At 35.4% G+C, this 72,089-nt stretch overlaps 3 protein-coding genes across 12 annotated transcripts; 2 read left to right on the plus strand and 1 right to left on the minus strand.

The window, feature by feature from the left end:
• The first annotated feature begins 8,320 nt into the window (after positions 1–8,320).
• On the plus strand, positions 8,321–8,665 carry LOC145796071 (uncharacterized). The gene has a single exon (XM_082881060.1). The coding sequence runs from the start codon at positions 8,321–8,323 to the stop codon at positions 8,663–8,665; it is 345 nt and encodes a 114-aa protein (XP_082737186.1).
• A 14,606-nt stretch (positions 8,666–23,271) lies between these two features.
• On the minus strand, positions 23,272–28,617 carry LOC145795289 (26S proteasome non-ATPase regulatory subunit 12 homolog A-like). Of its 6 annotated transcripts, none has more exons than XR_014335935.1 (5): positions 28,342–28,608; positions 25,776–26,705; positions 25,085–25,184; positions 23,923–24,165; positions 23,363–23,769 (listed from the first exon to the last, which is right to left on the minus strand). XR_014335935.1 is itself a non-coding variant. In XM_082879201.1 (4 exons), exons 1-3 carry the CDS (start codon positions 24,928–24,930, stop codon positions 23,947–23,949), a joined length of 333 nt encoding a protein of 110 aa, XP_082735327.1. In that variant the 5' UTR covers positions 24,931–24,945; the 3' UTR covers positions 23,363–23,769; positions 23,923–23,946. The 6 variants fall into 6 exon arrangements, 1 of the variants encoding a protein (XP_082735327.1); XR_014335936.1 differs by having other exon boundaries at positions 25,776–25,846; positions 28,342–28,581; XR_014335938.1 differs by lacking the exon at positions 25,085–25,184 and having other exon boundaries at positions 23,272–23,769; positions 28,342–28,614.
• A 24,961-nt stretch (positions 28,618–53,578) lies between these two features.
• Positions 53,579–58,086, plus strand: LOC114291307 (uncharacterized). Of its 5 annotated transcripts, XR_014335941.1 has the most exons (10): positions 53,580–53,862; positions 54,238–54,283; positions 54,426–54,641; positions 54,941–55,051; positions 55,215–55,316; positions 55,584–55,652; positions 56,134–56,304; positions 56,661–56,742; positions 57,130–57,180; positions 57,270–58,086. XR_014335941.1 is itself a non-coding variant. In XM_082879204.1 (9 exons), the coding sequence occupies exons 2-8, from the start codon at positions 54,281–54,283 to the stop codon at positions 56,718–56,720; spliced, it is 732 nt and encodes a 243-aa protein (XP_082735330.1). In that variant the 5' UTR covers positions 53,582–53,862; positions 54,238–54,280; the 3' UTR covers positions 56,721–56,742; positions 57,270–58,086. The 5 variants fall into 5 exon arrangements, 4 of the variants coding, with proteins under 4 accessions (XP_082735331.1, XP_082735330.1, XP_082735328.1 ...); XM_082879204.1 differs by lacking the exon at positions 57,130–57,180 and having other exon boundaries at positions 53,582–53,862; XM_082879205.1 differs by lacking the exons at positions 56,661–56,742; positions 57,130–57,180; positions 57,270–58,086 and adding an exon at positions 56,508–56,654 and having other exon boundaries at positions 53,579–53,862.
• The last annotated feature ends 14,003 nt before the right edge of the window (positions 58,087–72,089 follow it).

Below are 72,089 nucleotides of genomic sequence, written 5' to 3' on the forward strand. Positions count from 1 at the left end.
CAGAATGCCGAGTGTAGAATCAGAATACAGAATGCACTCAGAATGCTGAGTGCAAAATCTGAATACAGGATGCTGAGTGCAGAATATAAGTACAGAATGTAAAGTGTGCAGTGCGTGCAATGTACAGATAATGAAAAGCAGAAATGTAAATCAAGAGGGCAGAAGGTACCTCCTAGGCTCTCCAGTAGCTGCCAACTATGTTCCCCCGTCTGTGGGAGGTCGCGCTCATGTAGCAATAGAAGGTAGCCAAGCTGGCGCCACCCCAGTCATACTGACTAACCTGTGTGAGGTCTACCAGGGCACTCAGCAGATATAGCCCAACAGTGTTCCCCCTATCGGAGAACAAAGTGGTCCCGAAGAGGAACATCAAAAACCCTCGGGCGTAATGTGCAATCTCCTCAAGAGTCTCGGGCTCAGTCCCCCTAAAATGTGAAGAAAACCAGGTCTAGCGGACTCTGCCCGAGGATCGGTCGACCGGTGGGCGGGCTTCCAATAGATAAACCCAGGCAGCCTCCTACTCACCCATGTCCTCATCGTAGGGGATCGCCCAGCCTCCCATGTCGAGGCCCGTCAACACAGCGAAGTCAAATGGGGTCATAGTCATATCCCTGGTAGATGAGAAATGAAAGGAGTTGGTGGTGTCCCACCACCTCTCCACCAGGGCGCCCATCAACGTCCGGCTAGCTGGATAGCGAGATATCCCGGTACAAAAGGGCCTGAACCCTGCTAGATCAACCCAATCGCGGACGACCTCCGGGAGCTCCGCATACCAATCTCTCGCAGCAATGGAGCCGTATCCCCGTGTAACACGGGAGAACATCAGCATTCATAATGAACACACGTATTCAGTTTCAGAATTAAGTGAATAAGCTGCGTGTAAATGAAAGACATGAGCTGTGTGCAAATCAAATCAAATTCAGAAAAGTTTGGGCTGTGTGTTTAACTTTCAATGAATGTGGGCTGCGTGTTCACAAACAAATTTGGGCTGTGTGTTCAGATTTCAGAAATTTAAAGTTTGGGCTGCGTGTTCAACTTTCAACAAATGTGGGCTGCGTGTTCACAATTAAATTTGGGCTGTGTGTTCAGATTTCAGAAGTTTAAATTTGGGCTGCGTGTTCAACTTTCAACAAATGTGGGCTGTGTGTTCACAATTAAATTTGGGTTGTGTGTTCAGATTTCAAAAATTTAAAGTTTGGGCTGCGTGTTCAACTTTCAACGAATGTGGGCTGCGTATTCACAAACAAATTTGGGCTGTGTTTAGATTTCAGAAATTTAAAGTTTGGGTTGCGTGTTCAACTTTCAACAAATGTGGGCTGCGTGTTCATAAACAAATTTAGGCTGTGTGTTCAGATTTCAGAAATTTAAAGTTTGGGCTGCATGTTCAACTTTCAACAAATGTGGGCTGAGTGTTCACAATTAGATTTGGGCTGTGTGTTCAGATTTCAGAAGTTTAAATTTGGGCTGCGTGTTCAACTTTCAACAAATGTGGGCTGCGTGTTCACAATTAGATTTGGGCTGTGTGTTCTGATTTCAGAAGTTTAAAGTTTGGGCTGTGTCTTCAACTTTTAACAAATGTAGGCTGCGTGTTCACAATTAAATTTGGGCTGTGTGTTCAGATTTCAGAAATTTAAAGTTTGGGCTGCGTGTTCAACTTTCAACAAATGTGGACTGCGTGTTTACAATCAAATTTGGGCTGTTTGTTCAAATTTCAGAAGTTTAAAGTTTGGGCTGCGTGTTCAACTTTCAACAAATGTGGGCTGCATGTTCACAAACAAGTTTGGGCTGTGTGTTCAGATCTCGGAAATAGTGTGGGCTGCTTGTTCAAAATGAGCAGAAGTATGGCATGCGAATGTGTTCAAAACGAGCAATAAGCACACATAGCATGAAATGCACGGAAAATGCAGAATCAAGGCAAGAAATGTAAAAAAGTGAAGTACGTACCTTTCCTGCCTGATGAGAGAGATGGGACTCCGGCTCCCGCAGCAGCAAGTCCACAGGAGCTCGAGGATCGAAATCGATGAAGTGATAAAAAACCGCCTGAGGGAGGACGTGTGCCGGAGGGTCATACCTCTCGGGAATGAATGGTCGAATCCTCGACGGCAGAGACATGATATCGGGATCGCCTCCGGCATCTGGAGGACCTCCGCCATGGGGAAATTGACCCGTCATCTCAGGGAATCTGCAAAAATGAGCGAAATGAGCCAAAATTGGAAAAAGTCAACAAAAGTCAACTCCTGAGAAAATCTTCCAAATATTGAGACAAACTTACCTCAAGTGGTGAAAATGAGAAAAGAAGCTCCGAAATCAAAATTTAATCGATTCAAAGTGAAGAGAACTGAAAATTTTCGCGAAACAACTTTGCGTGGGACGTTGGAAAACGCGTATAGAGCGCAGATCTAAGAGGGAAAATGCTCTAGGAAGGAGGAGAAGGTGTTTTCGGATCTGAAGTTGTGAGGAATAAAGCTTTGGCCGAATGTATTTAAAGAAATGAGTGTGAAAGGACAAAATTGCCCCAGATTTGGGCTAGGTGGTCGGCCAAACAGCTTTTCTGGTAGGCCGACCACCCCTCTTCACCAAACCTGGTCAGTGGCCTCCACTGGACACCAAACCTGGTCGGTGGTGTTCCCAAGGTGGTCTCCAAGGTCTCTGCAAATTTTGGTGATGATTGAAGTCCCCGGGACCCGAGAAAGTACAAGAAAAGTGCAATTTCCGTTGCGAAATCCCTCCGCGGGAACTTTGACTCCAACTTTTGATGCGCGTTTCATCGTAACTCATCAAGAGCAAAATGTATCCTTTTTGAGCATGTTGTGACCCTTCTGGGAGGTAAACCGGAGGTCGCGATTGAGTTGCACTCGTCAAAACTTGCATTTTTTTTTGCTCTCTGTTTCGTGTCAAACATATATTTGAGTTTGCATTTATCCTGCATTGTTGTGCACGTCACTTGCATTCTCATGCATACCACTTGCATTGTTGTGCACGTTTCATGGGTATTATCATACCCTCACGCTTAGCTTGCATTGATACACGCGTGTCTCTCGCATTGCGATGCACTTTCCCATCGACACCCTGTTTGTCTGCGTTCGATATAGCACTGAACATGTGTTGCTAACTATGTTATGCTTGTTAAGTTTCTCTCTTTTGCAGGCACGAGATGTACCTTCTCCGTGCGAGATGTGGCAAGAATTGAATAATTCTCCGCATTATAAACTTCATGAAATGTAGTTGTTGCTTTGCATTCTTGCTTAAAACTGTTGCGTGTGCACTTCATTACAGCTTGCTACTTTGCATGATCATGAGTTACATCCGGCATTGTGCATATCATTTTGCATTTTGCCCCCTGCCTGCGGGCATGCCTGAGGGCGCATCTTTGTTATCTTGCCTGTTTGTCTATGTCTTCGGCCTTGTCAAAAATGGGTCGCCTTTGGGCTTTGACATTCACTCCCGTCAATTACGACTTTCGAGTTCTGTCAAAGAGGGGCAACTGTAGACATCCCATTTTTGACCGACCTTAAGACTTAGACGTCACCAGTTGAGCGCTCGGTGATGTCGTATATTGTGCTCGTTCTGAGATTTTAGAGTCTCGGCTGCAAGCCTTGCCTTCGAACTTCGGAGCTCTTTTGTGCTTTGTCTCGGTTTGCGAAGCAGGTCTTGTTTTCTCCGTTTTCTCTTCCTGACGGGAGGGAGAGGTCTCGTAGACCATCTCTCAGTGGCCGTAGGCTACGTTTCGCGGTCGTAGGCCATTTTTTCCATTTGGAGCCCGGTTTCTAGTTTTCGAAGCCGTCGGCCGTGTGCCTCGGTTCGGGACCACTTAACTACCTCTGTTTGCTTCGATTTTTGGCACACACCTTGTTTCCTCCCTTTAGAGGGACACTGTGGCCCGGGAGACCACCTTCGTGGTCATATGCCACTTCCGGTGCCTAGTAGCCTATTTTCAGGGCCCTAGACTACGCGTTTTCGCCCCCGAACCTTCGTTTTGCATCCGTCTTGGTCCATTTTTGGTAGGGACCCTATTTTCACTGTTAGGGAAGGGGTGGTATGGTGGCCGGCCACCTTTTCCCTTGAAAAACCAGTTTTCTCATTTTCTCTCTCCAAAAGCCGATTTTCTGACAAAAAGCTGGTTTTTCTCATTTTTGAGCCACAATTTCTGGCTTTTCATACCTCCATTGTGTTGTGTTCATCTGGGAGGCCACCAATATGGGTAGGCCGGCCAGAAATTCACCTTGCCCTTTTTGAACGTTGTTTAAAAACTGGTTTTCCTCTCTCTTGGGTCACATTTTCTGGTTTTCCACCATACAGCTGTGTTGCACTCATCTGGGAGGCCACCTTTATGGGATGGCCGGCCAGAAATTTTTGTTGACCTTTTTGACCCCTGGTCTGCCGCCCACTTGAACTGGCCGGCCTGCTTCTTGCTTTTGCTCTCTCTGAGTGTAATCCAGTTGTGCCACCTGGAGGCCATTTGGTTGTGTATGGAGGATACTTGGGGTGTCTTGGAGATATTTTGAAGCCTCTCCCCTATAAAGGAGAGGCTTGGCTTCATGTTTAGGGGTTAGACATTTTGGCTAAGGCACATACACTCCACCCTCCATAGCCTTCTTCTTCAAAGCTCCAAACCCTAATATTCTTGCACCATTTGCACAACAACCCCTAGCACCACACCTCCTCCATCCATTCCAGCACTTTGGGACTGATTTTCAAGAGTTGAAGGTTCACCAACTTGGTCCAAGAGCTCCAGCTTTGCTGCTCTTCAAGGGTAAGTGCCTATTTCCCTCAAACTTGCATTTTTTTGCTTCATCTATTAGCTATACTTGCAAGAATTTTAGAGTCTTGGTGTAAACTGAAAATAGTCTTCTTTTGAGCTCCTCTTCATGTTTGTTTAAGAGTACTTTTCTGTTTGAGGTCTCCTACCCCCTTATATGCTTTATCTCTCTTTTAGGGCTTATTTTGCATGATATATTAGCCTTATTTTAAAGCATTTTTGGGCTTCGACCCAAACATCAAAATGTCTTATTTTGACCCCCTCTTCAATTTTGTTTAAGGGCACTTTACTGTTTGAGGTCATCTACTTCCCCTTATCCTCTATCTCTCTTTTAGGTCTATTTTGCATCATATTTTAGGCTTACTTGTGAAAATTTTTGAGATTTGTCATAAACTGAAAAAGTTCTTATTTTGAACCCATCTTCAAGTTTTATTAAGGGCATTTTTCTATTTGGGGTCATCTTCCCCTATGCATGCTTCATTCCTTCGTGATTAGGGCCATGCATTAGAGCACTTGCATTGGCCACGGTTTGGCCTCTTTGCCACTGAAATCCAGTGAATTTTCAGTGGCTTAGATGTATTTTTGAGGGCCAAAATTAGAGGGGGGTGACCCCCTCTCTCCTTGTCTTGTTTGGTGGTCTTTTGGGCCTTCCAAAGGGACCCTATTTTTCATGCATCGAAGTCATGTTTCAGGCCTCATTCTGTGAGTTTTGGAGTCTGCTTTAGCTCTGTCCAAGGCCCTTTTGGCCATATCTTATGTCTACAATGCATGTGTAGAGCAATCCCATCCAAGGCCTTTCAAAGGGGCCTTTCTTTGCATGTTTCCTAGACCCATTTCAGGGCCAATTTGGTGAGTTTTAGGGATGTCATAATCCATTTCCAGAGTTTTTTTTCCATGCTAACTGTCTATCTTGTATATGCTTAATAACCCTTGTATGGCCCTCTAAAGGAGCTCATCATTTTTGCATGCATTGGCTGCATTTCAGTGGTTATTTGGGCATATTTTGACATGTTTTATTCACTATTTTTGGCTGGTTTGATGAGTTCTCACATGCTTCATATACATGCAATACAAACCATGCTTGCTAGCCAATGTTGCATGCTATTTTAGTCCATCATATTAGTATCTTTTGGCCATGCTTTAAACTATAAATGTGCATGTTTTGGGACTGCCTTGGCTCTGTCTTTAGACTTTATGATCAAATAATGCTTGCTTTGTATACTTGTGGTTCAATACATGTGCCTAGTTTTTAGTTTTGGGGCTTATTCCATGCATCGGGTGCCATATTTCCATGTTTCGAGACCATTTAGCATCATGTTTCAGTGCTGGAAATTACATGTTCATAGGCCATCTTTCATCCCTTGCCATGCTTTGGTAGAGTGGCATTTTATGCCTTAGGTTCGGTCCTCGGTATGCGTGCACGTGTGCACGCATTTCGGTTGTCTCTTTTCCATCTCATGGCCACTGATGTGAGTGTGGTTGAGGTCCACTCATGTTGGTGTAAGTCCATTGTGCATTGTGTATGTCATTTCATTTCATAGCATTGCGTATGCTAGGTTGCATGTTAGAGCATTGTGTATGCCATGTTATATTGAGCATTGTGTATGCCATTTCATAGCATTGCGTATGCTAGGCTATATGTTAGTCGCATTGTGCATGCCATCTCATTCGCATCGTGTTTGGGATAGGAGTTAGCCTGAGCACGGGAAACGAGGGACATTTCGTACTCCGAGTAACGGAACGTATCTCAATTCCTTGTCGCCGACACTCCGGATTACCCATGATGGAGTTTAGGTCTTGTGTTTTTATGTGCATTCATTTCATATTGAGTCGTGCAATTCGACTCCTCGGCCAGCATGCATCGATATACGTGATTAGTGGCACGAGGATCGAGGACTACACTCCCTGAAGAGTAGTCATGCATACATATGTGAAAATACTTTGCTATGCCCCTTTCTTGCTCTCTGTTGCAGCAAATCAGAAATCAACAGCCTTCTGGAGCTTTGCACAATATTCCGAGAACAATTGTAAACAGAGGCGAATCGGGGTATCGCAAGGAATTTTCCGACGAAGGCAACTCGAGCATGCATCTTTCATCATTCAGAACAGAGCTGAGGCGGTCCATGGATTTGCATACCTAGTTTACTGCTTTCCTAGTTAATTTGTTAATTAATTAGAGCTTTGTATTCATTCGGACTGTAATTATTATTCGAACTGTATTATTCTTTCGGACCCTCCGAGCGAGGGCATAATTGTAATAAGTGTGCGTGTGTATGATGTATGTCTTCCAACCCCACGTCTTTCTCCCTTTTATTTACCAGCTTATGATGGTTAGATTAGGGCATGTTTCAATTAGCATACTTATGCTTGCATGTTTGCATCATTCATCTGTCTTACATGCACCGGGCTCGGCGCATCATACTAACTGCATTGTATTTCAATTCCAAATTGAATACGTGTTAGCTGTAGCATTTCATATGCCATGTTTAAAATAGCCGAGCCTATTATAGCTGCATTTTTTTGCATGTGTTGCATTAGGCATTTCTGTATAGTTAGGATCATGCATGGATTTCTAACATAGTTTCTGTTTTGGCTTGGAGTACTCGGTAAGTTTTATGCTTTAGCATCCTTGCATGCGTGTGAGTGACTGCCATGATAACATGCTTACCATGAGGCTAACTCCTTATGTGATATAACTGCTTGAATGCCTGTGGGTGAAGGTTGGGTTATTTGGATTGGAACAACTCATTAAATGCGAGTTTTAAGCCCACTAGATAGTGGCAAAATCATCTTTTCTAGGCCCACTCGAGGGTGGCAAAATCTGCATTTGAAGCCTACTTGCGAGTAGCAAATCGCTTTCAAAAACCAAAATGAAATGTTTTGTTCCAATTCAGGCGATCCAGTCTATACTTGTATGTTGTGCACATCACATAGTAAATCTAGGCTAATAACCGGAATAAGAACGCATAATGTTTTCAAAAGTAGCTATCATGGTTAGTAGAGGCCGATCTTTGATCGGGCGAGCGGGGGTGCTCACGAAGTGACCTTTCCCAATCGTACTCAAGTTCCTGAGTCGAGGCAACTTTTGTGATGATGGACACGTGGCCTTAGGCAACGAGTCAGGGTTTCCTAAATTTTCCAAAATAAAATGTTTAGGTGGCGACTCTGTATCTGGCAAAGCAGTCCATGTTTAGCACCTCTTTCAAAAAATCTGTTTTCAAAAATGATTTGCCGGATTTGGACTCTTTGGTTCAGATTAAGAACCGTGACAATTTGAGAGTCCTGAATTGTAGTGAACCCAATAGGAACAGAACGGGACTCATCCTCCCGGGGCGTTCCGGGCGCGTCTACACACATAAACTACGAAACAAAGCCCTACAATACTACTTGGACCCGCAGGGGAAGTTCTACAAAAAATCCCTTCCTGGGCCGTACTTAGAATGTGTTCATCCGAATAAAGTCGAGCAACACTTGGCTGAAATACATGAAGGTAGCTATGGTGCCCACTCTGGCGGACGTTCTTTGGCTCATCGAGCCATGACACAGGGGTACTATTGGCCGACCATGCGAACAGATGCCGATTGTTATGTCCAGAAGTATGAACAACGCCAGAAGTTCTCTCCATTAACTCATCTGTCTGTCGAGGAGTTGAACTCTATCACTAGTCCTTGGCTGTTCGCCCAATGGGTACTTGATAACGTCGGACCATTGCCATGGGCTCCAGGGAACAAGCGCTTCCTGATTATCGCGACAAATTATTTCACAAAATGGGTCAAAGCGGAGGCACTGACACATATTCGAGATGCCGACGTTAAGCGTTTCGTATGGAAAAACATCATAACGCGATTCGGTATTCCAAGAGCACTTGTTTCAGACAACGAAAGCCAGTTTGATTGTGGTTTGTACTGAGAATTATGAAACACGTATGACATTCGACCCTACTTTTTCTCGCCGGCTTATCCACAAAGAAATGATCAAGCGGAGGCCTCCAACAAAGTGATTATGGACAGCATCAAGAAAAGGTTGGAAAAAGCGAAAGGCAGATGGGTTGAAGAGCTGCCCAGTGTGTTACGGGCTCATCGCACTACTCCAAGGCGATCCACAAGGGAAACGCCATTCGCTTTATGCTTTGGAACCCAGGAAATCATCCCTCTAGAGATCGGTCTACCCACTCTGAAATCGAAGGTTTTTGACTTGGGCCGTAATGACATGATGTTGGCCTTGGACTTGACCCTGATTAAAGAATGCCAAGACCGTGCTCTTGCTTTCATGGCGCAATATCAGCAGTAGCTGGCTAAATCATATAATCAATGCGTACAACTACGTCATTATGCACCATGAGAATTGGTCGTCAAGAAAGTGTTGCTCGCTACTAGGAATCCCGCTGATGGAAAGTTAGGTCCTAATTGGGACAACCCCTATCAGGTTGAATCAATAGCCGAAACAGGGGCATATCGGCTCGTAGACATGGCTGGAAGAAATTTGTCACATCCCTGAAATTCCACACTTTTGCACAAATTTTATCATTAAGCATGTACGGCATGATAGCCTGTTTTGAATATTCGCTGTGTACATCTTTCATTTTCCCAACGCAATGCCAGTACTTTCTTGTCGTGTGGATAATGGTTTGGTAACAAAAACCTTTGAATTTAGAGCACTCTTCGTGAATATCACGATTGGCCAACACAAAAAGCCTCAGAATTCGGAGCCCCATACGTGAATGCTACGTTTGGGCCGAATAAGCCTCTGAATTTGGAGCGCCCTTTGTGGATATCATGATTGACCAACACAAAAAGCCTCTGAATTCGGAGCCCCATACATGAATGCCACATTTGGGCCGAATAAGTCTTTGAATTCGGAGCGCCCTTCATGAATGACACGATTGGCCAACACAAAAAGTCTCCAAATTCGGAGCCCCATACGTGAATGCCACGTTTGGGCCGAATAAGTCTCCAAATTCGGAGCGCCCTTCGTGGATGTCACGATTGGCCAACACAAAAAGCCTCTGAATTCGGAGCCCCATACGTGAATGCCACGTTTGGGCTGAATGATCCTTCGATTTCAGAGTGCCCTTCGTGGATATCACAATTGGCCAACACAAAAAGCCTCTGAATTCAGAGCCCTATACGTAAATACCACGTTTGGGCCGACTAAGCCTCTGAATTCGGAGCGCCCTTCGTGGATGTCACGATTAGCCAACACAAAAAGTCTTCGAATTCAGAGCCCCATACGTGAATGCCACGTTTGGGCCGAATAAGTCTCCGAATTCAGAGCGCCCTTTGTGGATGTCATAATTGGCCAACACAAAAATCCTTCGAATTCGGAGCCCCCATATGCGAATGCCACGTTTGGGCCGAATAAGCCTCCGAATTCAGAGCGCCCTTCGTGGATATCACGATTGGCCAACACAAAAAGTCTCCGAATTTGAAGCCCCATACGTGAATGCCACGTTTGGGCCAAATAAGTCTCTGAATTTGGAGCGCCCTTCGTGCATATCACGATTGGCCAACACAAAAAGCCTTCGAATTCGGAGCCCCCATTTGTGAATGCCACATTCGGGCCAAACAATCCACTGAATTCGGAATGACCAATTTTGGCAGTAGAATAGTAGGAATCAATGTGTTTACCACAAACAAAAACAAGGACAAACAATGATTGAAGCAATATCGAAAATGTCAATCTCATTAAAAATTTGAATGCATGAATTTCGACAACCTTAAAAGGTACAATGCATATCGAAATACAAATTTACTCAGCTCCATCTTCATCATCAGTCTTCTCGGCTTCATAAACTTCGAAGGGAAATCTGTAGTTCTGATATAGAGGTGACGCCGGGTCGATACCCGCGGCCTGCAATGCCGTCGTCCACCCATGCTTGAATCCATGATTTTCGCATCGGCAGACGTCTTCAGCTAATTTTTCTTTCATCTTATCAATACCAATTTTTCGACCGTCAAAAAAGCCCTCCTTGTAGGCCTTCATCCTTATCGCTTCTCTCGCGAACATACTCGCCGTATCTCGGTCAGCAATTGCATGATTTAAAAGCCACTGGGTTACCCTGTCCTCCACAATCGGGTTAACTTGACCTGCCAACTGAGTTTCGGCAATTTTTGCCTTTTTTAATTCACGCTCAGCTTTCTCTGTGCGAGCTTCTAAGTTCCGAATGCGCTCGTCTTTTTGCTCTATCTCTCGCTACGCGGCACGTAGATGCATGCCGATTTCATATGAGGTATATAGCCCCTTTACTGCTCCATGGACGCCCTCCCGAAACACTTCGTAATCAGGCCAGCCGAGCATCGACTGCTGGACTTTTGGCAGAAAAATCTGTCGAGCAAATTCAACAACCATGTTTGGATTGCTGATAATCGAATCCACTTTCGTCATCGGTTTATTCCCAACAAAGACCGAAAAACTTAACGAGCGCGGTGGCCCACTGGTTTCGCTTTGCGAACGAGGGGAGTTCGCCTATTGTTGCCTCTCCTTCCTGGGTAACCTACTTCCACGACGCGGGGAGTGACGCCTCTCGCGCTCCCCCGACGTCTTACTTCCCGCTCGCGAAGGTTCGCCACCTCAATTCATCTCTAAGTCCGACTCAGCCAGTGTCCTACCATCCCCTCTGCTATTGAAGAATAGTCTTCTTGACATCCAAATTTGTCTAGCCTAGTTCGACGCAATGCTTTTTTTCCTTATGTAATCTGTTGAATTTGAACACAAAAATAAAACCTACGCGCACGCAGCCCCCACCCCACTTATTAATTATGAGTGCAGCGTTCCCAAAGCGATCTCTTCAATGCTTTGCGCTAAAAATCATGAACTACCAATATTCGGCAGGTCTATTCATTAATCAGCTGGGGCAAGGGCAGATTCATTAATATATTTGGTCCAGTGTCAATCTTTGTGCCGATAAGATAGTGTGCCCCAGCCAATCCATGAACTTCCAATATTCGGCGGTTCTGTTCATTAATCAGCTGGGGCAAGGGTAGATTCATTGATCTATTCGGCCTAATGTCAATGCTTTGCACTGATAAGATACTGTGCCCCAGCCAATCCATGAACTACCAATATTCGGCAATTCTATTCATTAATCAGCTGGGGCAATGGAAGATTCATTAATCTATTCAGCCCAATGTGAATTCTTTGCGTTGATAAGATAGTGTGCCCTAACCAATCCATGAACTTCCAATATTTGGCAGTTTTGTTCATTAATCAGCTGAGGCAAGGGCAGATTCATTAATCTATTCGACCCAATGTCAATGCTTTGCGCCAATAAGATAGTGTGCCCCAGCCAATCCATGAACTTCCAATAGTCGGCGGTTCTGTTCATTAATCAGCTGGGGCAAAGGCAAATTTATTAATCTATTCGACCCAATATCAATGCTTTGCGCCGATAAGTTAGTATTTCCAGTCATTTATTTTATCTCCGAATTAATTTATTCATTAATCTATTCATGAATTTACATTATCCTACTTAGCCACTAACTAGCATATGCAACAGACACGCAGAAAGGCAATTTTTGTTAATAAATTGAGTACAAACAGTCGTCATTTTACACATGAAAATTACCCTGCATTTAACTTCTAATCAAAATAAATAAAAACAAATCTATAAAAACAAGATGCCAAACAAAAAGAAAAATTATATTGACCCTAGTTAATCTTCAGGGTCAGACTCCAGCAGCTCAACCTCTAGCTGCTCGTATGGAATCGGCTGCTCCAACGTCACATTAGCGGCAGGAAGGGCTTTGAGCCAGCCGTGTCTGAAGCCTCGATTCTCGAACTTGGGTACTTCCTCCACATATATTTCTAAAGTGGCATTCTCTCTGGCTTCAAACTCCCTGGAGACCTCAGAGTCGACAAGTTCCTTTGCCTTCTTTGATGCTTCCAAATCGGCCTCTAATTTGGCAATCACCTCTTTAGCTAACTTGGGCGCATCATCACTCGCATTCGCCCTTTCTTCAGCGGCCAACCTGGGTTGATCGGAACTCTTGGCTTTTTCGGCCTTGGCATCGACCCTCGCTTGCTCTTCCGCCGCTTTGATCGCCTCGGACTCAGCTCTGAGAGAGGCCTCCGTAGCCTTGCTCTTCTCATTTTCAACTTCAGCTGTGAGAAAGCCGATTTGTTCGATGGCGTCATGTTGATAGGGGCCAATCTCAGCTATCATTCCCGCCGCCTGAAAAACAATGAACTAATAAGATAGTTGGCATAAAACGGACACAAGACAGCAAACATGACCAAGTCATATACCAATATTGCTGATTGAGCGGCTAATGCTATGAACAGCAAATCCGGCACTGCGTGATAGGTTGCTCTGTCAATCGGCAGAGAAATTGAATAGGCCATGCTTAAGGCCACAGTAGCATCTTTCACAACCGATGCATTAGAAGTAACCGACACGTTATTTATTGATTGTATGATAAACAACATAACCAAGTCTGACTCCTCTATGCGCGGCCATTTATCAGGTAGGTTTTGTGAGGAGTCAGCTTCGCACTCGGCGGAACGTTTATCTCCCTTGTGCTTAGCCTCTAGATTATTTTGGCTGGTCAAGGACAATTCGATCCGTTTCGGCCGTAATAATTTGAACCATTTCTTCAACAAGAGTAGGCAGAGAAATCTCAGCCCCAGCAACTGGTGGGGGTTCAAATCAGTCGACTTCGGCCTTCCTCCGGGCAGCCATCCTCTCGGCGTTTTTTCTCTTGGCCATCTGTGCGAGTGACTCCCCAGCCATGTTCTTTGGATATGTGCCGGGAAGGTCCCATAAGTCAGTGAAAATATCTTCTTCTAAGGAGACGTCTACTCAACCTGAAGTGGATTGAGGATTGAAGCTGGCTTCTTTGAAGGCCAAATTTAGAGCCGCATCAACCTCCTCCCCAAGGCTATCGAATCTGTCCAAGTTAGACTGATTTGGCTGCTCGGCAACTTCTTCGACTATTTGTTCGTTGACTAGCTTTGAATCTGATGCTTCAAGACCAATCTCCCTAAGATTTTTGAAGTTCGGGAAAATAAGCGCCGTAAGCTACTGTTCGCCCTTTGGAATCAGAATGTGATCCGCGGCCGAAAAGGTAGCGTAGGTCGGCTCGTATCTCAGAAGGACGTGGGCAGCCCTCCCTTGCTTTTGGAGGTTTGAACGGCTGAAAAACTGAAGCGCGGTTTTGATTTGCCCAAGCACAGCATCGTCGGCCGAGTCAAGAACTTTTTTCAAATCGTTAAGCACGTGGAATCTAAGCCGAGTAGATCAATAACAAATACACATAGGGAACTATATGGCCACTTGGTTCGCCTTTTTGTCTAGGAACAAGATCTAGGCAGTCTTCACCTTCGGCGAATTCCCAGTTGCCTCGGACAATGACCATGACATCGTCGACACGCCCACCAGAAGTAGCAAGCATAGTCACCAGATGGTGATCTGTGTCCTTGGCCCTGAGAAAATAACGTCCCTGCCGACCAGAGAATTTTTCCAAGGCATAACAATGCCGAATAGCAGGGATTCCTAAATTAATCCTAAGTCGGCGATTTAGTTCTACTATTCCCATTATGATATGGTAAAAGTTTACGTTGGGCTGTGAAGGGAGAAGACCCCAGTATCGAAGGACGGCCCTCAAAAATGGGTGAAGAGGGAAACGAACTCCGCCCTCAACGATTGACAAGAGGGGAAAAATGATCGTATTCACATCAGCTCTCTCCATGTCAACCACGCTATCTGCCACAAGTGACAAATAGACGTCGTTTGGAATGGAAAAATGACGTCGAAAAGCGGCTATACGATCCGCAGAAAGAATGGCTTTCAAATGTTTAGCCATTCGAGTCAGAATAGAAGGTATTATAAACACACACACAAAAAAACAAAAAAAAAAAACAAAAAAGAGAGAGAAAAGCAGGGAAACAGGAGTTGGAATGAAGAAAAGAAAAACTTACAAGGTGCAGAGAGAACAATGGGGGACGGATGGAAATTGCAGAGACGAAATGAAAGAGATGCAAAGGGGCAACCAAAGAGCCTTGTATGTTCAAAAAATATCTGAGGGGACAACACGGTTTCAAATCACATTAAATGAACGACGTGTATGAAGTGGCGGGAAATCGCAATGATTTGTAAAACGTGGATGTTCTGACGTTTCAGTATTGGAAGGAGTGCCAACGCCGTATTTTTGACTTCCCATATCTAGAACCCAACATGCCATCTAATTGGTGTTAGTCGGATGTTTGGGGGGCAATTATGGGAGCCGAACAATGGTTATACCAAGGAGAACCAATTTGAGCGAGCCAAAGGCAATTCGACTCTATTAAAAGCCGAGTTATTAAGAGCCGAGTAGATAATAAGACCGAATAAGCAATCTTGCGAAGGATCGAGAGTGGGCCCGAACTTAAGGCCCAGAAGCGATTATAAATAAAGCAACATCAACTAAAGAAAGCTATGTGAGAATAGGCTAAGTTAACATGAGATATAAGCAAACTAGAGAGCATACACTAACTTATCTGTCAGAGTGCTAATTCTGACACCCCCGACCAGAGTGTTCATCCTTTTTCAGGTGGCAACCAGAGGATCAGGAACGTTCTACAGGATCCAAGAGAATTCCCGAACCATATCTCCACATATATAATTACTCAAAGGCATGGAACCAAGTGCCAAGATCATGAACAAGAAGGGGGAGAGAGAACAAGAAAGTAAAAGAATAGGAGAAAAACCACATTTAAATGTACTCTTCTGTATTGTATATTAATGTATAAGAAAACATGCATATAGTCCACAATCAAAGTGCAAGCAGGAAGCTTGTCTGAGGGAAACAAGGCACAACATGTTTATGGAAATAAATTGAAATGATGATAACCACCTACCAAATACTATTCATGTAATGTTGAGATGGTCATAAATACGTTGTTTACATTGTTTTGTAGCTCAGAAAATAGAAAACTTCTTTACCTAATGCATGATTCCTTGTTTGCTACACATCCTGCTTTGCAGTTCACAAGTCCAATGCCAAGCTTCCCAAAACAACATATAGAAGACAAAACTTAATTCACACTTGGAGAGATGATTTAGATTGAAGAAAATCAATTGAATCATCAAGCCTCAACCCTGGTCAACCAAGATTATCAACTAGCTTATGAGTTGGTCAACCAAACCTTAGAAAAAGGAGGTATAGTGAAGAAAGCAGGACATCATATTGATCAAAGAGTTTGTCAGCCTAATGACAAATTCACCTTTGGCACTTAATATCAAGGAACACCCCTTCCCTCTCTTCTTCTCTTCATGCATTTTACCACTCCTAAACCAACAATCTAATCTCACCACCTTTAAAAATAGTCCCTTCCTTCTATTCAAATGCCTTACCTACCTTTCAAGTATTCCCAACCTACAACCAAGATATTTACCCTACCTCTCATTGGAATAGGAGGTTGAATAGAAGGGTACCTGACGATTATCGAGTACGATATTTGTATGACATATAATAAACTGGTAGAAGTATAATTTCAAATGTGTCCCAAGCATGTTGTGTCCAGATAGGAGAAACCAAAAAATCAAGGGCTAACCCATCACCTCATCTAAGAAATCAAGAAACAAAAATAAATCTGGATCTACTCTACCCTCCAAGCAACTATACATAACTACAAGAAGACGATTCTGTAACCAAGAAGCAGTACGAGAGACCTCTAAAAAGGAATGACAAAAAAGAAGTTACAACTTGCAAATCAACATTTGAGAGAAATTAAAACATATATAAAATAACTACTATGCATTGAACAAGTCTTTGTGATGTCATAAAAATACACCAAAAAAAAATAGAAAGTGATACCCAGCATCAACTTTTAAAATTTTCATTTTATTAGGACTTTAAAGAGGCTTACATGAGAATTTTAGTGGTTATTACGTTCGATAGAGTTAGTTTTAATGTGTTTGGTAGACTTAATTTTAATGTGGTTTTTATGTGAGAAATAAGTATTATCATTTAACAAAGGTAAATCATAAACAGACCAGAACAATCCAGTTCCAGTACCGAGTATGGTAGTTCAAACAAAGAAACCAAAAGGCCAACTGAAATAGAATTCACAAAGTTGTTTCTTCATTATCAACAGAAGCGACTACATCTCTATACAAGTAAAAACAAAAATTATTTAACTGAAGCTCAAGATTATTTTTTCTTTTTATTTAACTGAAGCTCAAGATTAAGAAACATTTAACTGAAGCTCAAGATTAGTTTTTAACTGAAGCTCAAGATTATTTTTTCTTTCTATTTTTATTTACAAGAAGCACATAATTTATTTTTAAGCAACTCAATGCCCAAACCGGCTTCTGAAACTTCACTTTGTTAAAATCTTTAGCCTATGATTCCTCTAAAAAGCATCATCTGCGAAGCAAATAAATTTCCTTTCTATAATAAGTGGAAATGTTCACTTAACACATTCAGAAATTCTACAATCCTCCTTTTACTCGTCCTTTATAACCCGCATTCCATACAATTAAAACATGAATAGTAAAACATGTTATTGGACTTCAAAGTCAACATTTTCATTAATAGAGAACAAGAACAGCATTTTTATTGCCATGTCTCACAATAAATTATCAAACGCTTGACATAGACTTAGTCCTACATCAAAATTAAATTTTCTCAAAAAGTCTTGAAAAAGAGAGCAAAGATGTCACTATCTGGCAGGTGGCTAATTGTCTATAAGCTATTCGATAGATCAATATGCTAAGATAAATTTCAGGAGACAAGCCTGGGATCCATAATTACTTCGTTTGCTGGTCATACAATTGTACTTGGTTAAAAAAGGCTATGTTGTATTCTTTCTTCCCCATATGTGAAGACGGGCCATGCAGTAATTAGACAATTATGTTCTGACATGAAAATAGATACAACTATGGATAAAGAAACGATACTGTCAGCTGCTGCAATAGCGAGGGGTAGTCGGTTCTTAAACTTTCAAACACATTATGGATCAGTCTATGGATAGAGGAATGAGTTAGTAACGCTCTGTTTGTTTGGGAAAAAAACATTTTTTGAAAAATGTTTTCCTTGTTTTTTGGTGTTTGGTACAATAAAGAAAAATGAAAGTCAACAGAAAATGTTTTTCGTGGTCAACGAAAAACAAGCTTATTTAGGCAAAAATTATTTTTCAATTTTAAAAGAAAGGAAAACATTTTTTTTGAACTAAAGTCTTACCAATGCCACCACACTACCACCACTGCTACCTCCACTCCACCAACACACACCAACAACACCTTCGCCACATGGTGGTTCTCTATAATATATTTTTTTTGAACGTTTGCGTATTAAAGAAACAAACCAGTCCTCAAAATCTCTCTATGACATTTTTACATACACTTGGTGAGCATAAATCAAAAACATTAGTTTGATCACTAACACAGGAAAACAGGCCAACCCTTTTTCACAAACATTGGCACATGAGGCATGAATGAATGATAGATCTCTTTTGCAACCCACTGAAAGTTGTATATATATATATATATATATTCGTGATTTCATTAATTAATCCAGCCAAAAGGGGGTCATAGGGAGGGAAATAGGGGGTTTTGCAGAGGGGTTTGGGAAGAGGGTTTCACCTGGTGGTAAGAGAGTTGTAGAGAGGGGGAAAAAAATGGGAAGCAGAGATAGATTGAGAAGGATATATCTATTACTTCAACATAATTCACCACATCAATATTTTTATAATTATTTCAGTAAAACTTTATTTTTAAACTACTAAAATACAACAAAGGTTAAAATTAAATTATTTAGGCCCTTCATTTTTTAAACAAAAATTTGGGTCTTCTGTAAGACCGAGGTCGACAGACCCAAGAGAGACAGACAGACAGACAGACATACAGACAGACAGACCGAGAGTAAGAGAGAACCTGGAAGGATACAATGCTGGTTGTCGTGATTTGCGGTGGCGACGGCAGTGGTGGCGTTGGCGGTGGTGAGTGGCAAGCGGCAGTGGTCTGCGCTGAGGTGAGGTTGGGTGAGGTTTGGTGCTGACAGAATCTGTGTGTGAGAGAGAGCACCAGATGTGTAAAATTAAACAGGCGCCGACATTTATTCATTTCCATCTATTTCACTCAACCTTTAGCGACAAAACTACTAATTTGTTGGCAAATAATGGCAAATGCTATTAACATCGACCAAACCATTAGTCGCCAAAAGTAAATATTGGCCGACTAACTTCCTGGTAGCCAAAGACTAACAGTAAATGTCTATTTTGGGTTGGAAACAAAATAAATAAATAAATAATAACAAATCGCGACTAAATATTTTAATCGCTAATTATTTTTTAATCCCTCCAAAATTTGAAATCTCCTTCCGAATATTTTAGTTTTTGTGACTAAAATATTCTTTTGTCGTTGAAAATATACTTTTGGCGACCAAACTTTTGGTAGCCAAAGATAAAAAATAATATTTTTGTTTTCATTTAGCTACTAAACAATTTTAGTAGCTAAAACTAACTATACGACTACTAAAATATTCTTTTGTCACTGAAAATATACTTTTGGCCAAATACAAAAAATAAATTTTTTTTTTATTCAGCTACTAAACAATTTTAGTACCCAAAACTATCTATACGGCTACTCTCTTTTTTTTAGTCGCCAATTGTGACATTTTTCGCGACTAATTTTTTTTTTAGTCGTCAATAATCAATATTTCCCGGCTAAAAAAAATTGGTAGCTTAATATTTGACTTTTGCCGACTAAGATTATTTTTAGTCACCAATTCGACAACTTTTGGCGACTAAATCTTTTTTAGTTGCCAAAAGTGCATTTTGTTGTAGTTAGAAACCAACTGGCTTAAAACTGTGGAACTGTGTTGGCTGCAACATATGCCTTAGAATGACTTGTACAGGATAAAGGGCTAGAGTAATGATTCTGAGAATGAGCCTGATAAGTTGCATCTAGTCTGTACCAGCAATCTAGAGCAGTGTGGTTTCCTTTCCCAAAAATTTGACAAATCACATTAGGACTGCCTGTATTGTAGCTATGTGTATTGTAGCCTGTTCCATTAGGACTGCTTGTATTATAGCTATGTGTATTGTAGTCTGTCGTAGTTCTGACTCTCTGAAGTTGAGTGCTTCTTCCTCTCTGAGTTTTAAATTGACTATGCTGACCTCGAAATCTACTCTATTCTCTGCCTCTGAAAGCACCTCTGCCCCTATAGGAGCCTCTAGGACCTCCTCTATTAGAATAGCTACTCTTTTGCACCAAGGATCCTCTAGAGTGAAATTTCTCTAAAGTTTCCTAGAGTGCTACATTGTGTGGTTGAGATTTACTGGCAAGTCACATCAATTTTTCTGATGTGACTTGCCAGTAAATCTCAACCACACAATATAGCACTCTAGGAAACTTTAGGGAAAAACCACTTTAGAGGATCCTTGCTCACTCTTTTGAGCAGTGTGGGCAAAGGAACCTAGAATTTCTAAAGCATGTGTATGCTTGAGAGTAGACTCCACATGAATAGATTCGGAACACAGTAAAGCACTGAGTTGATCCATGGAGATAAGTTCTGATCTAGCTCGTATGGTGGCTTTTAAAGCATTGTATTCTTCAGGTAGTCCATTCAAGACCAATAAGACTAAATCTTCATCATCAACAGGTGATGAAGCCAAGGCAAGCTAATCTGATATTAATTTGAACTCATTCAAATACTCTTCCATTGTGGATCATTTCTTGACAATTCGATTGAGTTTATTCTTCAATTGATAGATGTGAGATCTTGAAAGAGAAGTAAATCTCTTGGCAAGAATACTCCAGACTTCTTGACTAGTTTGACAATGAAGCACAATTGGGAAGATAGATGGAGAAAGAGTGGTAGTAATGCAACTCAAGAGGTGTGCATCAATGGTGCTCCATAAGGTGTAATTTGAATTCAAGACTTCAAGATTGTTGGAATCTAACACAACTGATGGAGGACATACCTCAGATCCATCCACATAACTAAGAAGGTTTGTTGCTCGCAAGATATTCTGCAACTGACTTTTCCAAACGATGTAATTCGACGAATCTAGCTTTGTAGTGACAAAGGCACTAAGAATTGAGATTAATAATGTGAGATTTGAAGGCAGTGTGATAGATGAAGACATAGAAGAAGAAGATGGTACGGAAGGAGAAAAGAAGGATTGTGCTGCAGCTATGGTGTTTGGAGAAGCCATTGATGAACTTCTCTGAAGGATCAAAGCTCGCAAGAGCCTAGGGCTCTAATACCATAAAGAGGAAACAAGAATGTATCAAACTTTATTAATTTTCAGAATAGATCTACATTACACTGAGGAGATAGTATATATACAAGACTAATACAATTAACCTAACCATAATTGCCTAACTAACTGGAGTTAACTTCTAACAAACTAATTGCCTAGCCTTGGTAATTCACACGTGACTGCTGAAGCTGCTCTGTTGTTATGCTTTGCTATGCTGTGGCTGTGGCTGTGGCTGTGGCTGTGTGGTTGCTACCATAGCTTTGCTATGTTATGTTGCTATAGCTTTGCTATGCTGTGGCTGTTGCTCTATCTTAATCAAATAACACATAGAATTTATATAAATAAACATATTGTTCTATACAAGTTTTGAGTTATAAAGGATCAATTGTAAAATAATTTATCGACACTAATTGTGAGAAATCAAATTAATTTTTTTTGGTTATATTTTATTGAAATAATTAAATTTTGTACTTTGAATCCCACGTTTGTGCAGCCACTTTTTAAAAAAAAAAAAAAAAAAAAAAAAAAAAAAAAAAAAAAAAAAAAAAAACTAGAGAGGGAAAATTTGTATAATTTAAAAATATTTAATACTAGCATAAAGGGTTTTTGAAATTTCTAAGTCCACCTTGCCAAAGTTTTGAGCTATTAAGGATCAAAATGACGTATTTTTTATGAAATTAAAATACGGAGGAGGATCCCCTCCGGTCTAGATTTTAGACTAGAGGGCACTGTTTGGCCCTTGAGGCTCACCACGGCCCGTTTTGATCATCTAAGTCGTTTATCTTGTCAGATATTTTGTGTATTTCATCCACACAAAGAATTAGATCAATTCGATAACTTTAACTTATTCAATTTATTGCGTTTTTACAACAACAACCAAAAAAAAAAAAAATTTAAAAATTGTGTTTTTAAAAATAGACCATACATTTTTTTGGGTTAAAAATGTAATAAGTTTAGTAAGTTACAATTATCGGATCGATCTAATTTTTTGTGTAAACGAAATACACAAATTGTCTGATAAAATGAACGATTTAGATTATCGAAACGGAACCCGTGATAAATCCTACAAGCTCAAACAGCACCATCTAATCCAAAATTTAGACTAGAGTGGATCTTCTTCCTTAAAATATAATGTGAGAAAAAATATTTGATCAACTTGTGTTGTGTAATTTTTTTTTTTTTTTTTTTTTTGATAAGTCGGTAAGAGGCCAATCTCACCTTCCAGTAGTGTTGCGTTGTCTTACTAAGGATTATCGAAAGGGATAGGATAGGCAGTGCATGGCAGGGACAAGGGTCGTCCTTTTGCTTAGAGTACAATTAATAATATTTTTATATTGTTATTTATTTAGATTTTTAAATCTCTTGTTGATTAATCAAATGTCAATAAGTATAATATGGTATTATTTATATGGTGTTCTAAATTTACTCCAAACCAATCATATAGCTGGATATTTTATAAGGCATATTAGCTCACTTTTGTTAAGTAGTTAATTGATAAAAAAAAATGACTCACTTATTATAAGTTATGATTTTTTATTAATCAAAAAAAATATTAATAATATTATATATCACTCTAAAATTATCTAATAATTTTCGAGAAGGGCCATATAGTTTGTTCAACTAGAGGAACTTCTCCAAACTTGTTAATGATGGGTCAAACATGAAGATTATGCACAAATGTCTCACGGATCACTACAAGAAAATGCATTTTTGGCGACTAAAGTTTTAGTCGCCAAAAGTAAGGATTTTAGTCGCCAAAGCCTTTTCCCGACTAAATATTTTGGTCGCTAGATTTGTCGCGGGAACACGGTCGGGGAAGGTTTTGGCGACTAAAAAAAATTTAGTCGCCAAAAGTCCTATAAATGGCTACTAATGTTTTAGTAGGGAAAAGTACGAGGTATTGGCGACTAAATATGTTTTAGTAGCCAAAAATCATAAATTGGCGACTAAATATTTAGTCGCCAAAAGTTTCCAAATAAAATTAATTTTATTTTTAGCGACTAAAATTTTTAGTCGCCCAAAGTATCATTTATTATTAGCTACTAAATATTTAGTAGCCAAAAAAAATTAATTTTCATTTTTTTTTTAGCTACTAAACTATTTAGTCGCTTAAAGTCTCATATATTTTTTACTACTAAATTTTTAGTCACCAAAAAATCTTTAGTTTGTTTTTGGCTACTAAATTTTTAGTAGCCAACAAGTTTTATTTAGTTTTTTTGGCTACTAAACATTTAGTCACTAAAAACTTTATTTAGTGTTATTTTTTTTTTATTATTATTATTAATTTCTGCACAATCTGTATTTATTTCGTGCAACCTGCACCCTGTATATAAACAAAACAATACATATGTCTATTTCTATTTCACTTTCAACCATCCAAAAATTTGGTCTTGTAACATCAAATTCTATACAAACCAAATATAATCCAACCCAAAATAATAATTCCATACAAATAGATAATCATACAAAAATGATGTCCTCCGTATACAAAAAAGAAATATCCACTTTGTGAACTATAGAAGTGAAACATAATCCACATCTGATTCACAAATCATTTTACTGTAGACAACAAATACCATAGGCCTGCTAATTTTCATATCACAACTACCAATCTATCATCCCAATGAGTAAATCAACTGAGAAAAAACACTAATAAAAAGCACAAAAGACTTAAAGGCAGAAACCATGTGGAATCTTTAATCAATCTTTTAATAAAGCCGAAGGATGGAGGAAACAGATAAAAGCACATAATAATCTCTTCCCGCTGCAACAAGACCAACCCATTTTGGTTTCTGTCAATAGGTCCTCAAAACACAGCAGAGCACACCCTGCAAAGAATTAAATGACAAGTCAAAAAACAAATTATATCACTACTACCAAAGTAGCAAATTTTAATTCATTTGATGTAATATTATATATATATATATATATATATATATGTTTATGCTAATAGCATAGACACAATGAATAGAGAAGTTTACTTGCAATTAGTGCCATCAGCATTTTCAAACTTTCAAGGCAGCTTTGTGAACCATAGTTTCCTTGTGGATTTGGTGGCAACTCTTCTCCACAAGGTCAAGCAACTTCTCCAAGTTCATAGCCCATGAATTCAAAATGTCATTGCTGTCCTTTGCTGCCTGGAAACAGACTATACCCATTGGCCGATCAATCTTTGCTACCAGCGCTTTAGAGACAACCATCTCTGAAAGATGCTTCTCAACTTCCTGAGAAAGAGAGACAAATATGTAACTCTTCATAAAACACATGGATTCAGATACATGCAACATCACAACAATCAGCAACAAGATATGAAGAATATTGTCATACACAGGTGTGTCAACCCAAAAAAAAACTATTGCAGCAAACAAACTTGAAGTGCAGTATGCAGTAATCCAATACAGAGGCAAAGGAATTAAAACAAGCACCCTCCAGATAAGATTAATAATAGCTCCCATTTTAAAGGGTTCTGCTTTTCTTTTTCTTTTTTTTGTTCCTCTGTTTTGTATTTTTTATTATTATTTCCCTTCGCATTGTGGGGGGGGGGGGGGTTGTTGCAAAACTGGCAGCCTGCCCTTAAGGAACAGTATCCTAATCACTGGCAAAAGGAAAGGGTTTTTTTTCTCAAGTTCAAGGGATTTTAAGCAACTATGCCCACTTCTCTTATTCTAGTCATGGAGGTGTTACCAGTTGTGAGGTGTGTTGAAGACGGAGGTACACTGAGGAGATTCATTGTGGGGATAGAGGAGAATTAGTATTAGTTTCTCACCTGCCTTTCTGTCATGTTATTTTTTGTGGAGCAGAAGAATGGCATCTTAGATTTCTCACTAGTGCTGATGTGTTTTATTGAAGTTGTTTGACCTATGAATAACATACGCAAGGTGAATTGATCCCAATGGGATGATTACAAAAAGAAGAACCTGAAACATATTATGAGAATTTCTATTTTTAAGAGAGGAGTTTGGTTTACAAAAGCTCCTTAGATGAAACATGTTATGTTTAGACTGCCGCTGTATTGCAATCTTTCCCTTCTTACAATTGATAACCTGGAGAAGTGTGAGAATTTCTTTATTAGATAGTCAAAAAAAAGGAAAGCATTTTCTTTTCTTTTTTATCTCTAAGGAAGCACAAGTTAAGTTTCTTTACCGGTATCCACTTAGCTGGCTCTTTTCTCACAGAGGGAATCTCATATATTGCCTTGTAACAGCGACATATTTCAAGGTAATCATTGCTGTGTGAGTAGTACCTTCATATACAAGAAATTGCAACAAATTAAATCCAAAAAATTTGGGCAAAAAACAAATACGTATACAGCTTTCGTCTGAAAGTGCTCTAACATGTCTACATTGACATGGTTTTCATAAATCATTTTCTAGGTCTGTTTGAAAAACTAGTGAGAAATCAGTATCACCATAAAAGGTACAAGTCAAGTATCTGGGTCCTGCCATCTGCCATCGACTCTGCTGCTTTAGACAGTTACTGGATTAAGGTTCTTACCACTAATTTATAAGAATCTCTGTAATGAGGGTAACGCTAGAATTTTCTTTAATTAACTGAAAGAAAACCTTGCTTCTTTTTATCACAACCAAAGAAAAAAGATGCAAAATGTGCCCAATATTTAGCAAATTAGAGATCTTTATGTCTCAATAAAATTATACCACAACCTATTATTGGGTGTCTTTTACAAAACATTCCATCAAATCGTAACATATATATACATAAATTTTTTTTAAAATAAATAAAACCTTGAGAAATTTGGGATCTAAAACCAGAGTTTTGTTGACTATATATGGTTGAATCTAGGAAAGAGGCATTAGTTTGAGAAAGGAAAATAAACCTGAGATATGTGAAGCTTTACTCCCGGATCAAGTTGGCAAGTGTATTGTGAGCCAGGTTTGACTTCAATCCCTGTAAAATAAAACAAAATAAAATAAGGAAATGATATAGAAGATCATTTTCTAAACCCACTTTCTAGAGCACACAAGACTAGCATCATGATGTCCCATTGAAATCAAAACCAATTTGATGCATTTTGATGTCCCATTGAAATCCCCTTCCATGATAAGACCAAGAAAAAACAATAATAATAATAATAATAATAAAATCCACTTCAAATATCTTTAGCTCTTTGACCCACTTTAGTGCGTATTCGGCTCTAACTCCCTACTTACGGGTCCGAATTACATTCCGTCAGTTCTCACAAGTCCTATTTGTCATGGGGAAACTGTCCGTGTGAGTCACACGGTGGTTCGGGGGCTGTTATGAATTTTCGCCCCCAAAACGCTTTTTTTCGACTAAGTTTAATGCATTTTCGACTCTAACTCCCAAACTACGTGTGCTAATTACATTCTGTCTGTTGTCACAGGTCCTATTTTTGACGGGAAAGGTAGCCGTGACATCCGTACAGTCGTTCGGGGGCTGATTCGCATTTTTGCCCCCTTAACGCCCTTTTTCGGTTAAGTTTAATGCATTGTTGTCCTATTGGAATTCAAGTGGAAATCATTTTCTGAACTCAAAATTTTTAACTAGCAAAAGGCTTTTCAATGGAAAAATTTTCACTGTGGGGAGTATGTAAACCAATCAAATATAGCAACCATTTGAGTCAAAATCAAAGCCATAAATGCACACCCACAACCATACAAACAACACCAATAGTTGTTCCTCATTAAGAACGTGGATAACATATCTATCCCACAATCCACACCTTAAAGCCTTACCACTAATAGCAGTTCCCACTATCATTTTGTGAGGGCCCAATTCCAATCCACTATTATAGAAAGAAACAAGAAGGCAACATAATTAATATCATATCTTCATACAAAGAAATACAATGACAACATAATTAATGCTTCATCACTCTTGCAACTGCAACTCTATTTCACTTTTCTGGCATAGATTTTCCATAGATTTTCCATCTCACAGAATTTAAACTACTAAATGCAGTTTGAAAGTAACAGTACATGACAAAGTACAAGCATTCATCTCTTCCCATATCAGCATGAATTATTTCACCAAGACAGCTTCAAATTAATAGTTAGCTGGAAGCAAAATTGTAGATTCCATAAATTTGCCAAAGATTACTTCTACATGTGCTTCAACTAATAATTGCCTAGTGCCATGGCAAGAGTTCATGCTATCAAGCAACAAAAGTTTATCTTTCTTAATCAAAAATGATTCCCATGATGCCACATACCCGCAGATTTTATTTTTTATCTTTCTTAATCAAAAATTACCCAAACTTTTTATGCACATAAAAAATTTAACATGAATTCAATAATAATATTAAAAAAATCTTGAATTAAGAAAATCAGACATTCCAAAACAAATGATGGCAACACCTAAACACTTGGACACAACTAAGTAACTTCCCTCAAAATCAAATTCACCAAACAAAAAGGACAAGATTCTATTGTTGATAATGTTATTGCCAACCAAATCACCATGATAATTTGTGATAACACATGGTTCCACCATCCATTAAAATTTTCCCATGGTGCCACAAGTTTCTTCTTTTCTTTTCTTTTCTTTTTCTTAATCAGAAATGAGCCAGGTTTTCATTGCACACACAAATTTTAAATCAATTCAGTATGTTAAAAATGAATGAATTATGCACACAATAAAACAAATAAATTAACACCAACACCATTCATTACTTCTAACAGAATCAGTGAGAGCATCAGAAATTACCAACCACCAAATAAATAAATAATAATAATTCAAACCAAGCTCATTGAGAAAAACAAAATCTAATTCAATTCTGACCCAGTTGCTTGAATTGAGTATGGTTTAATATATGAAAAAGGAAAAAAGACAAACAAAATATGGATATAAAAATTCAAAGAAAATCGAACCACCTATCAGATTCTACCCAGCTAAGGAAACATCATTTATTATTCAAATTCATTACATCTCTGTGAACGTAAATACTTACACACAGCTAAGCCCTCAAATTGAAATTCATAAAACAAAAAGGAGGATGAGATTTCACAGTGACTCAAGCTTTTGTTATGCATAAAAAACTCAAAATCATTCAATCATGAGCACGAATAGCTATTAGGATCACAAAAATCACTACCTCCACCAAATCAAAGCAAGACCATTTTTTTATAATAAAAAAACAAATCAAATTGAAACCCATTTGCTTAAATTGAGTAGGATTTGAAATATAAAACTCAAAAAATAATAAAAAAATCAAAATCCATATGTAGAATACAGAACAAATTTCAATCCTATTAAGCGAAGAGGACTTCACCGAATTGAGTCGTAATATTTTCCATTAACTTACCTACTAATAATATTCTTAAATTGTTCAGTACCTTAAATCAATTGCTATCTACCTAATAAAACCCTAGATCGGAGATGGTGAAATGGGGAAATAGAGGAAGAGAGAGAGAGAGAGAAACCTGAATGTGGCTGGGAGGGGGGCCGCGATGGTGAGCGACAGTGGCGAGAGCCGCGATGGTCAGCGGCGGTAGCGAGAGCCGCGATGGTCGGTGGTGGAAGTTCGATGGCAACTGTTAGCAGGGATGGTGAGGGTGAGGCTTGCTAGTGTTTGACATAGAAGTGTATATCGTGTGTCTGTGTGTGTGAGAGACAGAACAGAGTGTAAATAGATCGGGCGCCAAAAATAATTTGTTTCCCTCTAAAACAAAAATTTCAACCTTTCGCGACTAAATATATTTTTGGTCGCCAAATAACAATAAAAAAAATTTTTGGCGACAAAAATTTTGGTCGCCAAAGGTAAAAAATTAATTTTTCATTTTTCTTTCGGCGACAAAATGATTTTAGTAGCCAAAACTTAATATACGGCGACTAAATTTTTTTTTGGTCGCCAATTCTAGCATTTTTAGCGACTGAAATTTTTTTTAGTCGCCAAAAACTAATATACCCCGACTAAAAAAAATTAGTAGCTAAATATTTTACTTTTGACGACTAAAAAAATTAGTTGGTCGCCAATTTCATAACTTTTGGCGACTAAATTTTTTTTAGTCGCCAATTTTGGTCGCCGAATGTGTATTTTGTTGTAGTGGATGGCAAGGATCAATGGTCGCTTACTTGACTAGTTCTATCATTTCCAAATTATAATACATAATTAATTTGTGATAAAAAAATAAAAATAAAGTTTTTTTTTTTCAGGTACATAAGAAATAAAATGGTTATTTAAATTAGAATTATGTATTACATTTCTTTTCTATCATTAAAAAAAAAAAAAAGAAAAAAAAAAAAAGAAAGTGCTTCAATAGTCATCCTACTTTGACCAACTATACTTTTTGGGTTTGGTTATTTTGTTTTCCTTCGTTGCTCTTTGGTTTAGTGCTTTCAGTCATTAACGTGCTGTGAGATTCAATGCCAACTTGTCCGGTGTTTATTTTGATAATTTGAATTATTTATGTTATAAAATTTGTTAAATATATATTTTTCACGCAAAAACTCAAATTATTGGACATATGAAATTTCATGATTAAATCTTAATTGTTTTAAAATAAATTATCAAAATTATTCTAACCATTTATTTTTTTGAAAACTAATGTGGTTTTGTTTTGAGTTCACAAACATTCAATTAATCTTATTTTTTTCCTTAAATGATTTATTCGACGAACCCTATAGTATGAACGGTTCAAATCAACTACATGGGCTTAGAATAAGGCCCATGGGCCCCCACAGCACTATGGTGTGTCTTAGAGGCACATCACGCCCCTATTCTTGCTTTTTTACGGTTTGGACTAAAAAAAATTTTATTGATGTTTATCTCAATGTTTGATTTTTATGCTAATTTTTAACAATGATTTTTTGTTGTTGCTGATAAATATATATATATATATATATAAAACAAGTTTTGAAAATTTATCAAGTTATGAGCCAGGTAAATGTTTCTATACAGCAATAAAATGTTACAATGTTTGATTGCACTGCCATTTTCTTTTTTCTGAACCACTTGCTCTATCCTCACATGGTTACTCACTCTCTGGCTAACCTAGATTATTGGCTCATTAACATAGATTTGGCTCTCTAAGGAATATTATGGTTAATACTCACAGTGATTTACACATGACACCAGTGTAGACGCGCCCGCGTGGGGGGCCCTTGCTGCTACAGTTCGGACTCAATTTGTATTACGGTTCTTAATCTGAACCAAAGAGTCCAAATCGGGCAAATCGTTTTGAGAAACAGATTTTTAGAAAAAGAAGTGCCAAACATGGACTGCTTTGCCAGATACAGAGTCGCCACCTAAATGTTTTATTTTGGGGAAATTTAGGAAACCCTGACTTGGTGCCGAAGGCCACATGTCCGTCATTACCAGAGTTGCCTCGGCTCGGGAGCTAGGGTACGATTGGGGAAGGTCAGCTATGAGCACCCCCTCTCGCCCGATCCGAAGATCGGCCTCTACTAACCGTGATATCCGTTTTTAAAAACATTATGTGTTCTTATTCCATTTATTAGCCTAGAATTATTATGTTATGCGCACATCAAACAAGTATAGACTAGATTGCCTAATTTGGAAATAGGCATTGCATATCCGTTTGTCTTGAAAAACACTTTGGAATTTGCTACTCGTAAGTAGGCTAAAATACGGATTTCAACGAGTTTTTCCAACTCAGACAATCCAACCTTCACCCACAGGCATTCAAACAGTTTATCACATAATCATCTAGCCACATGGTAAACATGCTGTTATAATAGCATTCACACGCATACGATATGCTAAAGCGTAAATGCTTACCGAGTACCCCGAGCCAAAACAATAAACTAGTTAGCCAACATACATGGTCCAAGTTCATGTCAATTTGACTAATGCAACACATACGAGATGCAATTAGAATAGGCTCGGCTAACCTAAACATGGCATGTGAAAATGCACAAGTAGCATGTATTCAATTTGGAATTGAAATACAAATGCAGTTAGCATGATGTACCGAGCCCAGTGCATGTAGGACAAATGTATGGATGCACGCATGCATAGCATAAGGTATGCTAATTTAAATATGCCCTAGTCTACCATCATAAGCAGGTAAATAAAAGGGAAGAAATAAGTGGGATTGGAAGACATGCACACACTCACCCACACTTATTACAAATTTACCCTCGCTCGGAGGGATCGAAAGAATAATACAGTTTGAATAATGAATTAACTATCCTAACTAATTAATTATTACAAATCACCTAATTAATTGACAAATTAACTAAGCTAGGAAAAACAGTAAACCGCCTCGGGAAGAGAGCTCGATGCAATGCATGCTCGGTCTTGCTCGGGAATTCACTGCCATGCGCAATCTGCCTCTATTTTCCCTGCTCTGCTCCTCTGAAGACTGTCAAAGTCTCAGAGTTGCTTCTCTGGACATTGGGAGACACCACCGGCTGATTAGAATGGTCGCCGGCAGTGGTCTGGTGGTCATCGGCACATAATGAATCCATCGGCTTCCAGTTTATTGCCGGTCGGCACTCTATGAAGTCGGTCGGCAGAGAATGCCTGCAGAACCTGTTTGACAGCAGCAGAGGACAGGACTTTGCATGGCAATACAATTCAAGCCATATATGCACCAATCATGTTCCTTATCATGTGAGTGAGTCAAAGGGACATGCTCCTTGGTTCTCGGACCACCAATCGCGCATTTCCATGCGTGATGGCCCAAAGGACCAAGTGTGCACATTTTGATGTCAAATGCAATGCAAACCAACAAACCAAAGGGGTCCAATCCCTATCACTAAATCAAGGGACATGATATGCATGTTCAATGCAACCTAGGCATGTTAGCTAGGGATGCAACATGGCAATGCAAACAAGCAAGCAATGAACAAGCATGCAAGCTAGTGGACATGCAAGACATGGTGCAATCAAAGCATGCAAAGTGTAAGACATGTAACAACATGTAAAGATTGGACTTAAACATGATTTGGGCAGCTCTAATTAGGCCCAAAATAGTGGCCATAGTGCCCAAAATGAAGGACTAAAACACACACACACATGCATGCAAAGGATGTCCAATACTTCAAGCATTTAAAAGCAATTCTCAAGCACAATTAAGAGAATGCAAACATGGATAAATGACATGCATTAAGCTCTGAAAATTATGCAAGAATATGGTGCTAAGCCAAGCAAACTAAATAGGCTAAGCATGCAATAAATGGCCCAAGTACTTGAAGCAAGTAAAAGGGACTTGAACCATGGCTAAGCCAACCAAGCCTCACAAGGCCTAGGGGGCTTAAAACAGGTCCAAGGCAGACCTAGACCATGCAAAGGGGACCCCCTAGATGGCATCTAAGTGGCCCAAATTCAAAGGCATATACAATGGCCAAAACATGGAGCATATAACACAAGCTCATAAGGCATCAAAGAGACATCCAAGGCAAGCATATGAGCATGCAAAGGGGACTGAAATGACATGGTGGATAGTTCCAAACCACTAAATCAATGCAAGAATGTCATGCTATACATTCACACACTTAAGGCCAACAAGCCGGAATGCAAATGGGCTATACTAAGCATGCCAAAGCCGACCCAAACAACCTAGGACAGACCTTAAACATGGCAAAATATACACAAAAGCTTCACAAAGCTAAGCCTAAAACATACTATAACAAGGGTTTACAACCTAAGGCATGTTAAGGCATCAAAGTGGCATTACAAGGTAGATATGCTAAGGATGCATGGTGTACCAAAACCAACAAAAAACAGAGGCATATTATGACATAATAAGCACAAACTGCAGCCAAGGCATGGTCAACAAGAAGCTTAGCTAGGTGCTCCCTCAAGAGGCCAAAAATGGTCCATTTCAAGGACAACAAGGAGAGGGGGTGGCCCTCTCCTTCTTGGGACTTCAAGGCACCATCCTTACCACTGAAATCCCTCAAGATTTCAGTGGTGAGGAGGCCCAAACACCAAAGTCTCAGAGCTTACACAAAACAGCCCAAAATGGAGCCTTACAAGGTGAAATCATTGTTTAGATTTCAGATTGGAATTGATGTCGGTACTACTTTCGTTCTTTCTTTTGCCATTCAAGGTGAATCACAATCCTTCATTTTCATACATGCAAATATGTCCTGTTTATTTTCTTTTTTCCATTTTGTATAAGAATTTTAAGTGGGCCTTACTATGTTGGGTGGTTACTCCAACGTTATGTAACATGTGTATGTGGTGTATTTGTTATGACAAAGATGAGTGTGACTTTCAAGGGCCATCTGGATTGTATTTCAGGATTAACCGTTGGAGGTATGGATTTGACTTGGTGCTTTTAGACTTCATTTATGGTGCCATGAAACCATCTTAATTAAATCCCTTTTCATTTCTCTTGTAGGTGGTTTCCTTTTTAGTTCCTCCTTTGATAAAACAGTCCATGTATGGTCTCTGCAGGTACATACCTTACAGTGAACATTTGTTGAAATTTGTTCGTTAATCCAACTAGCATCAAATTATTGCTTAATGGTTTTATATTCTTTGTGGCACACCCTTTTGTAAATAATGTAGAACCGTTTCAAGCTTATCGAAAAGTACTTTTTCGGCGCTCCTCTTGTTAACAAAATCTATGCTAAAAACATGAGTGTAGCACCCAGAAAATTTTCTTGAAAACTTCTGTTACAAAATATTCTGACAAAGTATTAAAAAAATCTAACTAAAATAAAATCCTACTAAAAAAGTAAACGCAGTTTACTTCCCATTTAATGAGGCTCTAGGAGGGGTAGATTGGGTGCAGGTTCAACCATAACCTCAAGGTTAGTAGACCAAGTTTTAACCATTGAAACTAATATATTGGAAGTAAAAAAGTTCAATTATAAATTTGAAAAACCTTTTAAGTTTCGAAATTTGATTACTTGTAGCATGGGTCAAGTTTTGCAAATCACTATTAATTAAATCATAAATATGATGGAATGAATGACTTATTTTCATTTTGCAGTCTTGTAGTTTCCTATTTAAATATCCTTTTATAGTGAGATTCATTAGTGGATCTACCCGTTGTAGGATTTTATTCACTTGCATACATTTATGGGTCATGAGCATAAAATTACGGCTATAGTTTTCACATATGAAGAATAACCATTGTGCATAAGTGGTGATAGTTGAGTTGGCATTTACATCTGGGGTATTACTGATCCATTTGGTCAAGAACCAATAAAGAAGCTGTTTGAGCAAAAAGATTGGCGCTATAGTGGTATTCATGCCCTTGCCATTTCTGGAACTGGATACCTATATACTGGTAGTGGAGATAAGTCAATAAAGGCATGGTCCTTGCAGGTAATGGGCTTATACTCATTTTGTGACCACTCTGGTTACACAGTAATTTTATTGCTTTGGAATCTAAAAATTGAGGTTTTGTTTAATTTTTATTCAGGATTACTCTCTGCCCTATACTATGAATGGGCATAAGTCAGTTGTCTCTACTCTAGCAGTTTGTAATGGGGTTCTTTATAGTGGAAGTTGGGATGGAACTGTCCGGTTATGGTGTCTTAGTGATCACAGTCCTTTGACAGTATTGGGGGAGGATGTACCTGGAAATATGACCTTTGTTTTGTCTCTTGGTACTTATGGGGATGCTCTTGTTGTGGCTCATGAGAATGGGTGTATGAAGGTTATGTATTATTTAAACCCTACTTAAATTGGTTATATTTGGTCATATTTCTATAAGCACTAGTTGGAAGTTGGAACTGCTAGGGGAATATAATGACACAACATCAGTCACATCACCTAATGTCCCTCAACTCAAGTTATTCATATTGCATAGTCACCAAAAGTTACCAATAAAAGTAGCTATGATACCATGCAAGAACTATAAGTCTCAAAATGTGTGAATTGGCTTGTAAAATAACTTGGAATTTTAATTCTTATGTTTGGAGTATTTGGACTAAAACTCTGACTAATTTTTTTAGTGAAGGGCATCACTGGATTGGCATCATACCAGTGCACTACAAAATGATAAAGAGTTACTAATTAAATTTAGTACCACGCAATCATTTTCTTTCCTCTTTGTTCTTTAAGATTTGGAGAAGTGTTGTGCTTCTGAAATCCAAACAAGTTCACAATGGTGCCATTTTTTCTATTGGAATGGAGGGGAAATAGCTTTTTATAGGGGGTTGGGACAAGGTTGTTAATGTGCAGGTAAATTTTGTAGTATATTGCATAGATTCTATGTCAATCACCCTTCTAAGTCCTGAGTTTTTTTTTTTTTTTTTGAATTGATTGCGTTGTTGATGCTAACCTAGATAAGAAACTATGCTATGAGCCATTGGAACTTCCAAGAAGTTTTTTTATTGAATTTGATACTTTTCTCTCTTTTTTTGATGAATAAATGTGATGCTCTTCTCAAAGTAATATTTATATTCTTTTGTTTAATGTTTTCTCTAATTTATATAATGTGGAATATGGATAATCTGCATTTTGTTGAAGGCTCGTGAGGTTGTCTACTGATTTTCAGGAACTATTAGGGGATGAGTTTGGAATAGATGCCATGAGCCTTGGATCTATTGCCTGTGATTCTGTTGGACGAGCTGATAGAGTAATTAAGGTATGCTAGATCTTTTTCACTTTGATTTTGATTTTTAGTTTTAGTTTTGTTTTCCTAGGAGATTTCTCTAAGCTTTCTTGACAAATATCGATACAAATGCTATGATTTTAGTGACTAAAAGATTAAAAAAAAAACAATAGCTTTGTGTCCCTGTGAAACACCGCATCCTTTAAAGCATGCATCAATTTTAGCGAAATGAAAATTCATCAAAAGTTTGATATGGATGTTCTAGATAATACAAGACCAAATCAATGAGGCTTCACTTTTGTCTCTGTATACCAGTCATTAGCTTCGGGTTTGGTAGCTGAAGTCTTGCAATATATTTGCATAATAGGCTCTCTTACTTACAAGTTAGTTTCATGTTATCTCATGAAAATCTCTAATTTGGTTGTCTAGTCTAAAGGATATGAATTTATTTAATTTAATTGAGCATCTAGCCGTCGTTGTTATTGTTTATGTATGTGTCTTTTGTGCTAATTTAGTGTTTTTGCTTATGAAATTAGTTTATATGATTTTCATGATACACATCTAGCCGAATGGGGATTTACATGACAATGTGGAGACCCAACACCCACAGCCACTTGATGTCGATATAGAGGCACAGAGAGAGGCAGCACCCTAATCTAGTGTCGGTAAGATGCTAAATTTTACTATTAAAATGAAATTCTCTATTTTAATATAATGTGTACTTGTCACATTTACATATAGTGAGATTTGTTATTATACTTATATAATAATTATTGAGTAATATATCATGTATCCATAATCATGTCAAATCATCATTGTAAATTTTTTTTCCCTACTCAGCACAGCAAGTTAATATATATATATATATATATATAATTTAGGTAAAAATAAAGTAGGTGGTGAATTCTCATCATTCATCGCGTTCATGCCAATAGTTACAAAATTATAATGGATGATTCATGTTTTTGTACTTCAAAATCTTCATTGACAATGTGCCAGTGTAATTTTGTTTTAACTTTCCTGCTCCCTTAGTAGCCCAATGTTATTATAACTTTAATATTGGGATCTATCATGATTTTCTCGACTTTTTATGCTATTATAATTTTATGTCTATAGTTGTTAACTGGATATTTTAGTCGCAAGGAAGCATATTGCTTCATAATAATGTATTTGGGTTGTCTGCTTTTCTTTTTTTTTTCTTTTCATGTAGTGTTGAAAGCTCTTTCATCTCAGTAGATTTTATTAAGATATTAAAGTTACCTATATTGGGGAGCTTTTTTGTTGAGGGTTGAGTGAACTTACCTCTAAATTCTCTAGAGTGTTTTCCTTTTATCTTGTTGTGAGTTGATGGGTTTTACCTTATGTATTGCTTTGGTTTTTGTTGAGGGTTGAGTGACAATAGACGTGGCTCCCCATTGGAACAAGCATGTGACTCCTAGTTTGAAAACTACTTTGAATTATGAATTTTTTCAACACTTAAGCTTGAAAATAGGCCATTGATGGACAAAATAGTGAAATATGAACAACAAGGCCCAGAAAAATATTATGAACACCTCGAGAGGAACCAATGTAAATTGTAAAAACTCATAGAACAAGCACAAGACTTCCAATTTAAAAAATACTTTGAAATTTGTAAATTCCCAACACTTAAGTATGAAAATAAGCCATCGATGGGCAAAATCGTTAAATAGGCACGAAAAGGTCTAGAAATTATCATGAACACCTCGGGAGGGATCAACATAAGTTGTGAAAACTTACAGAACAATCATAGGACTCTCAGTTGGAAAACATTTAGGCTTGAAAATACGCCATCAGGGAGTAAAATCCTAAAATAGTCATTAAAAGGCCTGGGAAACATCATGACCACGTTGGGAGGAACTAATGTAAGTTGGAAAAATTTACGAAACAAGCACGGTAAATTTTGGTTTGAAATTTACTTCGAAGTTTTCATTTTTTCTCTTTTAGGTTATGTTTACATGTTTTGTGAATGGTTACTTTAACCTTTTGTTGTTGTTGTTGTTGTTGGTTATTTTTTTATTATTATTTTAAATAGCATATTAGAGATGAACGAATTTGGTAACCTGCATAGTAAGATCTTTTTGTTGATATTACCAGACATGTATCCATCACAGTGCAGTTGTACTTGTTGTCGATATTATCAAACACGTATTTTGACTGTGTTGTCGTGAGTTATGATTATATTGTGATGGATCTTATCTTTTTGTTGATACTATCAAACATATATTTTGACTAGGTTGTTGCTTTATGCAAATGAGCAGGTTTTTGTAATGATCTGTAATGGATATTATATTAAACAGGTTATTAAAATGTACAGGTTATTTTGATTGTGTTGTCGTGGCTTTGATTTTGCTAGAATAGATGTTATAGTTTGGATGTTATATATTAATTTCTTGATACTATGAGACATGTATTATTGACGGAAAAAAAAAAATTTGTCGCAAAAATTTTATAATCCCGACAAATAATTTCGTCACACATGTTGAGTATTTCGTTACTAAATTGAAATATTTCTTGACAAAAAATTTCGTCATTGAAGGGTCTTTTTTTTTTTTTTTTTTGCATCTTTTGGTGACGAATATTTTTGTCACTAAAAATTCTATCACTATTTTTAATGACAAAATATTTCGTCACCCAAAACAAATAGAATAAAATTTTATTTAATTCTAGTGACGAAATGAACGTTATAGGTGACAAAATATTTAACATTTAGCGACGAAATATTTCGTCACCAAATACCAATAATAGGCGACAAAATTTTTTTTTGTCACCAGGTACTTTTTGTGACGACCAATAGACAACGAAAGTGGTGACGAAATTATTTCGTCACAGATCAATTTGGTGACGAAAATTTTAGTATTGGAGACGAAGTAATTTTGTCATTAAAGAACCATTTTGTTGTAGTGAAATGTGGATATTCTTAAGGATAGTATAGTCATTGTCATCGAGAAAAGAACAACACCTACAGTAATGGTTGAGAATAGGCAAAGGGAGGCAAAAGCCTAGTAGAATTAGCACCTTTCCTGCTCTTCAAATGAGAACTGTATTTTTTAGGGTCAAACATCTTATTGGCAAAGATGTGTCGACAAGCATGAAGTAACTTATAAATTTAAGCAGATTCATGCTAAGGCCTGTTGAGATGCTGATATCAGTCTGTACCGATGCATACAGAGAGAGGACTATTACTAGCCAAAAATGGAAAAAGAAAGCGCTAATTTGCAGAAGCAATGAGTGAACTGTCAAGCTTATCCAAAGGAAAAGGAAGCCCATTTGAACAGCGAATACTGAAGACCACCATACATCGATTAGCTAGAGAAGAGGGCACTTCCTGAAAACCCCTATATGCCATCAAAGTCAAGAGGCGGACCGTTCACTTCTTCCTTGACCAAGAGAAGTTGTACTGAAGAGGTTTTTATGGGGCTCCCCTAGCAGGTTTGTCCAAAGATGAAGAAAATAAAGTGCTTAGGGAAGCTCATAAAGTGGAACATCACAGAATTTTGAAAGTAACATAACACAATTTTATTTTTTAACAGATTCCTTCATATATATATATATATATCAAGGTTCTAAATCGCGGTATCGGGTAACGTAACGGTATCGATCGCGGAGTATCGGTATCGGTAGTATCGATCGGTACGTATCGGGAATCGGGTGTCGCGGTGGTGAAATTTTAAAAATCATTTTAAAGGTTTTTCAACTTTTTCTTTCCCGTACCGGTCTGAACCGGTGAGTATCGGCCTGTCGCGGCTTGTGTAACGGCTTGTGTAACGCTTACAGGCCGATACGTACCGGGACTCGGCCGATACTCGTGCGATTTTTAATCTCAGTGGTATATCGGCCTGTATCCGTCGCGGCACCCCATTTTTCCGATACGTATCGGCCGATACGTAGCGTATCGGCCGATATTTAGAACTATGATATATATATATATATATATATATTCTTTCCTTTGTTTTTCAATAACAAATACACAACAAATTCAAGGTCTGAACATTGAAGTTAGGAGGTGGACTCATTCTAGTCCGTAATTTGGACTCGACAAGATTAATATATTCTAAAAACTTAACAAAATCAATTAGAATATTTGATTCTTTAAAGAACTTAGATCAAATTCATCAAATTGCTAAGTGAATTTTTTTTTTCTTTTTCACAAGGTACTTATATTTTCTTCTTCTATAATTGAATTAGACATTAAAATCTGTTAGCCAATCTTCACAGTATTCGAAGAAAGAAAATTAAGAAAAGAGAAAGTCTGTTTGATTACAAAAATCAAAACAGTATATATATATATACACTAGCGATTGCCACACGCGATGCATGTGCAAGTTAAATAAATAAAAATAAAATAAAATATTTATTATATATTGTGTTCTACTCAAGTGGTAAGAGTCTTATTCATTTGACATAAGTCTAAGGTTCAAGTCCCCTCCTCTCATCTATCTAATTTTTTTTTAATCTTAAATAAAAAAAAATGAACACGTGGCAGCATAAGAAACAAAGGTTTCATGACACCACAATGGTGTTCACTTTATAATAGTATAGATAGATAGATAGATAGATAGATAGATAGATAAAATAAAATAAGAAAAACGGATTCTTATTTTGTTACAAAACAAAACTAGAATCTGGAGGGGAGGGGGAAGAAAAAAAAAACAACAACAACCACTTACAGTATTATTTTCTCGAACAAAATTTGATTTAAGTCCAATGTTCAATACCGTGTCCTTAAGACAGATTCATTCTCTCTACGGTACTTTCATATTATAAACGTCTATCTCCCAAGATAAAATTATCAACAACGCATTAGTAGCAGCACTACAAACTAAATGTCCAACGAACACATTTTGTATTTATATTCTTTCTCACAGGAAATTTATGCAATAAAATGCAGGAAATAAAAGCAGACAAGAAGAACGAAAATTGGATGAAAAATCAAATGGAGAACTTGTCTATTTATAGGTGAACTAGTGACTTTTCATAATTGACTTCAACAGGTAACAAACCTGTTTGGACAGATTTGAACAAGTAAAGTATCTGCTCGGGTTAAATTTGAACAGATAATGAACCTATTCGGTTAGAGGAAAAATCTGAACATGTGTGCTGGACCAAACTATCAGCATTTCAATACGATAGGGTCATTTTAGAACTAAGTTTGAATTTCAAACCAAAATTCAAATGTTTTTAGCCCAAAAAGAAAAACATTGAGCCGAACAAGCCCAACCCAACCTTACACCCGATGGACGACGGGGTGCATGCTTGTTTTGGGTCCAATGGGTCTAACCCACTTTGTCCATAACCTTACCTTTTCACAAAACTTGGGTAACCCTTGGGACTCTCCTCAAGTTGTGAACCCAACGCTTGCAAACCCATACAATGTTAGTCTAGCCAAGCAATGTGAGATAAGCTTTCCTTTCTTCAATTTGGGAAACCCACCAAAACACTATTTTCATGGAGTTTACTTTGACTTCAATTTCCTATTCACCCGATAATGATTTTGAACAACCAAATATAGTACGTGAATCACAACATGACATAAATCACGTTACCACTAATACACGCCAACCTCGACACATGAGTCCAACTTAAAAAATAAATCAAAGTTTAAGAAAAAATTATTTTTCCGAAACCATTACAAAATCTGTTATATTTATATTTATGTTTAAGTAATATTAAGATATGACTATTCATAATAATAAATATTTAAGTGATTGAATTAGAGTTTGGAAAATGAGTAAGAGTACTAATTAGTGTCACCACTAATGATGTGGTAGTGGGTCTCATCCACTGCCACAGTGTTGTTGTGTTTGTTTTTTTTTTTTTTTTTAAATGAATGTCACATCATTAGTGGTTATTTTAGAGTACCACTTTTAATGGTCTCTATTATTGTTGTTAGAGTTTAGTAGGAGAAATTTTTCCATTGGAAAGTTGATTAGGTACTAGTACTAACACTAATTACAAATAAACAATAATATTTGAGATCACTAATTAGAGCTATCACTAATGATGTGACAGTAAGGCCTCGTTTGGCAAGAGGCTATTTTAGCCAATTAGCCAAAAAGTTACTAAATTAGTCAAAAAGCCAACAACCCATACCAAAAAGTCAAAGATTCTCTTTTCTCTCTACTTTTTGCACATCTTTTCGTAATTAGCCAAAAAGTCATCCCAAACATAGAAGTTTTTTTTACCTACCTTTTTAGTCAAATAGCCAAAAAGTTACTAAATTAGCATGTTCCCAAACGAGGCCTAAATCTCACCTACTGTTAGAATGTGTGCTATGTCTTACTCTTTTTTTTTTCACCTCACTAATGATAAATTTAGAGCTCATTATTTAAACTCTATATCATTATTGACAAACAAATTAGGCAACTAAGCCAATAATGTATCCTTTGTGGTGGTGATGATCACCTGTTCTGACATGTTCTCTCACTTCTAGATTATAATAATATTAAGCCTCCGTTTGGGAAGTGGGTTGGCTTTTTGGCTTTTTAGTTTTTTGGCTATTTTAGCTTGGGCTATTTTAGCCTGGTTTGGGAAGAGTTTTTTGACTTTTTGACTTTTTTGACTTTTTTTGTGAGAGAGGATTGTAATGATTATAGGTTGGATTTGATGTTTTGTTTTTTGTGGCTAAAATAACCTATTTTATTTTTTGTGGCTATTTTAACCAAAAAAGCCTGAGCTTTTTCTTGCCAACGCTTTTACTCATGCAATTTATATATCTCCGTTGTGGGTCAAAACAAGACAATTACCCCCCAATTTTTGACCCACTTATAAAGTACAAAATTTGAATGATTTGACGCTGTTGGTCAATTAGGATAATGTTTTTTAAAATCAGTAATATAGGTTGCAGCTGAGAGGGGTGCTTTTTCAAAACCGTTTTTAATTGGGCAATTTATATAGAACATGTCATAACATTGAATAAGATTCCTTAAACAATAAAATGTAATTTACTTTAACGAGAAGAGTAAAAAGTGAGAGCGAGTCAATTTAATTTCATTCATGAAAAGCTTAATGATTCAACAAAGTCAAACAAAAATTTTTAACTCCACCTTACATATATATATATTTCATTCGCAATGTAATTCAAAGCCTAATGTCTAATTTTATTTAAGAAAATGATTTTTATCAGAATTGTTCATGATTCGGTTTAATTTAAGTATGAGGTGAATTGATAGATAAATTGGCATCTACAATTCTAAAAGTTTAATAATCAAACTAAATCATAAAATTTAAGAAATTAATCAAAACCAAAATGTAAAAAATGCTTTAATTCCCATTTATTTTTTAAAATATGGACTATAAGTATATTTTTAAAAATAAATCATCAATTTTTTAGAAAAAACAAGACAAGATAAAAAGGTTACGATTATTAATTAGATGAACTTAATTTTTCTTATAGAAGATATATACATATAACTCTAAATAAACCTTTGATCTTCAAAATAGAGTACTGGTGAGTTCTACTAACCTCTCAAATTCTCTAAAATTTAAAATTAAATTTGAAATAAATATAACTCTTTTTTGTATTCTTTCTTGTCCAACACTGGCATGTCACTGAAAACATTCCATCTCTCACGTTGTCTTTTTTATGATTTAAATTTTATTTTTTTATTTTTTGTAAAAAAAAAAAAAATGAATGTGTTTAGAATAGTAGAAGAAAAAATCTATTTTTTTCGAAAATTTATTATACTGATTTTTTCTATGAAATAATGTAATCGTAGTTTTCTTTTCTTTTCTTTTCTTTTCTCTTTTTGTTTTTTTTTTTTTTTTGGTTTTTTTGTTTTGTGTGTGTGGAGAAATTACAATTCAATGAATTTTAAATAAACATTATATTTACAGGTACATGAAAAAGTTTAAAATTTTAATTATTAATATTTATAACGTTTACCACTTAAGTGTAATTTTCTAAATCTACACTGAATCGTATTTTCCCTTTTTTGTTTTTGGTAATTAAAAGCCGTCTAGGAAGGTTTTTCATTTTTAGTCAAAAACATAATCACCATGTTTGTTTCCAGAAAATTAAATCCACTTTCCAGACAAAAAAATTTCCCGTGTTTTTTTTTTCTAGTGAATTTTTTTAATATTTTGCACAAACTTTTTTATTTTTTAGATACACTTAATATGCTTAAAAAAATATAATGTGTGTGTTTTGTTTGAGTTTTTTGGATTAAGTTTTTTGAAAACTAAGTTTTTTGTTTTTCTTTTTTTTTTCTTTTTAGTGAATATTTTTAAAATTTTAAGCATTTTTTTTTTACTTTTTTTAGATGCACCTTACTTAGATGTATCTAAAAAGTAAAAACTTGTGAAAAATATTTTAAAAAATCAATAAATACATAAAAATACAAAATATATACTGAACTCTCTTTTTTATTTTTTTTTTGTATTTTTAGCATTTAGTGAATTTTTAAAAGATTGTTTTTCACAAAAATTATACTTTTTATGTGTATTTATGTTAGCTGTGTCTATAATAAAAAAAAAATTGCTTAGAATATTAAAAAAATTCAGGAAAAAAATACGAAAAATAAGAAAGTAGAATTTTCTGAAAAATATTTTTGGAAAACCAAAAACAAGCAAAATGATATTTTTGGAAAAAAACTTAGAGAGATTCATCAAATACAAAAAAAAAATATAAAAAATAAAATAAAAAATCATTACATTTTCGTATTTTGTTATATTCCATGAATTTAAAAAAAAATTGTACAATTTTTTTACTTTTTTGAAATATATTAAGATTAAGTGGATCCAAAAATTAAAAAAAAATAATTAAAATATTTTCAAAAATCATTAAAAATTAAAAAATTAGAATTAAAAACTTAAAAAACTATTTTTAAAAAACTCAAAACTTAACAATCTAAATATTTTTAGAATAATGTGATAGTTGTGTTTTAATACTATAAACCATTATGGTTTTGATTTTGAATGAAACAATGGCAAATAGTCACATCATCCTCGTAAAAAATATATAGAAAAAAAAATCTATTTATATATATATGAAAAATATCATTTATATCATTTTTGATTGAGTAAAAAAATTTATTTATATATATATGAAAAATATCATTTATATCATTCTTGATTGACTAATGTTACTGTTTAGATTTATCAACAATCAAAATTGTCCAAAATTGAGTGTGGTGTAGATGAAGAGTTTACTGTACTGTGAGCCACGCCTAGAATAAATCTCATCCAAATAATTTAAATCAGGATAAATTTTAAATTTTTCTAGATTTGTAATGTTTCTCTTCATGATTTATAGTAATGAAATACTATTTATACAAAATATAGCAATTGATCATACATCAATGTATAGTTTTTACAGTATCATTCATTCATGCACAAATCATTCATTCAAAAAAATTCATCTGGAATCATGTGATTGTTGTGTTTTAATACTATAAACCATGAAACGATGGCAAACAGTCACATTCAGTGTGTTTGGTTTGAGTTTTTTGAATTAAATTTTTTAAAAATTGGCTTTTTTGATTTTTTTTGTTTTTTTTGTTTTTAGAGAATATTTTTTAAATTTTAAACATTTTTTTTTTACTTTTTTAGATGCACCTTACTTATGTATCTAAAAAGTAAAAAATTTGTGAAAAAATATTTTAAAAAATTAATAAATACATAAAAATACAAAAAATGTAATGAATTCTTGTGTTTTTTTTTGTATTTTTGGTATTTAGTGAATTTTTAAAAGATTTTTCTTTACAATTTTTTTACTTTTTAGGTGTATTTATGTTAGGTGTGTCTAAAAAGTAAAAAAATTGGTTAAAATATTAAAAAAATTCAGTAAAACAAAAAAACAAGAAAAATAAGAAAGTAGAATTTTCTGAAAAGTATTTTTTGAAAAGTGGAAACAAGCAAGGTGATTATTTTTGTAAAAAAATGTATAGAAAAAATCTATTTAGATATATGGGAAATGTCATTTATATTATTCTTTATTGACTAATGTGTTAAGCATAAGGCTCAAGATGAGACTCAAGATGACTCAACTCTTCACTTATCTTCTCAGCTGCGTCAAAGCTCCTCAGCTGCAACAGCTCAACTGCACCAAAGCTCCTCAGCCGCAACAGCTTTTGATACGGGAGAGCAGCAGCATGTATAGAGATTGCAGGTTGTTAGTTTGGTAGTTAGTTTGTTAGAACTAGAGTTAGATTGTAGTTGTGGTTAGGTTAGGGAGGTTAGGAGTTGTAGTTACGAAATAGTTTTTCTTTTCTCTATAAATGTATGCTCTGTAATTCTATCTTGTATTGAATAAGAAAATCAGCTTCTCTTTATAATGCTACTGTTCAAATATATCAACCATGAAGAGTTGTATCTCATTCAAATAAATTAAATCTGGATAAATTTTGAATTTTTCTGGATTTGTAGTGTTGCTCTTCTTGATTTATAGCAATGAAATATCATTTATACAAAATATAGCAATTGATCATACCTCAACCACATCAATGTATAGTTTTTACAACATCATTCATTCATGCACAAATCATCATAGAGATGCATTTTATTCAACAATACATAAGAAAGCCAAAACAGGCAGCAAATACCAATAAGTTGGCATAATATATATATATCCATTCTTCCTCGAGTGTTCCTATAACACTTATTCATTTGTAATATTGTGGACGTCCCTGAACGCCCCGGGAGGATGAATCCCGTTCTGTTCATTTTTGGGCTCACCACAGTTCGGACTCAAATTGTCACGGCTCTTAATCTGATCTCACAATGTGCAATGTGAGATTGATAAATCACCAAAGAGTCCAAATCCGCCAAATTGTTTTGGAAAACTAATTTTTAAGAAAGAAATGCCAAACATGGACTGCTTTGCTAGATACAGAGTCGCTACCTAAATATTTTATTTTGGAGAATTTAGGAAACCCTGACTCGTTTGCCTAAGGCCACGTGTCCGTCATCACCAAAGTTGCCTCGGCTTGGGAACTTGGGTACGATTGGGGAAGGTCAGTTATGAGCACCCCCGCTCGCCCGATCAAAGATCGGCCTCTACTAACCATGATATCCAGTTTTAAAGACATTATGCGTTCTTAATCCGGTTAATTAGCTAATCTTACTATGTGATGCGCACAACACAAAATTATAGACTAGATCGCCTAATTTGAAATAAAGCATTGCATATCCGTTTGTTTGGGAAATAGTTTGAAGTTTGCTACCCGCAAGTAGGCTAAATCACGGATTTCAATGAATTATCCTAATTCAAGTAATCCAACCTTCACCCACAAGCATTCAGGCAGTTATATCACATAAGCATATAGCCTCATGGTAAGCATGCTGTCATGTTTAACATTCACACCCATGCGAGATGCTAAAGCATAAATACTTACATTGTATTCCAAGCCAAAACAAAAAACTAGTTAGTGATCATGCATGATCTTAGTTCATGTTTAAAGTGGCTAATGCATCGCATACAAAATGTCACTAGAATAGGCTCGGCTAATCCTAGGATGGCATGTGGAATGCAACAAGTAGCACACATTCAAATTGGAATTGAAATACGATGCAGTTAGCATGATGCGCCGAGCCCGGTGTATGCAAGACAAATTGATGCACGCATACGAAGCATAAAAATGCTAATTGAAAAATGACCTAAAACTAACCAACAAAACCAGGTAAGTAAAAGGGAGAAAGAAATGGAGGTTGGGAGACATGCATCACACACACGCACGCTTATTACACAATTGGCCCTCTCTCGGAGGGTCCGAATAAATAATACAAGCCACCTAATTAACTAACTCACGAGCTAATTAATTATTACAAAACCAAATAAATAGCTAGCTACAACTAATTATTACACAACTTAATTAATTAACAAATTAATTAACTATCAAATGAATGACGACAAACAAATAGGGAAAGCAGTAAACGATGTTGTTCTAGCTCTGTTTGAAGAAGAGGAGGGTATGCATGCTCGCTTTGGTTCCTCGCCATGAAACGCCATCCGGTTGCTCTTTAGAGGCTCTGTTTGCAGGGTGTCTTCCAGTGCTTGTTGCTGAGACTTACCAAAACACTGCTGGAGAGTTCACCAGTGGCCTGCCGGCCATGGAAGGAGAGCTGCCGGCCAAAAATAGAGCACTGTCGGCCAAGGATGATACTCTGCCGGCCATCAGTGATGCACTGCCGGCCACTGGTGTGCTGTGACACCAAATTGCAACAAAGCACAAAATAGAGAAAATGGAGGGTCTCCCAAGGACATGTACGCACTATGCCACTCCAAATCACCTCAAACATCAAGGGAGAGGCATAGTCAGATCACGACCATCAATCACGCATCCCGATGCATGATGGCCAAAGATCCAACTTGTGCAAATCAATATGAAAATGAATGCACAGATAAAGCAATTAAGGCCTAAAACTCTATCATGAATCATCAAGAGCTTCGGCAATCGAGAATTGAGACACGTTCCATCACTTGAAGTATGAAACGCCCCTCATTCCTCGTGCTCGAATTAACACTTAATCCGAACAATGCAACACGTAAGCATGGCAAACATGTAATATGAACAACCTAACAAGGCTAATGACATGCAACAAGCACATAGGCACGATGTGAGGTGACAACCTTGGACAACATGACAAAATGCAACATGAACATGTGAACATGCAAGGCATGTAAAGCTAAACAAGTATGCAACAACATACAAAATGAAACAAGCATACGACAACATGGTAAGATGGGCTTACACTAAAGATGGACAGCTCTCAACTAGGTCCAAATCAGTAGCCATAAGTGATGAATTGATGGCATGAAAAGCATGAAAAGTTCACTGCTATGACCGATCCTTTGTTGTATGGGCAGCGTCTGCGAATCTCGCCACTGGCTTCAACAACGTAGGCAGCGCAGTCTTTGGAGTTGACATCACCGCGACAGAGAGAGAGGCCGTTGGCTATGTCATGGTATTGTCCCACTAAGCCAACACCGAACCCTGTTGGAGGGGTTTTGAGGTAGAGATAGCGCATAAGCTTGTTCAAGTTTGATTCATAAGGGCTATTAGCAGTGAACTTTTCAGGACTTGAACAGCCCTCTCTTCCATTTTTGTTCAAGTCCTGAAAAGTTCACTGCTAATAGCCCTTATGAATCAAACTTGAACAAGCTTATGCACTATCTCTACCTCAAAACCCCTCGAACAGGGTTCGGTGTTGGCTCAGTGGGACAATACCATGCAAGGTTCTAAATCGCAGTATCGAGTAACGTAACGGTATCGATCACGGAGTATCGGTATTTGTAGTATCGATCGGTACGTATCGGGAATCGAGTGTCGCGGCGGTGAAATTTTAAAAATCATTTTACAAGTTTTTCAGCTTTTTCTTTCCCGCACCGGTCCGAACCGGTGAGTATCGACCCGTCGTGGCTTGTGTAACGGCTTGTGTAACGGTTACAGGCCGATACGTACCGGGACTCGGCCGATACTCCTGCGATTTTCAATCTCAGCGGTATACCGGCCTGTATCCGTCGCGGCATCCCATTTTTCCGATACGTATCGGCCGATACGTAGTGTATCTTGACTCCAATGACAATTTGGATAAGAAGAGTGAAGGAAAGAAGGTCGAGAGAGGAGGTGAATGTTGAGGAAACATGTTAGAGGAAAATGTATGTGTGTATGAGAGAGATAGAGAGAGAGAGAGAGAGAGAGAGAGAGAGAGAGAGAGAGAGAGAGATGGGTAAATCCTTGGCACATTATAGGACTTATATAGAGTGAAAATGCAAAGGCAAATGGGGGTCGGTAGCAGACTTCACAGGTTGACATTTCCATTTACAGGTATTATATTATGATGCGTAGCCAAGAATTTGATGAAGAAGTGCACAAATTAATGATAATATTAATTTTTCTTATAATAAATAATAATGAGATATTACTAAACTTAAATGTTAAGAGCTCATTTGGATAAATGTGAATTTTAAATTAAAGGATTTGACATTAAATTTTATACAAATATTGAAGAGTAACTATTTTATAGGTGGATTGAAAAATTTAAAAAGAAGATAAGTTGAGATAGAAATGATATATTTTAGTAGAAAAATTCTATAAAACATACCGCAAAAAAGTGTCTATCATATGTTGCAATTATGATCTTCGTGGTCTTTAGTTATAGGTGGATTGAAAAATTTAAAAAGAAGATAAGTTGAGATAGAAATGATATATTTTAGTAGAAAAATTCTATAAAACATACCGCAAAAAAGTGTCTATCATATGTTGCAATTATGATCTTCGTGGTCTTTAGTTATAACATATTATAATGTTAGATATAATTTAGTTATAACTTCTTGTGGTTGTTATTTTCGTTATGACTATATATCAAGTAATAGTTAGTTGTGACGCATTCTAATATTAATTATGACCTATTATAATTTTTATTTTATTTTATTTTTTATAATTGAAGATGTGTTGCTTGATTATAATTTATATAGTAGTCATTTTAGTTATGAATGGAAAGAAACACATAGAAGATAAACTCCACATGTCAAATGTAGCTAACAATCCAATAAATTTCATATCTTCATTGAAATTAATTATGTTTGCATGTCAATAATGATAGACATCACCATTATATTAAAATTTTCATAGATAATAATATGACTTATCATAGTCTCTTTATTTTAAATCAAAATAACTATTATTGTTCTCATAATTTTAAAAATGTCATTAACATTTTACTTTAAATAATATTTTTATAAATTTTCTTATTTAAAATATTTTCTTTATATATATATATATTTTTTAAAAAAATAAGCAGTGTTTGGTTTGAAGCTGTGCTGTGTGTTAGTATTAACCAAAAAAAAAGAGGGGGGAGGGGGGTGTTTAAGACCATTAGTGGCTCCGTCCCTGTTTTTATATATATATATATATATATATATTAGCAGTTGACACACGTAATGAGTGTGTAAAATTAAATAAATAAAAATAAAATAAAATATTTAATATATATTGATTGTAACCTCACTTAGTAATAGTTTTTCTTACTAACTTTGTGGTTTTAAATTCAAGTTTTGTCCCGTCATGTTATCTAATTTTATTTTATTTTTAATTGGATACTTGACATAAATAGATACAAAATTTGAAAACACCAATCTAAGTTCTCATATCTATAATAGAATAGATACATACTTATTGGTATATATCACTGTATTAGTAGGTTGTAATATGTGTTCAATACTTAAAAATCAATTTTTTTTGAAATGTTTTTTTTATTATAAAAATTGTGTTAAAGTTTGTAGTAGACGGAATTAGAATTGTGTTAATTTTCAATTCATCTAGTCTAAAAGAATTTCAAAGAAATGAAAATTGAAAAAATCTGAAAATCTGACAACAAAAATAAAAATTATATTGTAGTAGACTATTTTCAAATTTTTTATTTTATTTTTCTAAAAAAATTTAGGAAAAATTAAAAAACAAAATCGTAAAATTTGAGCCTTCTAACAAGGTAAGCTCCAAATTTTTATTTGATCAACCAAAACTGTAATTTTTTTTTTTCAATTTAAACCATTTATCTATTTTTATTAAGAAAATCAATGGAAAATTAATATGTTAGTTAATAAAATCAATAAAAAAATAGTATTTTACATATTTTATGTATCCTTATATCGATCTTAATGACTATTTTTTTATTAATTTTTCTTAATGAAAATAGATAAATGGTTTAGAATGAAAATAAATTAAAATATTAAATTTTAAATTGATAATATTTATCTTATCACAAAACTCAAACCCTAGGATTTGTTTGTTTGTTTGTTTGTTTTTTTTTTTTTGGGTAATTGTCCGCATTTATATGTCCGTCTCGCAAGAACCTAAAAGTGATTTTTTTAATTATCAAATATAAACTACTAAAAATAAAAAATAAAAAATCTACTTGAAAAAACAATGAGGAAATTACAAAAAAAATAAAAAATTCTTGTAACAAAATAAATCTTAAATTTTAAATTTTTATCAATTTAAACCCTAATCTTTTAATTTATTTTTAATATAACTCATTTTTTATTTTTGTTAAGTAATTATTTGAAAATATATATTTTAATTATTAAACTCTATGTAAGTGTACAAAAAATGTCTAAAATATATGTATTTATTGAATTTAATGACTAAAATACACATTTCCCAACAATTTCACTAAACGAAAATATATAAATAATTTATATTGAAAACAAATTAAAAAATTAAAATTAAAATTAATAAAATGAAAATTTTATAATTTATTTTATTATAAGATTCAAACAGCTTGTTTAATTTTGGTTTTCAGAAAGCAGTTTTCAAAAATTATAATTTTTTATTTTGCATATTTTAATGTTTTCAATGAGTTTTTTTTTAAATATTTTAAGCAATTTTTTTTTTAATTTTTAGATACACCTAAAATAAATACACTTAAGAAGTATAATATTTGTAAAAAAAAAATTTAAATACACTAAATACCAAAAATATTTTTAAAAAAATTTTGTACATTTTTTTGTATTTTTATACATTTAAATACATATAAGTAATGTGCATCTAAAAAAATTTTAATTTTTTTTTTAAATTTCAAAAACTATTTATTAAAAATAAAAAAAATATGAAAAATAAAAAACTCAATTTTTAAAAAATTAAATTCAAAAAATTAAAATCAAATAAACGGATTAGTGTTATTATTATTTTTTTGTAATGGGGAACCTGGATTAGAGTCAGCTTTTGAAGGCTTGTGAGCCCCGTAAAACTAACTACTAGATGTTTGACATCAGCCATGGGGGCCACATTGGCCGGCAGATTAGGCAAGCAACCCTCAAATTATAGCACTAGTTACAGCTAGATAACACTAGTTAGCCCTTTTAATTTGCATTTCATCAATAAAGCTGTGATGTTAAACAAAGCTAGATGTGGCAAACCAACAAGTTTAAGCTGTTAAAATCAGTTTTGTATCAAAACAATTCAACTCAAACTAGTTCATTTAATAAATAGATTTGGTAGAATTTGGTATAATTCTGTACCTCAAACTAGTTCATTTAATAAATAGATTTGGTAGAATTTGATAGAATTCTGTACCTGTTAGATAAAAAATTTGACCAATTCATTTATTTTGCATTTGTTTGGGATGTATGTTGGCTTTTTAATTTTTTGACCTTTTTTTTTTTTTTTTTTTTAACTTAGGGTTAAAAGGCCTCATTTGAGATAAACTTTTTAGGTTTTCTTTACTTTTATGAGAGAAAAAATGAAATGATTATGGTTTGGATGTGACATTTTGTCTTATTGAACTAAAAAGTCTATTTTGTATTTTCTTGGCTAAAATAGCCCCAACCCAACCCAACCCAACTCAAACTTTCATGCCAAATGGAAATGGGATAATAGTGATAGTAGCAATGTAGGTATAGATGATGATGGTAGTGGTAAAGGGAAGAGGTGTAATCGAGGTAGGGTTACAAATAAATATAGTCGTTTCGTGAACAAATTTAAGCTTGACTAGATAAGAGCTCGTTCGAATTTAGCTTGTTAAATTTTTATTGCGTTCGAGTTTGAACTCGTTAAAATCTTAATAAATATGTTCAAACATACTAAAAGCTGACTCGTTAGTTAGGCTTGTTTAATATTTATTTAAATAGTAAAATAAATATATTATTTATATATTAAATAACGTAAAAACATGTATAAAAAATAGGATAAGTATGTTATTTATAACTTTAAATAATGTAAATGTAAATGTAAATAATAGCTCAATTTATTTATATGTAAATAATAGCTAACTATGTAATAGTGGTGGTAGATATTATTATTTTAGTAAGATATTAACTTTTCTTTAAGTATGTTTATATATATTGTATATATAATTGCATAATCAAAATTTTAATTGTAACTTTAGTCTCTTACACAAGTATGAATTTTCAATTTTTTTGCTTCGTTAAAACTCGTGAACAGACTCAAATTCAAGTAAAGTTCAAGTCAACACAGCTCGAGTTCGATTCGTCAAATTTTTATTAAGCTTGAGTTCAAATTCAAACTCATTAAAATCTTAATAAATAAACTTAAACATACTACAACCACTACAAGAATTTAGAGATTTAACGGCGTTTAATTAAAGGCGTTTGTTAAACGTCAATTTTTTTCAAAATTAACGGCGTTTTTTAAACGTCGCAATTGTTATTAATTAAAACGGTACCGTTTGGTGACTAGGAGACGTTTGAAAAGCGCCTCCAAATCCTCTTCCCCTCAAACCCTATCCCGTCTCTCCAAACCTTTATTTTGAAAACCTATTTTGAGCACCGCCGTTTACATATGAAGTTCGAATCTCTCCCTCACTCTCTTTCTCTCAGGGGATCGAATCAATATGAAGCTGTTCTCTCTCGATTCGGTGATTCTTCTTTAGCTCGGTGATTCGTCTTGTTGAGCACAGAGCGATTGCGATTTCGAAGTTCGATTTTGAGCACCGTGATTTGGAACTCTTCTTCAGATCCGTGATCTTCGTCTTCTTCGATCAGAGGTTAGATATTTCTTCTGTGCTCTGTTTGGAACTCTTCGTCTTCTCAGATGTTTCTTCAGCTCCGTGAATCTCTTCTTCTGTGCTTTGTTTCCACTTTTTGCTGAAATCAGTATCTTCTTCGTTTCTAGTTTTGCTTATTGTTCTGCTCAAATCACTATTAGGTGATGATCGATGATTCATTTCAGTTTGTCTCTATTTGATTTTTTCTTTCTTTGCTTTTAAGATCTGCATATATACATGCAATTTAATTTGTCTATTTATGAATTATACGATGTATAAAATATGTGTTATTTTGTTATGATCAAAGCAATCACTTGATTTTCTTTTTGGTTGTCAAGTTTTACTTGTGAATTTTTTTTTTCTCCCTCTGCACAGTAATTACACAAACAGAAAATGGTATAAAAGTACATCAAAATTAATGGTAAGTAGTTCTACCTTCTTTTGATGCTTTATGTTTATGAATAAAATTAGAAGTTAAAAGAGAAAAACAAAAGAAAAGAGAGGAAAACAATACAAAGGTAAATTGAAATGTTTGTTTCTTGACAATTAAAGCCCTCATTCAGATCAGATGGTTCTTAAAGCTTTCACAAATTCCTGAAGTTACTGAGGTTCCAAGCTTCAGTGGGGAAGCACTGTCTTACTTGCAAGGATTGATTGATGGATTTACCATAAGCGATGCCTTGGAAGTTAAAAATATAGAGAAAGTGACAAACCATGATGTGAAAGCAGTGGAATACTTCTTGAAACAGAAATGCCAATCACATCCAGAGATTGCGAAGGTTTGAACTTGTCCTCCAGTTTCTTCGATACTAAAATGACCAGCTTTAGTACATTTATTTGACATAATTCAACTGCTAGTGTTGTGTTGTGATGCCTATCATGATGTTAATTTTGCTAATGCAAAATTTTTTAACAGTTAACCTGTTCTCTTTCAGTTGCTTAAGATAGTATAATGACTGCCTTAGTGTATTTGACATAATTGAATTGTTACTGTAGCCAGTCTTTAAGTTGCAGTGTCTTTCATTATTACTGTTGCTATTTGAAATATTTTGAGTAGCTAACCTTCTCTTCATTGTAGGTGCTTGAATTTTTTCATTTTGTCTGCACATCCGAGGACATTAACAATCTTGCCCATGCATTGATGCTGAAAGAAGCTTTGAACACTGTCATATTTCCAGTCATGGATGAGGTAATTAAGGCAGTTTGTGACATGGCTAAAGCTAATGCTCATGTTCCCATTTTTTCTCGCACTCATGGGCAGGTAGATGAATTTTTTATTTTAGTGGTGGTGATACAGTGAGACATGCTTTCTGTTTTGGAAGTGAATATTTATTTTTGTACGTTATGTGCAGCGTGACTTAACTGATTCAACAGTTCTGAGGAATATGGGTGAAGGTTTAGGGCATTCTCTTCTTGCGTACAGAAGTGCATTACAGGGAATATCAAAGCTGCAGGTAAAAAGTTAAATTGAAAAACATTGCTGCATAATTACTAACTACTTTTCACCTTGTCAACGGTAAAGGTGTAGTAGTAATTATCTGCTTATTATAGGTTCTTTTCTTATGAAAATATTATGTCACACATTATTACTCTGATATTATTAATATGATGAAATTAGCATTTGCTATTTGACTTTTATCAGGCTGCATTCTCCATTGCCCTTGCCATTGTTTACTTCCCTTTTATTATTTGACTTTTTTGTTGAACTAATTTTGCCATAGGTTAATGAAGCTTCTTTGTTTGAAGACTTGAATGAGTCATGGGAGGTGCTTGCGGAACCAATACAGACTGTATGTTCCTTTCTTCTAGTTTACATATCATATTCAATCTGAATTTTTTTTGGCCCTCTCTACAGATTTGAAGAATTAATATTGTGACTGCTAAAGAAAATCTTTTAACTGAATGCCATCAATAGCTCATATTGAATGCTAGTGACAGTGATTGACTGATTTTATTTTATCTTTCCTTCTCGACACTTGTTTGAATGAAATAAACCATTCTATGATTTTACTTCATAGGTTGATATTCATTCTTGGTAAAAACTATCAATTATGTACCCTCAGATTGCCTCTTTCTTATTTATTAGGGGGACAGTGGGTTGGGTTTGATTGCCTCTTTCTTATTTATTAGGGTTGAAATTTAAATTTGTGAAACCTAATTTGGTTCGAGATTGAGAATTTTTAAAAAAAAGCACTCTAGAAGAGTTTTAATAGTTGTGGAGTTCGTATGTGATGTGATGTGTGTGTGTGTGTTTTTTACATGAGGGAGTAGGTGCTGCTAACACAACTTGGGACTCTAGAGCTTCTCCAGAAGACATGGAAAAGATGTGGAATCATCCTATTGTTAGTAAAGAGTGGAGCAAATCTGGGGAGAAACAGGGGAAAAGTGCGATTTTCTCACGATGCCGAGAATAGACCTTATCTTTCTCGGGTAGAGTTAAGGGTAAGATTAAATAATATGGATCTGCAAAATATATATTTTCTTGCATGTATTTATCATAACTGGATATTTTGAATGCTTCCCCTGTTGCTATGTTCTTCTGCTACCCCCTCCCCCTTCATCTTCTTTGTTACTGGTCACCATTTTCCGCTTCATTGGTTATCTATAAGACAACTAAGAAAGCATAATTTATTTTCCATGACCAGTTGACAAACTTCACCCAATCTTTGAATAGTTACCATCAGCTACTGAATTAGGGCAGGTTTTGAACTTAATTTGAATAGTTATCTACTATTTGAATAGTTTTGAACATTTTCGTAGATGTTTTAGTCAGCTTGTTGTTTTGCTTGGAATTGCAGGCCGGAAATGGGGGTAGGATGGTATCATTCACATCCTGGATTTGGCTGTTGGCTCTCTAGTGTGGACATCAATACTCAACAGGTTGTATTCTATCTTCTTTTGTTGTTGTTGATGGTAGTAGTGGTACAATTATGTAGTTGTTTTACTACTATTAATTTATATAGCGATTTTTGCATGGTACTTTATTCTTCTATTATGTTTTTATGTGTTCGTTATCGTTAGTATCATTATTCTATGATGGCGTTTTCCTATGACCTTTTTTGGTTGCATAAAAGAAACATTTTTGCTTTTTCTTTGCCAAATTTAACTTGTAATTTTCCATTTTGTATGAGCAATTTTTTTTTCTCCTATTCTGCGTTTTCTGTTGTTGATTTGTTTCCTTCTCAAGTTATACTTGCAAGAAATTCTTGGGCAGTTTACCTTTTGCATTCAATGTGGAGTAAATAATTTTGAATGTTATGTCTGAAGATATGAAGAAATTTCTATACTGGTCAGTCCCATAGGAAGGCATCCATTCAAGTGAGTGCTGAATGAGTGGTGCCTTTGTGTTTCTGATAGCTGAGGTGTCACCCCTGAGTTTTATCCTCTAATGGCAATTTGTTTTGCAGGCATTGATCCATGGGCTGAATAGGCATTATTACTCAATAGCCATTAATTACAGGAAGAATGAACTTGAGGAGAAAATGCTACTGAACCTGCACAAGAAGAAGTGGACTGATGGCTTGACACTGCAACGATTTGATACCCATTCCAAGACCAATGAGCAGACTGTTCAGGTAAGTGAAGCTTTTTGTGAGGCCAAGAGTTTCATTGTCTTGTGTGTGTGTTGTATTTGGCACCTTTGCATTAAGGTGCAGAGGCTACACATTTTTTGTTTTTTTAACCTCAATTTTGAAAGATTTTTATTGTGGATTGCTGTGTTGCCTTTTGTACCTGAGAGTCAAGGTCCATAGAGTGTTGCTATCCTGCATAGATGCATAGGATCTGATGCTGAATGCCCTAGAATCAAAACAATAATATGGGAATGGTAATACAATCCAGTATTGAGATAGAAGTCCTTCAAGTGTTGCCTGTAGATTGCTTCAAGGGGTTAATCTAGTTTGTTTTTCTTATATCCTGAAGACCCAAAAATAAGACACTAATATGGAGATCAGTCATGACATGGATATTATGTTTCTATTAATTTTTTTTTTCTCTTTGCGAGTTTGTTTTCCAATATATACTAGAAGGCTAAAATCTGAGCCTTTTAATTTTGTAGTCTGGAAGAGATAACTCAAAAATCAACTTTGGATGCACTCAAATCAGTGCATTATTACTTCCCTAAAACTTCCTTATTCTTCATTTCATTCTTCATTGCATTTTAGTAATGTACTAATGTTGCTCCCTTGGGGTTGAAGTTGTTCTGTCAAGTTGGATTGTTTTCATAGGAAGTTTAAAACGTCGCAAAGCTACAGCGACGGCCGCAGCTTCGACGTTTGGTACTAAACGCCACAAAAGGAATTAGGGGCGTTTTTGATACATATGGCGGCGTTTTTTAAACGCCGCTAAAAGTGCGATTTCCAGCAGTGAACTCGACTCGATAGGAGTCATTTTCAACCATAAGTAAAGATAGTATTAGTGGTGGTGATGATGTCGACCGTGAAATTATGGTGGAAGGTTAAAAATGGATGTGGTGATGGTGTCGACGGTCAAGTTGTGGTGGAAAGTTAAAAATGGATGTAAGATTTTAACTTGGAGAACTAACTTATATGTAATTTAAATTTTGGTGAATTACACTAATAGTCCCTATAGTTTGAAACTCGTGTCACTTTGGTTCCTGACTTTTCAATTGTGACATATTTGACCTTCATTTTTTAATTTTGTTTCAAATAAGGACAATTGAAGATACCATTGCTCAATTTCAAGGGCAAAGTGATCAATTTGATAAAATATAAATTAATTTGACAAAAATAAATGTCAAAAAAATATTTTAAATTTTTAAAAATAATTTCTACCCACCAAAAATAAAATTATATAAAATTGATAAATCTTTTAGACATTTACTTTATTTATTTTTTTACCAAATTAATTTTTATTATGTGTTGGATGATCATGTAATGGGTGGTTGTTAGGCTTTTAATGTGTAATCGATATATTTTATATATTAAATGTTTTTAGTTTTAGATTTTTTGATTTAATGGATTAGTTTAATAATATATCAAAGTTGTCACTATATTTGAATTTTGAAAAAATAGAAACTAATTTAATGAAAATAAAAAACAACCATCCATTACATGATTATTATCCAAACACGTAATAAAAATTAATTTGGTAAAAAAATAAATAAATGTCTAAAAAAATTATCAATTTTACATAATTTTATCTTTAGTGGGTAGAAATAATTTTTAAAAATTCAAAAATTTTTTTTTTGACATTTATATTTGTCAAATTAGTTTATATTTGATCAAATTGACGATTTTGCCTTTAAAATTGAGCAATTGTATCTTTAATTGTCTTTATTTGAAATAATATTCAAAATTTAATATCAAATATGTCACAATTGAAAAATTAAGAATCAAAATAACACAAGACCTAAATTATAGATACCGTTGATGTAATGCGTCCTAAAAATTTTTGCACACAGGTAACTTATATGTAATTAACCTTCGGGGAGCAAAGTTGATTTTCTTTACATATAGGTAACCACATGGATCTGGACTACAGTAATAACAATATCTTGAGGTAGATATTAAATCTCCCTAAAATACCTTATGGAGAGAATCTATATAATTTAAAAGGGAAGTGATTGAGACCTCTCCAATCACCACCCCTATCATCTTCCACACATACGTGGCGGGTGGTGATTGGAGGAGAATGAAAAAAAGAAAAAGAAAAAGAAAAAAGAAAAACTGGCCAATCCAAAAGAAAGGGGGTCAAAGGGCGTGCCTCATTGAGGGGGTCTAACTCATTTTCTAATTTTAAAAACATTGAAAACTAAGACTCTGTTTGGTAAGCCTCTTAAACTACAGTTCTATCAATTAATTAGAGTGTGATGTTTGTTTTAAGCTTTCAAATCATAATTCTACACCGATTTCTCAAAACTCGATTCAAAACATAATTATTGCTTTTCAAAACTCATAACCAAACACATAATTCAAAACTCTTTTCAAAACTCAATTCAAATCAATATTTTAATTTTTTAAATATTTTAAAAATATTTTAATTTTGTTAAGATTTTAAATATTTTAATATTTAAATATGTTACGATTTTTTTAATTTTTTGAATATTTTTAAATATTTTAATTTTTAAATATTTCGATTTTAATTTTTTAAATTTTAAAATATTTTATAAAAATAAATTCAAACTCTATTTTATAAAAATATTTTTAAATATTTTAATTTTTTTGCTATGTATTTAGTTACGATTTGAGTGTAGAGTTGTGAAAGCAGTATGGAGTTTCGAGTTATGTGTTTGGTTATGAGTTTTAAAAATAATTTCTTAATTGAGTTTTGTTTTGTGTGTTTGATTACGATTTGAGTGTAGAGTTGTTTTTAAATTTAAAATATTAAAATTTTAAATTATTTAAGTTTTTTGAATATTTAAATTATTTAAATTTTTTGAATATTTATTTAAATTTTTTAGTTATTAAATTTTTTAGATTATTTAAATTAGTTAAATATCTATGATTTAAATTTTTTGAATATTTATTTTGAAAAAAAATGATTTCCTTTGTTGTATTTTCAATTAAAAAAATGATTAATGTTATTTTCTGTTAATAATAAAATTTTTTAATTGAATTTTAAAAAGAGTTTGATTATGAGTGTTGATCAGAATTTTCAATAGTGTGAAAGTAGTGTGTTTTGTTATGAGTTATAACAATTTTTCAAAACTTATAAACAAACAAATTTTCTTATTTCACATGTCAAATCAAACAATTCAAAACTCAATTCCACACTCAATTCAAAACTCAATTCAACACTATATTCAAAAATCATAATCAAATAAATTTTCTATACTCAAATCATAATTTCAAAATATACAAACTCAAAATACAACTCATATTCTTAAATCATAATTAGAAAATCTTACCAAACGGAGCCTAAATTTTCAATATGGTGGTAGAAGATGTGGTATCTTTCTAATTCATTTTAAATGAGTTGTTGTGTCTAATCCATTTTGAATGGGTACAAAAAAATGCAACCCATTTATGAATTTAGACGTATTTAAAAAGGTTTCAAACATGCAAAAATCAGTGAATTCACAATTTTGGCTTAAGTTTGCCATATTACTCAAACCATACATTTCCAATTTGTTTAGATTTTGAATTTATTTAAAGTTGAAGATTTCAACTTCTTCATTTGAACCGTTAATTTCATATGATAAGCTGAGAAGAACAAATATCAAAAAATTCGGTTAATCAACCCTAAATAATCACGTGATCAAATCACATATATATTATAACAAATAAATTATCTATTTTTAAAGATATATATATATATATATATATATATGTCATATAGATAAAAAAAATCTAATAATGATAATTGATATTTGGTCCCGTTTGGTAGAACTGTACGGAAGTAATTATAGATTGTACCTTAACAGATTATAACTTATAGCTGTGAACATAAGTTGTTAATCTGTTTAGTGCAGCTGTGGGATTATGAATTTAATTAGCAGAGTAGTGTTTGGTAGATAAGGTGTAAAATGACTTCTTTTTTTTCCGTATAATTGTCCTTTTTGTCCTTATATGATATAAAAATGATAATTTTGTCATTTTTTTTTCAATTAACATAATTAGTATTAATTAGTATCAATTTATATAAAAATTGATACATTTGATAAAAATGTAATGGCTTAATTAATCTCAATTAATACTAAAATTATTAATTAGTATCAATTAATATTAATAATTTTTTTTCTTGTTTCTTAATTTATTTTTTCTTTTCTTAATTGATACATTTTCTTCTTCTTTTTTCCTTGTTTCTTTTCTTAATTAATATTAATATATATTATTTTTTTTCTTTTCTTAATTAGTCTCAATGATATAAAAATTTAATTTTTTTTCAATTAAAAATTGATAGATTTTTTTTTCTTTTATTACTAATGGCTTAATTTTTTTTTCTTAATAATTTTCTTTTCTTCAAAATTGATACATTTCCTTTTTTCTTTTAATAATACTAAAATTTAATGGCTTAGTTAGTTTCAAAATTGTTATTACAAAATTGTTTCTTTTAATTTATTATTACAAAATTGTTACAAAATATACCAATTTAGTATCAATTTAGTATTACAAAATATACAAAATATGTTATTATTACAAAATGTAATGGCTTAATTTAGTATTAATTAATATAAAATTTATTTTTATTATTATTATTAAAAAAATGATGACAACCCTTCTTCTCCGGAAGCCCCAACAGTGGGCACAGTGGCGACGGGGCGCTAGGGTTTGAGATCGCGACGGCAGAAGGGAGATCGCGATGGCATGGAAGGGATCTGCTGCGATCGATCGCAACGGAGGATGGGGCGCTAGGGTTTCAGATCGCGACGTCAAAAAGAGATATCTGCTGCAATCGCAATGGGTGTGGTTAGGGTTGTCAATTGCGAGCTCTGGTTCATTACCGTTCGATTGTCACGCCGTCGATGGTGAGCTTTGGTTCATCGATGGCGAGCTAGGGATTTTCCTTTCTGGTTCGTGAGAGAGAGAGAGAGAGAGAGAGAGAGAGAGAGAGAGAGAGAGAGAGAGAGCGAGAACCAGAACCCGTCGTCGAAAATCGCCTCCATTCACCGAAAATCGCCTCTTTGGCTCGTGTGAGGGAAAAAAATGAGTGTGTTTTGGTTTATATACGTGGCACGATTGTAACAATTTGAAATGTGAGGGGCATTTTAGTCATTTTACCCCTCACATCTCAGCTGCGTGCTTAAGTTGATTTTTGACTTATAAATTAAGCTTCTCCTCCCCCACTGAAAGAATAAGTTGATTTTTGACTCACAAAAAGCTATATCCTGTATTGTTAAGCTGAACCAAACACATCAAAATAGCTTAAATTAAGTTAAAAGCTGAAATAAGCTGGAAAAAAAACCCTACCAAACAGGGCCGTTAGATCAACTAGATTTTTTATATAAATAATTAGGTTAATTATATTTTGTCTCCCTATGATTTAACTCAAAAACACATAAAAGTAACAGATTCTGTCTAAATTATTCATGGGCGAATGACAAGCCGTTAACATGGGCCCTCAAATGGATTCATAAAAGCATAATCTACATCGAGGTCGTAATAGGTAGACTTATCATCCAGCATGTCCCATGATAACTAATGACATTTTTTTATCAAAAACTATTAAAAAAAGTCACTAATTGTTAATTTTCAGCGACATTTTATTGGCTTTACAATTTAAAAAAATCGTCACAAAAAAAGTCACTAATTTTTAACTTTTAGCAACAGTTTAAAAAAATTGTCACAAAAACAATCACTAATTATAAATTTTAATGACATTTTATAAAAATTGTAACAAAAAAAGGTTACTAATTGTCAATTTTTAACGACATACACAAAAATTGTTACAAAAAATTATTTTTAAGAACGATTTTACTAAGACTTATTTTCAATAGAAGTTAATGGAAAGTCAAACTATTAGTATCTATTAGTAATTTAACTTTCATAAAATGACATTTTTATCCTTTTTTTTTTCTTTTGTGTTTTCTTCTTCTTCCTTCATCCTCCTCCTCTTCATCATGCTAACCTACCTACTTTGTCCTTTCTCACCTCTCCTTCTTGCCCCTACTCATTATCTCATCCATCTCATTTTCCTGTCTTTTTTACCATGGCTGATGGATATATATATATATATATATATATGATTGAAGGCATTGGAAGATGGAAGTTGTCAACTTTAGATTGTGCTGTTGCGAAATTTCTTTATTGGAGAAGTTAGAGGCAAACTTTCTTAGCTAGTTGATAAATAAATAAATAAATAAATAAAAGAAAAAGAAAAATAAGAAAACTTGAAGATGATGAATTTTATATTATAGAAGAAGTTTTCATTTTCAAAATACTTGCATTTTCGTATAGGATTTTTTTTTTTTTTTTTTTTTTTTTTTTTTTGAAGCTACCACCTATGACACTTTTGATCCATGTTGAGTCTCATATCGAAAATCCAATAATGTAATATTCTCACTATTTTTTTGGGTGATCAAGTCTTACAGTTATGCTATTAGAACTTGACCTGCTATTAGCAGAGTTTATTTGTTCCTTGATGCACAAGTTAGCCTACAATTACCAAAACTAGTTATAAGAATCGAATGCCTGTTATGTCTTAGATGACCCAATTACAAGGACGAATGCAGATTTCAACATAGGGAGAGGCGAGCATATATTCTAACAATTTTTTTAAAAATAAAGTGTAAACTAGAACATCAATTTCTATGAATATAAAGAGTGAAAATTAACATCCAAAATGTATATAAATAAACATATTTTTCTAGGTCCACCTTGCCTAAAGCTTTGAGCCATTAAGGATAAAATGACGGATTTTTTATGAAATTAAAATATGGAGGAGGATCCTGACAAGAGTATCAAGCAAGTATAACCCAACTCGAGCAAGTATAACCCACAAATGAAAAACAGAGGATAACTTCCCTCTCTCGAACTGAATTAGTTAGAGAGGTATGTGAATGTATAGATTTTATAAACGATTGTTAGTAGTTGGTTAGGTTGCACTCTTGTATTATAGATACTGATGTACTGATTGATTGTTGAATAAGATTGAAGATTTTATTTTCCTATCATGGTATCAAAGCAGATCTACTCAAACGAGTATCGATCCTTCTTTATCTTCTTTCTCACATTATATTCTTGAGTTCGAGTTCTTGAATCTGTTTCAATGGCTTCTCTTCCTCCTAATCTCACACTTCTGATTTCAAATCTCAATTCCTTTGTTACTGTCAAATTGGATTATACAAATTACATTGTTTGGAAAACACATCTCCAAAATATAGTTAGAGCCACGAATCTTCTCTGCTACGTGGACGGTACTTTTGCTTGTCTATTTGCAACGATCACGGATTCAGAAGGCCAAAATGTGATCAATCCTGAATTTCTGAGTTGGACACAAATCGATTCACATTTGCTAAGTTGTATTACAGCAACTCTAACTCCTATGGTGTTTACATCTGTGTTTCATTGCAAAAGTTGTCAAGAAATTTGGAAGTATCGTGATAAGCGCTTCACATCACTCTCCAGATCTCATATACACCAACTCAAGAACAAACTCAGTAGTATAATGAAGAAATCTGAGTCCATGAAAGACTATCTTGCTCAGATCAGGAGTCTTGCTGATCAGCTAGCACTTGTTGTTTCTCCTATTGAGGATGAGGATCTAGTCTTGATTACTCTAAATGGATTGCCATCTGAATATAATGCCTTAAAAGTAGCTATTCGAGCTCGATCAGAGGCCATCATCATGGAGGATCTTCCTTCTCTTCTCTGTTCAAAGGCTTTGCATATTGACGCCGATCATAAATCCTCTTCTTCAGATCTTACTGTTGTTGCAACTCGAAATGAGACTCCGAACCGGTCATCTTCTTATTAGGCTGGTAGTTGTGGCAATAGATCATCATACAAAGGCTTTTCTCATAGAGGAGGAGACATATATTTTTCTAAAAATACTTTCAATCGAGGTCGAGGAGGAAGATCTTCATCATTCCATCATCCATCTTCCTCTTCTTTGGTCTGTCAGATTTGTGGCAAACCGAATCATATTGCTCTTGAATGCTGGCACAGATTAGATACTTCCTATCAAACACCAACCCCAAATCCATCACCTGACAAACCTGCTTTTCTTACATCTTCATCTCCTTCTTCATCTAATTGGTATGTGGACTTTGCTACCACAAATCATGTAACTCCTGATATTAATATTAATGTCCAAGTCTATAGTCCCTATCATGGCCAAGATCATGTGACTGTTGGAAATGGTAGTTATCCTCCTATTCACAACACCAGAAATGGTATTCTTCCAACCCCTTCTTTTCCTTTCAAGTCGACTAATGTTCTTTATGTTCCACATATTTAATCTAATCTTCTTTCAGTTCATAAATTGACTTCTGATAATAATTGCACTGTTACTTTTGATGACAAATCATTTATGTTTCAAGACAAGACTACCAAGATACCTCTCTTCAGAGGTATTTATAGTCATGGCCTTTATCAGTGGCCTTCATCTTTTTCACTAATTTTATCACCATAGCATTCTTCTCCTGCTTGTTTGGCTACTGCTACATGGCATACCGGACTTGGTCATCCTTCTCCACAAAAGCTACAATATCTTGGTAGTAAGTTTCAGTTGCCTACTACTTCATCTTTTATTAAGAATTTGTGTCCTCATTGTAGTGTGGCCAAGAGTCACTGACTTTCTTTGGCTTTGTCTAATTCCATTGTAAACAAACCCCTTTCTTTTGTTCATAGTGATGTTTGGGGTCCTTTCTCTCCATCTATTTATGGGTTTAAATGCTATGTTTTGTTCATTGATGAATTTAGAAAATTTACTTGGGTTTATCCTCTTTGCTATAAAAGTGAAGTGTTTGCCAAATTTATGGAATTTAAGGTGTTTGTTGAAAATCAATTTGAGACTACTCTTAAAATTTTTCGCATTGATGGTGGTGGAGAGTACACTAGTTCTCAGTTTGAGACTTTTCTTAAAACACGTGGCATCATTCCTCAAATGTGTTGTCCACACTCTCCTCCCCAAAATGGAGTTGCCAAGAGGAAACACAGGCATCTTGTCACTACTACGATCTCTTTGCTATAGTAATCAGGTCTTCCCCTTGCTTATTGGTTCGATGTTCTTGCTACTTCTGTTTTTCTCATTAATAGGTTGCCTAGTTCTAAACTTTAAAATCAAACTCCTTATGAGGTCCTATTTCGTCATTCCCTTGATTTTGCTTTTCTTAAAAGCTTTGGTTGTAGGTGCTTTCCCTGACTTCAACCCTATGCTTCTCATAAGCTAGCTCCTAAGTCCATTCATTATGTCTTCATCGGTTATCACCCCTCTATCAAAGGATATCGTTGCCTTGATCCTATTTCTGGCAAAATTTATTTTTCTCGACATGTCACTTTTGATGAATCACTCTTTTCTTTTCTTACTCCATGAATTTCTACCTCTACACATAACTTTCCACCTACTCTTTCTCAACTACACACCTTTTTCTGGTCCTCTTTTCAGCATGTTCCAGCTTCTGTTTAGCCATCTGTTGTATCAATTCGGCCTTCTGCTTGTGCTGTTTCTGTTTTGCCTGCAGCAGTTCAGTTTACTTGTGACCAGTTTGGTGCTCAGCCTTCTCCTCTTGCTGTTTCTACTTTGCCTGCAGCAGTTCCATTTGCTTATAGCCAGGCTGCTGCTGTTTAGACTGTTGCTGGTCTTAGCCAGCTTGCTGTTGCTGCCACTGTCTTACCAAGTCTGTCTGCCCTTGCATTGTCTACGTCTTCTGCTGTCCCTACCTCTATTCCTATTTCCTTTCTCATTATTGATCTACCTTTTGTGCATCTTATTTCTGCTGCCCCCTCTCACTCTTCTCTAAATATTCATCTCATGACTACCAGGTCTGAGTCTTCTTCTTCTGCTCTTCTCTCTACTATTTCTCCTATTGTTGAACCCACTCATTTGTCTGAAGCTGCTCTCACTCCTGAATGGTCTAAAGCCATACAAGAGGAATTTCAAGCCTTACAAGACCAAGGTACTTGGTCTCTTGTTTCTCTTCCTCCTTACAAGCAAGCTATTGGTTGTAAGTGGGTTTTTCGCTTGAAAAAAAAAAATCTGATGGCTTCATTGCACGCCACAAAGCTTGTCTTATGGCTAAGGGCTATCTTCAATAGGAAGGCATTGATTATCACAAAACTTTTAGCCCTGTCGCCAAGCAACCTACTGTCCGGGTTCTCATTAGCATTGCCCTTCATTTTAATTGGTCCATTAAAATAGTTGGATATTTCAAATGTTTTTCTTCATGGTCTTCTTTAGGAAGAAGTTTATATAGTGCAACCTCCAGGTTTTGAAAGTTCTTCTTCTCCTCATCATGTGTGCAAATTGAAAAAGGCTCTCTATGGACTTAAGCAAGCTCCTCACACTTGGTATTCAACCTTTTCCTCTTATCTTCTCTCCTCTGGCTTCACGAATAGTCATTGTGACTCTTCCTTGCTCATATGTAGAACTTCTAACATTGTTACTTTTCTTTTGATCTATGTGGATAATATTTTAATTACTGGGAATAGTGCTGGTCATATCACTTCTCTTATTCATCATATGCACAAAGCCTTCTCCATGAAAGAATTGGGTGATATTTCCTATTTTCTTGGTATATTCGTGGCTTGCATTGCCTCTGATTTGTTTCTCTCTCAGCAAAAATATTCCACTGACATTCTCACCAAGGCTAGTATGATCAATTGTAAACCATGTTCTTCTCCCATGGCCTCTAAATCTAATCCTCCTTCAGATACTTTGGTGCCCTTTTCTCAGCCGTCTTTGTATCGAAATATTGTTGGGGCCTTATAGTATCTCACCATCACCAGACCTGACATCTCTTTTGTTGTCAGCCATGCCTACCAGTTCATGCATGCTCCTACTGTTGCTTATTTCAATACTGTCAAGCGGTTACTTCGCTATATTTAGGGTACTCTCTATCATGGTTTACTCTTCACTCCGGGCTCTTTGGATTTGCATGCTTTTTCTGATTCAGATGGGTCGGCGATGTTCTTGATCATAAATCTACCACTGGCTATTGTGTCTTTCTTGACCCCAACTTGATTTCGTTGTCTACAAAGAAACAATCAACTGTTTCTCGGTCCTCCACTGAAGCAGAGTATAAGGCCCTTGCTCAAGCTTCTACTGAACTTCAATGGCTTCACATGCTTCTTCAAGAACTGTCTCTTCCTTCTACCACTCCTGTTTTATGGTGTGACAACCTCTCCACTATTTCTCTTTCCTCTAATTCTGTCTTCCATGCCCACACTAAGCACATCGAGCTGGATTATCATTTCATACGGGAGCAAGCTCTTTCTCACAAAGTTGTGGTTAAACATGTGACTTCCTCTGATCAGGTGGCTAACCTGTTCAACAAACCCCGTCCTGTGGCTCAATTTTCTTATCTTCTTCCCAAGCTTATGGTGCGTTCCTTACCCATTCACTTGCGGGGGCTAGCTAAGACTATACCCAGCTCAAGCAAGTATAACCCAGCTCAAGCAACTAGAACCCACAAGTGAAAAATAGAGGATAACTTCCCTCTCTCTAACTGAATTAGTTAGAGAGGTATGTGAATGAGATTGTATACACATTTGTTAGTAGTTGGTTAGGTTGCACTCTTGTATTATAAATACTGACGTACTGATTGATTGTTGAATAAGATTGAAGATTTCATTTTCCTGTCAGATCTCCTCCAGTCCAGATTTTAGACAATGAGGCACTGTTTGGGCCCTGAGGCTCACCACGGCCCATTTTGAACATCTAAGTCGTTTATTTTGTCAGATACTTTGTGCATTTTTGTCTACATGAAAAATTAGATCAATTCGATAACTGTAACTTATTCAATTTATTGCATTTTTAACAAAAAAAATTTGTGTTTTCAAAATTAGACCATACATTTTTTTTTGGTTAAAAACATAATAAGTTGAGTAAGTTACAATTATTAGATTGATATAATTTTTTGTATGAATGGAATACACAAAGTGTCCGATAAAACGAACGATTTGGATCAGCGAAACGAAACCCGTGATATACCCTATAGGCCCAAACAACACCCTCCAGTCCAAAATTTAGAATGGTGGAGATCTTCTTAAAATATAATGCAAGAAAAAATATTTGATCAACTTGTGTTGTGTAAATTTTTTATTATTTATTTATTTATTTATTTATTTTTTACAATAAGTCGGTAAGAGACCAATCTCACCTTCCACTAGTGACGTGTTGTCTAACCTAAGGATTATCGAAACGGATAGGATAGGAAGTGCATGGCAGGGACAAGGGTCGACCTTTTGCTTAGAATACAACTAATAATATTTTTTTTTATTGTTATATAGTTATTTTTATTTAGTTTTTTAAATCTCTTGTTGATTAATCAAATGTCAATAAGTATAATGTGATATTATTTATATGGTGTTCCAAATTTACTCCAAACCAATCATATAGCTGGATATTTTATAAGGCATATTAGCTCACTTTTGTTAAGTAGTTAATTGATAAAAAAAAAAAAATGACTCACTTACTATAAGTTATAATTTTGTGTTAATCAAAAAAAATATTAATAATATTATATGACACTTTAAAATTATCTAATAATTTTCAAGAAGGACCATACAGTTTGTTCAACTAGAGGAACTTCTCCAAACTTATTAATGAAGGGTCAAACATGAAGATTATGCACAATAAAATAGTTATTTTTAGGTACATAAGAAATAAAATAGTTATTTAAATTAGAATTATGTATTACATTTCTTTTTTTCATAAATAAAAAAATAAAAAATAGTGCTTCAATAGTCATCCTACTTTGACTAACTAATACTTTTTGGGTTTGGGTATTTTGTTTTCCTTGATTGCTCTTTGGTTTAGTGCTAGCACAGTCATTAACGTGCTGTGAGATTCAATGCCAACTTGTATCTGATGTGATATTTTGGTTTTTTTTTTTTTTTTTTTTGTTGATTTTTCACCTTATTAGAGCTCTATTAGAACTCTACTTTTAGAGAGATGAATTATTGTTGTTTGATAATTTGAATTATTTATATTATAAGATTTGTTAAATATATTATTTACAAAAACAACTCAAATTATCAGACATATGGAACCTCATGATCAAGTCTTAACTGTTTTAAAATAAATTATCAAAATTATTCTAACCATTTATTTTTTTTGAAAACTAATGTGGTTTGTCTTGAGTTTACAGATATTTAATTAATCATATTTTTTTTCATAAATGATCTACTAGACAAACCCCACAATATGAACTGTTCAGATCAACGACATGGACTTAGAACAAGGCCCATGGGTCCTCACAGAACTATGGTGTGCCTTAGAGGCAATCATTTTCCTATTCCTACTTTTCTGCAGTTTGGACTGGAAATTTTTTTATTGATGTTTATTTCAATGTTTGATTTTTATACTAATTTTTTACAATGATTTTTTTGTTTTTGTTGATAAAAAAATAATATATAAAACAAGTTCTGAAAATTTATCAAGTTATGAGCCAGGTAAATGTTTCTAGACAGCAATAAAATGTTACAATGTTTGATTGCACTACCATTTTTCTTTTTTCTAAACCACTTGCTTTACCCTCACCTGGTTACTCACTCTTTAGCTAACCTAGATTATTGACTCATTAACATAGATTTGTCTCTCTAAGTGATATTATGGTTAATACTCGCAGTGATTTACACACGACACCAGTAAAAATGGCAGAAAACGAGGTTCATTAACAGCCTTAGTAGCAAAGGTCTTTCAACGATAAAGTTGCACCTGCCAAAGACCATGACCATAGCATCATCATTGAAACAGTCCAGTCTCTGCAAGACACATGGAGGGAGATTCTGGTTTCCTTACAAACCCTCATTGAGGCTATTTTGGGCATGGCGGCCAGACGAGCGCAAGCTCGTCCGGTACAAGTCATTCCTTCTGTAACAGCTCCTAACCCAGCAGTAAACTAATACCTTGAGAACCAAGCCCTGATCCAGGTTCCAAACCCTCTGGCAATTCCTTAGACCAATGGTATTGCCATTGGTTCAGCTACAAGGACATACTAGCTCTTATCAGCCTAACCACTTCGTTACCACAGCTGATGTCCAAGCTATGCTTGAGAAAAAATGTATCGAGAAGCAATTACCGTTGTTACCAAACTCAGATGTTAGGCCACCGTACTTGCACGAGATTTTGGTTACTAGCCCTTATCAGCTTAACCACTTTGTTACCATAGCTGATGTCCAAGCTATGCTTAAGCAAAAATGTATCTAGAAGCAATTACCATTGTTACCAAACTCAGATGTTAGGCCACCGTACTCGCACGAGATTTCGGTTGTGCCTTATCCGACTGGATTTTGGTTACTAGCCCTTATCAGCTTAACCACTTCGTTACCATAGCTGATGTCCAAGCTATGCTTAAGCAAAAATGTATCGAGAAGCAATTAACGGTGTTACCAAACTCAGATGTTAAGCCACCGTACTCGCACGAGATTTCGGTTGTGCCTTATCTGATCGGATTTTGGTTGTGCCTTATTCGGTCGGATATATGGTACCCAAATTTGGTGTGGTTCATCGAAACCCTTAGTATCCGTGGCACCAATCATTCCCTACGCGTATGGGGAGTTCTCCAAGTCGCTTACTAAAGGCCTTACAACTAGTATGTGAACCTAGCACCTAATTTGATCAAGAGTTAGGAAGAGAAGGTGAACAAGTTCTATACCAAGTTT

The sequence above is a fragment of the Camellia sinensis genome, chromosome 7 (genome assembly GCF_055761805.1).
Source record: "Camellia sinensis isolate YWXY chromosome 7, ASM5576180v1, whole genome shotgun sequence".
In the NCBI taxonomy this organism is placed as follows: domain Eukaryota; kingdom Viridiplantae; phylum Streptophyta; class Magnoliopsida; order Ericales; family Theaceae; genus Camellia; species Camellia sinensis.

What these genes read in the sequence shown, in the direction of transcription:
- LOC114291307 (XM_082879203.1), top strand. An exon ending in CACATCCAGAGATTGCGAAG is followed by an intron (nt 54,642 to 54,940) that starts GTTTGAACTTGT and finishes TCTTCATTGTAG; the next exon opens with GTGCTTGAATTTTTTCATTT. An exon ending in TTGCGGAACCAATACAGACT is followed by an intron (nt 55,653 to 56,133) that starts GTATGTTCCTTT and finishes ATGAGGGAGTAG; the next exon opens with GTGCTGCTAACACAACTTGG.
- LOC145795289 (XM_082879201.1), bottom strand. Translation starts at nt 24,930, where the DNA reads ATGTTTCATCTAAGGAGCTTTT. An exon ending in GTTTCATCTAAGGAGCTTTT is followed by an intron (nt 24,800 to 24,908) that starts GTAAACCAAACT and finishes TGTTATTCATAG; the next exon opens with GTCAAACAACTTCAATAAAA. An exon ending in ATAACATGACAGAAAGGCAG is followed by an intron (nt 24,166 to 24,707) that starts GTGAGAAACTAA and finishes TCTCTTTCTCAG; the next exon opens with GAAGTTGAGAAGCATCTTTC.
- LOC145796071 (XM_082881060.1), top strand. Translation starts at nt 8,321, where the DNA reads ATGCGAACAGATGCCGATTGTTATGTCCAGAAGTATGAACAACGCCAG.